This window comes from Ambystoma mexicanum, chromosome 2p, assembly GCF_040938575.1.
Source record: "Ambystoma mexicanum isolate Mex_15411 chromosome 2p, UKY_AmexF1_1, whole genome shotgun sequence".
Taxonomy (NCBI): domain Eukaryota; kingdom Metazoa; phylum Chordata; class Amphibia; order Caudata; family Ambystomatidae; genus Ambystoma; species Ambystoma mexicanum.
Genome location: NC_090923.1, coordinates 1,029,838,256 through 1,029,910,344, shown reverse-complemented (window position 1 = coordinate 1,029,910,344; position 72,089 = coordinate 1,029,838,256).

Sequence of the window (72,089 nt, the reverse complement as noted above, 5' to 3'; positions counted from 1 at the left end):
TCCGAAGAAGAAGCTGAAAGGAATTACATGAGCCGGAGAAAACCCGACTCGCTGGTGAAGCAGGAAGAATCCAGCAGTGGTGTGGCCTCTTGGACGTGGACTGTGTGGTCCATAAAACACATAGACAATGCCACAGTAACAGCTCAGCAGAGCCGCACAGACCAAAGAGGAGCAAAGCAGGAAGACGCGCTGAACACATGCTGAACCGACAGAGACCTGAGACCCTGCGAAGAACCGGTTGTGCTCCCCAGTGAAGATACACGTAAAAGGAGTAGCGAGAAAGCTGGGTGGGGTCCAGGGAGCCTGAAGAGTCAAGTATTCCTCAGGAGTGATCTCCATCACAGTAGTGATACTGAAAGAACAAGTATTCCTCTGGAGTGATCTCCTTCGTCACAGTGGTGACATAAGCCAGCATTAATCTCAAGAGTGCCTCAGGAGTGAACTCCCACTCCCTCACTGCAGTGGGCTACTCAACACATGTGAAAGGTACCAATAGGATCAAGAACTCGCAGGGAGTAATCTCCCCAATAATCAAGATATAAAAAGTCCTGGCAAAGTGCCAGCAATAAGAACAAGAGTTGATAAAGTCTTAATTCTGTTGTTCATTCTATTATTGGGAGTAAGTAAATAGACTTGTACACAGAACTATCAAGGAACAGTCTCCAAGACTTTTCCAGATAGACCGGGAAAAGGGAGTCATTTTCCTGCTCTAGGTATATTTGGTAAATCAGACCTTGATATGAGAGACTGCTGTTAAGTCGACCTAAGTTATTGAACCCTTTTCTTCTTGGTTTATTTGTTAGTGTCGGGATTTACGTAGGTGGTTTGGACAGAGGACAGTATATTGCTTTCTTTTGACTTACATCCTGACAAGCACTCAAGTTATTTTGTGTTTGAGGTAGGGAAAACCCCTCTTGAAATAGGGAGAGACAGATTCTTTCTTTATTTGAATACAAGTCTATAGCCAAAATGATACCACCTTGTCCATCTCCATACTCCACCATGCCACATATCCTTATGGCAGTGCCTGGCAAATGCCTATCCATGCCTAATCAAACCCCAAAGCTGTTGGCTTCATCAATGCATGTTGTCTTCAGTTTGTCTCCCTAAGTGAACGTGTATATGCCCACATGTGGGTGCATTGCTTTCTATGCCTAGGAAATCAAGCTGAACCTCACTGAGTTGGTCCAACAAGGCCCTGCCTGAAAATGATAAGTCTAGCATGGCATGTATGGACCAGATTCAGATGATTACGTTTCAATGGGGGTCTGACCTAAATAGAATGTTTCTTAGTCTGTGTGGAAGCCTACTCTACTCTGCGGAAATGTTTCACGAGTCAAACTGACTTGATAACCTCATACTGTTTTAGTAACTTAAGAGTATGCATTCAAACAGAATACATTTACGGATTTAACATTTGGACAAGCAACAAATGCCCATGCCCCCCTGCTTTGCCTTTCTCCCCTCAAATACAAACAGCGAAGGGTGCACAGGCCCTCTCAGTGAGGTGTTATCTTATTAACGTGTCTCAGAGGCAGATTATTTACAACAGGAAGTGATTAGAGATGACAAAAGGTAAAAGGCAATGGCCATTGCTGTGGCAGTTTTTTCTTTAAATTATATAGGGTTTTAACAAGCTAATTAAGTGTGATTGTTGGGTGATTAGAAACTAAGGGGATACAGAACAAGCTGTGTGAAACAACGACCTTGTCATGCATTTCATTTCATTTTGTCTGTAGGAGATGTTTTGTATGTTCTCATTAATTTCTATGCTGCAGCTTGTAGGCTTCCATTCAGGATAGGGAAAATAAAGCTGCAATCATAGGGGGTCAGTTTCCAAGTCAAGCGGAGTGTAAGAAATGGTGCTCAATGAATTTACCGTCACTTTTTATGAGTTCTAGGATTTTGTATGATTTAGCAGGCGAAGTTGGAGAGCATATGGGAGTTAACAAGGTCCCCCTACCAAATCCGATTGGCTTTCCACCAGCAAGTAATTTTAAGTTGGCGGAAAACCAATGGAGTCCTATGGGATCTGCCTGACTTTTACAACTGGTAAAAGCAGGCAGATTCCAAAGGAATTCATTGTGGTTGACTCCCACAATCGTTAATTGTGGAAGTGGTTTGCACTTTTCCAGACACATGGTGGAAAGGTGAAGAGTAAAGGTGATTTTCACCTGTGTTTTACTCTTTACTTTTCTAGTACTTGGTGGAAACATTAACATTAATGAATGGTCCCTTTTGAAAAAAGTGGAAACAGGAGTGGTACCTTCCTGTACAATTTAAGATTCAAAATAAAATGCCCCTGTATTCTTTTCATCTACACGTTTCTACAATGGTGAATACATTGTCAGGTTGATTTATCAAGTGACTTGTGCACGTTTAAAGTAATCTGTATCAAATGGAGTATTATTTTAGGCATTCAAAACCAAACTTCAACACATATTTGTACCAACTTGAGAAAGGGAGATGTGTGGTTAAGAATTTAAATTTCAGGCGAGGCTCAAATTCTGGCTTTTCCATTTAACCAAAGTGTGTGAGCCTGGACAAATTATTTAATTTTACTATGCCTTGCCTGCTAAAAATAGGTGGCCCTAGAAGTGATTCAGTTCACATTATAAGCTATTCCAAAAAGTCTCACTCAAGGTTTAATAGATGGGCAGCATAGGCATTAGGACCCACCAAGAACACACATCCACATCTTTCTTTGAAAATATCAGGCCACATTTATTGAACAAAATTGTGTAATTCAATAACAAATCAAAGTAAACACATCAAACAAAAAGTAATCATGGAAAATTGCATATTATAAACAGTATTTATATAGTATGTACCAGATAATAATGTACAGGGGCATGTCAGGTGAGCAAGGCAGTCTCCTCCCTGCCACACCCCACAAGGAGCAATACCAAGAGGGTGGAAACACCTCAACCTGCACCATCTGCCTCCTGATGCAGCTCTCCCAGCCCTAGCATTGTATTCTACATGCTATCTCTCCCTCGCACCCTGAACTTAATTAAAATGTGCTGCAAAAATGCGACAACATATAAAATGTTATGTTTAAAATGTAATTTTGTAAGAAACAAAATCTCTTATTCCTTGCTTCAGTATTCTGGAGGGGGGAGGGTCAATCTTTCACAACAAGATGGAGGTAGCACAAGCACCTCCTCCTGGGCCTGCTGGGAGTAGCCACAGTGTTCAGAAAGGCATTGTTGGGCGAACACCATCTGAGATGGTACAAAGACTGGGTGCCTCACTGCTCAGGCCTCTCAGGGGAGGAGGAGGAGAAAGAGGCATCACCCTCTATTTTCCCCAGCCAGGCCAAGAAAGGCATTCTGGGGGCTGGTGGGAATAGGGGGGAGTGGAGGTAAATGGGAATGGTGGTTAGAGGAGCTGAAGGAAGGTGACTTGCGGTGAAAGGTGATGGAGGATTGGATATAATAGAAAGGGAAGAGCAGATGTGAAGGGACGATAGGTAGCTTGATGTTGCAACACTATTTTCCTTGCTGCTCTTTTTGCTCTGTACTGTTTTTATAGAGATGCGCAAATGTATTTTTCCAGACTTGGGAAGACATTTTTTGCTGGGTCACGGATGTGGGAAATCTCGTTCAACGCCAGCACTTTATTTAGGGTACTCCTAGGCCCACACCCAATGGAATTTGGGCCCCCTGGTCACAAACCTGGCCTACCCAGTTGAAAATTCCTGGAGCCGGGCCTGTCTAGGCCTAGTATCCCGGGTGGAGCAGCAATAGAATGGGACGTGCCTCAGACTTCCTGGCTCAGGAGATAAAAGGAGCCTCCATTTAGCAGTGGACTCTTTCTCCTTTGTTTGTGAAATACATCATTGGTCCCATTGTTGTTCGAGCGCCTACATAGAATCTTACCAGTCTGTCTGCTGGGTCCCTTCAGTGGGACAGTGAAGGAGGTTGAGGAGCATAGAAGAAGCAAGGAGCTGTCTCGTGGAAGTTCTGGTGGTGTTGAGTGGAGGACAACCATAGGAGAGAGAGAGAAACGAGGAACGGATTCACCGCAGGCCGCTCGCCTTTGGAGTGTGAGTCTTTCCCCATGTAAGGATTGCTGCAGCCGAGAAGGGAAGGAACTGCTGGAAAATCTCTCCATTGTGAGGGTATAACCTGGGCACCGCACGCTGCCCAACCAAGTAACTAAGAGCACTGTGGCTTCTGGTCCTGAGGCCTGCGGGAGGAAGCCAGGGCCCAAGAACAAGTGAAGACCCTTTGAGAATGGTACGTGAGCGCACCCATTTTTTGTAGTACAGACTTTACTTTTATCACAGTGTGCAACTGCATGCTAGCTTGTTTGCTTGTTCCTGCCTCTTGGCTTGCGTTTCCTGTTTCCCCACTTCCAGTATGTTGGGCAAGAGACCGAGTCATTGTTGAGGGGAGGCATAAAGAAGGGTCTTGATTGACCATTTATCATCTTTAGAATGGAGGGTCAGCCTTTTAGCCAAACTGCTATCTCTATCCCTTAAATATAAAGAAGAGTTCCTCGCATAATACACTGTGATGTTTTATGTGTGTGTCACTTACTACATTCCACCATCCAGGGAGGGTTTCCGAGCATTGCCCTTTATCACCCAGGTCGAGGCACATTATCCTAAGCAAGCCGTTCCTGGTGTAACTGGCACAGGTGTCATATCCTGATGCATGTCGTACCCCATTCCTGTCCCCTACAAGTGCTGCCCCACACAACCTTCCTGACCTCATTCAGAAAAATCGGCTTTCACCTACTCAGCCACTCCATCCACACTCCTGGCACACACACCTGCTCACCTATTCCACACAGGCACTCCAGCACAACCAATACAAGTGCTGAAATTCAACACTAATGGCTGCCAGGTCCCTCATGAGCAGGGAAATTCTCAAGTCGCTGCCAGCCAATAGGTGGCTGAGCTGATGGTAGGCCCAACATCAAGGAGCATGAGTTCTCATCTGGACAGAAGTCTTCCTCCAAGCTCTTTCCTCTAACAAGGGCACTGGATTCTTTAAGATGGCAGCCTCTCACCCTTTACATCTAATCACGGACAAGGTGGTCAGCCCGTAAGTGATGGCTAGAAGTGCCTCTGATAAATTGACATTTAGCTGACCCAGAAAGTCCTGTCACAATACCTGATGATATCACAATGATGTCTTCTCAACACCTAACCCTTTCAGCAAATCGGGGGTTTAGCACTAGAGTCATGTCAAGGACTGTTCCTGTGATGTAACTGGGCATAATCCCAAATTCCCTTTGGGGAGATTATTATCCCAACTCGAACAAGGAGTCCACAACGCACATTTTGGAGTCCATTTACACCATGTAGAGGAGCAGCTACATGCCTCTGCAAGAAATCCAGCCCCCCCCCCCTACCTCCTGTATGTTGGAAACCTGAGATTGTGCCATGCTTAACACTAGCAGTTGTGCCAAATCCTCAGCGAGTATTCGAAAGAATGTACCCACTGAAACAGCCCTATCAAATGTATCCCGAAGAAATGATAATCTGAGGGGGGAACTCCCTGAAAGAATATGAAAAGCAGCAAAAAGAGGAGCTGGTGATGTCATGAAAGACGAGCGTGACGACCCGAGAATACTGGCTGAAGAGAATGTATGGATCTTACAGACTGATGACGAAGTTAGAGAATCGAGTAAACTTCAGTATGAAGAAGAGAAGATTACACGTCTGCGAAGCAGTGCAGAACATGCAAGCAGTTCAGTAACTGCAGAGATGCTGTAAAGCAAGTAGATTAAGTAATTTTAGAAGCTGGCTACATGTAGTGAATAGACTGCAGGCGAAGCCGCTATTGTATAGAAACTGGACATCGGTCTCATGAACTTAGTAAGCCAGGACCCATGGAGAGAAAAGGGGAGAACTGTGTCACAGCACGAATAAGCTGATATTGTGGAAGATATTGTGGAAGAGCCTAGAAGCATTGTTTGGCCTGGTATCAAAACTGAAGCAGCCAAGACTGGTTATCTATTCTTAAAGGCAGTAAACATGAGAAGCCGAATCATCCTTTGTTAAGGTCTAAAGAAAGAACCACAAGCGTGGCAAGTTTTATTAATTTAAGACATTTAAATGCTGAAAAATGGACCAAATCGTGGTCTCCTGTCACGTGAGCCAAGGATGGAAATAGAGTTGAGCGTGGAGTTCTAGAACAACGATAGTGAAAGCCTGTACTCCCATATATTCCCACAGACAAGGATACTTTGCAAGGTGAAGTTTAAAGACAATCTTCAATGCAGGAGGCATGGGTGATGAGAGACGTTGGGCTAATTGGGTGGGGAGGTAAAGTCAAGTCCACCTCCTGGCACCTGGGTCTGAGTTTACGTGCTGCTAAGTGAACCGAATGTTCTAGACATGGAACGAGCGTGCCAAATAATGAGAGCCAATGATATGCCATGTATATAACAGTGTTGAAGATTACATGTTTTAGAGGCAGGCATAAGTTGTCCACCTGACAGTAGACAGCCAATCACAATCCCAGTCCTTATAGAAAGTATACGTAGATGTTCCCCTTGAACCAATTACAATCGGTTGTAGGTTTTTCTTATTTTTCCACGTGTATGACATCACTTCTGACGTATTTTTAGTATAAATAGTATTTTTTATGAAATATTTGTTGAGAGCTGAGTGAACATCCGTTGATGTCCGTTGTAACCTGTCTGTTTTAGATACTTATTTCCTGAGTTGGTTCGATTATTTGACTCTGATTTATTCCTTGAACCCCATCCATTGCATGCACAATATTAAAGAACCATAAATTCATGTGGTAGTGGTGCGGATGGTTGGAAAAAATCCAAACCAGTTTGTCTGCAGTGTTTCTGACAATTGAGTATCCTCCGCCTTTAGCCGAAAGATCGCAGGGTTTCCTGTGGAGAATGGCCAATAGAAATAAACTTGCAAGAAGAACCGAGTTGTTCCCTGTTCCCCTCCCTTTGCCTGGTCGCACTCTGTAACACTTGTGTACAAGCGTGATATAAATAAAATATCATTATCATTTGACGAAATCCCTGCCCGGTTTCTACGAGCGCTCTGTGGACTGAAGATGAAATGGTCGGTTTGAAGGAGGAGTCAATACCAAAGGCCTCGAGCCGATTAATGATCGAATGGTGAGTAGACTAAGGGGAATGGTAAATGAAGGGGATGGGATTATGATAATTTTTAGGTAACGGAAAATATTTTGTTAAGAAAAGGTAGCACCTATGAGTCCTGGCCCAAGGGAGTTTCACAAGGAGACGTATCAAATCCCAATGGGGTTAGAGCAGAAACATATAACGCGTAATTTGAATTACGCATGTTGATGTCTCAAACCCTGTATAGTGTATAAAGTAAAGGTGAGAGAGAAAAAGGTGATCACAGTGTTTATTAAAGTGTAATGTTGACTAGTTTGTATGTTGTTTGTTGAGTAAAAATATCAAAGAGCGATAGAAGTGAAGAAATTGAAAAAATTGAGGGCAACAGGGATTGAGCAAAGCAAAGTGATTGGAGAATAAGCTCCCCTCCCTGACACTTGTTATGCTCTATCACACTCACTGTATTTGCTACTTACTTCTCTAATCCGACTGCAATATGTATTATACTTTGTGTGACCCCCAGCTCCTACCACTCTACTGTAACCTGGATGTGGCTGAAAATAATATTTCTTGTATGTATGCATATGTACCTTACATGTTCTGTAACTAAGCTTTAAGTTTAATTGTCTTGTTGCGCCCAGCTACCTAAGGGTTTGGTGCGCATTACCAAATAAACAAACAAACAAGACAGCCAATCAAAAGGTAGAGATAGCTAATTGAGATATTAGAGGCTTGTGCAGCGATTGATGGTGTGTGATCATATTTGTTGTTTTAAAGACATTGAAAAGTGGTGATTTAAGCAAAAGTATAAAGGTTATTTCAGGAGTCTGGTAAGTATTGACAGTCGATTGAAATTTGTCATTATGGGAGATACTCCTCTGATGCACTTATGTAAAACATTACGAAAGCCCATGCGCAAGCTCAAGCAGTACAGTGCGGAATGGGTGAAAGGCACGGCAGATAAAATGTTCATGCCATGGCCGCAAGGGGGATCATTGTCAAAAACGGTATTGTTAAGGCAATTTATTTATATGTTATGTTAAGGCATTTATAAAGCGCACCTGCTACCCAAGGGCTGATGGGCGCGGACTGACACACAGTAAACATATAACAAAGGAGGGACATGACAAAACTCATGGTAATAATAGGCAAAGGCTGGTTATTTTGCAACACATGACCACATACTTGCACGCTGCATACACGGGGAAGTAATTAGAGAAAAGATTAGCGATTTTAGAGCTCTGGAAAATGTACCAGGAAGAAAGGAAAGACCTTCCACCTGAGAAGTGGGTGGTTATTCAGCGAAAGGAGGGAGCTGTTAAGCTTTCAGCACCCCTTACCTTGCCCAAAGTAAAAGGTGCTAGCACAGATGAAATAGGGTTGTACCCTTTAAAGAAGTTGAAAGCGGCAACAGGGTATAGTAATCTGATATATGAACCCCAGTTTACAATAGTGACGATAGTCTAGAGGAGAATAAGCAAAAAAAAGAGATCTATAAAATCATACAAGACAAAGAAGAAAGGAGTGAGCGGTCGAAATTGTTGACAGAAATACAAAGGGAAATTAAGAGATGGAAAGGAGAGATGGATAAAGCTGACGAGATAGCACTTGTGTAGAACAAATGGATGGGAGGACAGATCTTACTTAAAATAGATGAGAAAAGTATCAAGGAAGTTAGGCAAAGAAAAGACAAGGATAAAAAAGAAAGAAAGGATAAAGAACGAGAGAAGAGATTGAGAGAAGATGAGCAGAAAAGGAAGAGCAGAGAGCGACGAGAACAGTTATATCAGGAGGCGCAAGAGAGAAAAGAAGAACAGGCAGAAGAATAAAGAAAGTATGACGATAGACAGAGTGGGATAGAAGAAAGAGATAGACAGGAAAGGAAGAAAGAAGAGGAGGAAGCGCAAAGACTAAGGGACAAAAGATTACAGAGATGGAGGGAAGAAGAGGAAAGAAGGGAAGGAATTAGGAGAGGGGAAGAACAAAGGCAAGAGGAAGAAAGAATTAGAAGGGATGCGAGAAAGCAAAGAGAGATAGACGAAGAAATGGAACGAAAAAAGAGGCAACGAGATCTTGATACTAGTCTCACTCGTAAGGAACCAGTAGGGCCGGGCCCATAAATACGATGGGATAGAATAGAAGAGCTCCTTCCGCTAAAGGAAGCAATGCCAGGGGCATCTAGACGAAGAAAGATTTGATGCGGTAAGCATTGGAGAAAGGATTGATAAGGTTTATCAACAGTTGAGGCAAAATAGCGAGTATGAAACTCGAGGGAATAATGATCAATCCCTAATACCTCGATCACGAAGAGAGGAGGGAAGCCTGTTCAGTGATGAATGTCGAGCATTGTCTTTAAGTAGATTGAATCTGGATTAGGGGATGATAGTCACACTAGTTGGGGACAAGACATGTCAGACGAGGAAAGAGAGTCTACCCTCGATGTAGGAGGGGGGAGCGACTGTGACCCTGAAGGAAGCCTGCAAATGCACAAAAAAGTGAGATGGTCTGATCTGGAAAAACCTAATGATAGGATGCCAGATCACATAGCATATCCTGGGCACCCTCGAGGACGATCGTACACTGAGAAGAGAGAGTCGCCATCATATGTGAGGAGGTTAAGGTTGTTACCCAGAAGGAGACAGGCTGGGACGATCGTCCCTGCCAGGGATAAACTAATAGTAGGATCCGACTGTGGGGCAGCGTTTACGCAGTTTTCCTTATTGGAAAAAGGGGGAGCAAGACCACAGTATATTCCAAGGCCACAGATGGACAAGGATAATTTATGGCGTAAGCTCCTGAGTTTGACTTCGGGTGCTGGGAAATGGATAAACAAGTTAGAAAAAATGACAGGAGGAAAAATGCTGGCAATAGGGGACATAAAAGGTCTCCTGGCAGCTATTCTTCAGGAGAGAGCTGACGACATATGGAGAAGAGCGGGGTATTCAAGTGTGACAGCACAGAATACAGAGCATGATGGAGCGCCGTTTAATAATTGTAGAGCAGGTGTTTGGAGAGCACTCAGGTTACAGTATTCTGACACATCAGATATGGGTGCAATTATGACACGTAAAATGAAGGAAGATGAAGACCCTATTGCTTACATTTTGGATATTCAGGAGAAATGGCAGCTTGAAACTCGTGAGCCATGGAAAAGACAGTGGCATTATTTTACCACTGTCACAGGCTTGGAGTATCACACAACTCCTTCCTAGCCACGGAAGCCAAACGCAGATGAACCCTCCCATCTTGGTTGGCACGGGATCCTGATTTTTATATATACAGGCACCACGAGGCAGTCAATGAGGAGAAGAGGGTTATGGAGAGATTGTGGATAGGTAGGGGGTATTAGGGTCACCGAAAAGAGGTTTAGGAATCTTGCATTCGAATAGGAAAAGGGAAGATAGGAAAAAAGACATAAAATGTGCACATACACTGGTTCAGCCAATACCTGTAAGAACCTTGTTTGCCTAGCCATTACCCTTCTTGATTAGGATCTAACCTCCTTTTCCTGTAGTCCTATTCACCCCTGAATCAGCAACAAACATAAGCACATTGAGCGTTATTGATGGCCATAGATATCTTGCAGCAACATACACATAATGGAACACAAAGCACAAGCAACAACATATAGCCTGACAATGTGTGGCATTCTCATGGAAATGGCTCCAAACCCTCCGGCCATGTCAGCTTGCGAAGGGTAACTTATACCTTGAACATAAATGACTCGTGACTGACATGGAATGGAACAAAGAAGCAAGCAGCCACAAACAAACAGCATTTTTCTGCTTTTCCTGAAGAGTGTCTTTCTCCTCATTCAACTGTACTGAGCGCTCTCATTCCGCGAGTCGCAGCATGCCCAGTATGCGGTCATGAGCCCTTGGTCGTGGAAACGTACATGTGCAGTCCTCCGTGGCACGCAATCTCCCCCTTAACAGAATGCGAGGGAGAAAGTCTTGTAAAGGAGGAACGGTGCGAGCCGCACCAAAGAAATAATCATATGCCCCCTAAATCATATTGGTATTCAATGAAACACTTAACTGAGGCCAGGAGGGGCTCGCTGGCACCTCCCCAGGCAATGCGTTCTCCCGCGGTGACAGCGTCACTGTCGTGTTCATGCCTCTGATGGACAGAGCACTGCTGGAGCATCCTCACCGCCTGGCCCAGGTCCTCATGAACTGCCAAGGTGAACCGCTCCACTCCCTTATGAGGGATAGAGCACTGCAACCTCACCACCTGGCCCGGGTCCTCCCATCCTCCAGAACCTCACACGAACGCTTCCCTCCTCCAGCCGGTGCCTGCACACCAACAATCACCAACAGGCAGCCGGGGAGTGGCTTAAGTAGTGTAATGAGCAGCATACCTGCTCCTTTCCAACTGAAAGCAAAGGCTCAAGGGGAGTGTAGTTTTTTGCCCGCTTTACATGGAGCCATTCTCCTGAGCTCCTTCACAACTTGCAGAGCCCCTTTTTTCCTTAGTCACATTTTACGTCTGGGGTTGCCTAAGCCAGTACAGAGACAGATGAAGAAACAAGTGGGGGTGGAATCGAAGCCTTGGGCTGAGATACAGGTGACAATAGTACACCATTGTCGGTTATTACAAGAGAAAAATGAAAAGAAAGATGAGAATAGGAAAAGTGAGGATGCCAAGTTAGTAAAGAAAACATTGTCAACATTTGCCATATAAGGGGCCGTATTGACTAGCAGAGAAGGATTGGGAATGCAGGAAGCAGTGGGTACATCGCAGGCGAGTAATCTGTACCCAATGGATCAAGGTGGATATGAGTTTGTGCCACAAGGCAGAGGTACAGTCTATAGAGGAAGAGGAGGAGGATTTCAAAATAATCAAGGTGGGTTTCAAGGTACACAAAATGAGAACCAGAGTACTCGAGCAGGGCTTGTCAGATGGGCACCTCCAATATGTTGGACTTGTGGGATGACAGGGCACATCGTGCGTGTATATGGGAGCCAAGGAAATGTACAAAATGGTCAATTTACAAGAGGGGGGACAGCTTATCCTCCACCATATAGCACACAGACTAGAGAAGGGTTCACCCTAGAACATACATTGTATCAGACACAAGCGCCGCGAGTGCAACAGGTGCAACAGCAAGAACAAGTGCAAATGAATCCACTGCAAGGGCAGTCGCAACAAGCCCCCATGCAGGCACAGCAGTATGCGAATACAGGCCAAGTACTGACACCCAGGATAGGAGGTGTCACTGTGGTAGGAGGGAATCCTTTCACAGGTACGGGGATGAGCCTGTACCCAAAATCGGACAGCTCACAGGGTGACTTGATTTATTCAGTACTATCTGTGACACCAGACCCTCAAGAGGAACCAAGGGTCGGTGTGACGATAGGAGGCAAATCTTTTTCTTTTTTAGTAGACACTGGAGCTACTCCTTCATGTATACGAGAGGGAAAATATCCAATGTTGGGAATTGCCATGAATGCTCAAGGGTTCCCTGGAGCTACGAGTCGAGTTCCTTTTACTAATGAATTACCAGTCTCTTTAGGAAAGTGTGACATGTCTGTTCCTTTGTTATATTCACGACAGACACCGGTTAACATTTTGGGAAGAGATTTAATGACAAAACTTAACATGACGATTTCATTCATTGTTCAAGGAATAGTGTGTTCCACTCCAGGAATACACTATTTAAACGTGGGAGAATTTATACTGGCATTCACAGGGCAAGTGGCTCTGCCAGGCGTTCCAGTAGATCCAGAGATTTTTCTATATCGAGTGAGCATTCTATTGACATGGCTACCTGGTTTATTGAGAAAAATTATGAGGATACCTGACGAGTTTTTGTTTAGACCACGAATATCTATGGACGAAGAGGGGGGACAGACTATGCCTATAGAATTGGAAGCAGCCATAGTACGAAAGGAAATGACAATGCTTGAGGTAGTAGATGATGAGGGTATACCATGGAGAATAGTAATAGCTCTTGAGGAAGGGTATAGATTGACTGACATAACTGATGACGACATGTTCATGGAAGACCAAACAGACGATGAAGTAGTGTTCTTCATGAGCCTTACATACTGGATAAGAATAGATAAAAGGGAAGTTCCACAGCGAATGGCAATAATGCGGCCACGTCCAGTATTTTTTTCAGAAAGATTTGGAAAAGATGCCAAGTGTCATTTGGCCAACAGACCTTTATGACATAGGTTTATGGAAGGGAATAGGGGAGGTTAAAATAAAGCTTAAGCCAGGAGTGATTTTACCTCGAGCAAAGCAGTACCCCATATCTGGAGACGCTGATGAGAGTATATCTCAGACTATCTCAGCACTGATGAAACAAGGAATTCTGGTGCCATGGGAATCGTCGTGTAATACTGCTGTGTATCCGATTAAGAAATATAAAGGAGGGTTGTGTAGATTTAACCAGATTGTAGATGCAGAGTTTCCTTTGGTTCCTAATCTGCCGATGATACTATGTAGTATCCCGGTGGAAGCTCAATATTTCCCGTGATCGATTTGAAGAGTGCGTTTTTCTCGATCCTTTGCACAAGGACTCACTAGACTTGACATCATTTATGTTCTCCCAAACCTGACTGAAACATACTAATTTTCCCCAAGGGTCGTGTGAGTTCCCATCGATCTTTAATAGGGTCCTACAGATGGATTTAGGCAATATTGATCTGAAGAGTGCAGTGATACAGTACATAAATGACATTTTAATGTGTATAACCACAGAAGATGAGTGTAGACAAGATTCTATTCAGTTGATGACTTTTCTAGCAGACCTGGGATATAAGGTAGACAAGGAGAAGTTGCAATATTGACAAGAGGTGTTATACATAGGTCAATTGATTTCACATGAAGGAAAGAAAGTGACAACTGAAAGAGCCGAGGCAATTTTGAAAACATCAAAACCAAACACAGTGAAAAAGATGCAGAAGTTCTTGGGATTATGCAACTATGTCAGAGCCTAGGTGTTTGATTATAATACGTACACAAGACCACTTCTGCAAGCTTTAAAGAAAGCGCAGGTGGAAAAAGTAAAAATAGAATGGACTGAAGAAATGGAGGAAGGGTTTGAGGAACTGAAAAAAGCAATTTGTATAGCCCTGGTTTTGGGCATTCACAATTATGCTAAGGAATTTTATTTGTTTTCGGACACACAAATGGGACAGTCATGACAGCAGTGCTTACGCACAGAACTGCATTGGGGTACAAACCTTTAGCATTTTACAGTGGGATTTTAGAGCCAGTTATGAGAGGACACTTTCCTTGCGAACAGTCATTGGCTGCCACCGCGTTCGCAATTGAGAAATCAACAAGTATAGTTATGGGCTGCTCCATGACTCTCTTCGTGGAGCATGCTCTGTTTGCCATTTTAGAGAAACTCAGAGGCACATTGAAATCTCAAAGAGCTTCAGCATATGAGGTAATGATTTCAAACCCAATGATTAAAATTGTAGGATGTAAAATAGTGAATCCTGTCATGTTTATAGCTGAGCCAATAGAAGAAGGCGATCATGTGCATGATTGTGCTAATTATGTTGAATTTTATGATGAATACCCGCGTGAAGGAGAATGCTTTAGCAGGAGGGCAAATTCTCTTTATTGATGGTTCTTTGAAAATGTATCAGACTAGTGGGGAAAGGCCTTCAGGCCCTGCAGTAGTGAGACATAGATTAAATGGAGAATTTGAAGTTGTAGCAAGTGCAAAGCTACCGTCTCACTTTTCAACGCAAGTGGCAGAATTAGTAGCGCTCATTGTCGTGCTCGAGAAACACGAAGGACAGGAAGTGGCAGTGTACAGTGACTGGGACTACGTGATGTCCACCGTACACGCAGGGTTAGCACGTTGGAAGAGGAGGGGCTACCTCCGTGCAGATGGCATTCCAGTGCAGCATGGATCCTTATTTGATAGGCTTATTAAGGCACTACAACTCCCAGTAGCCATAGCAGTTGTTAAATTCACAGCACACACTAAGCGAACAGATTTTATCTTTTGTGGGAACGAAGCTGCAGACGAAGAAGCCAAAAGGGTTGCATATTCCCCAAACATTCGAGTTTTGATACTGAGAGTATTAAAGGAATGGTTTGGTCAGAAATATTATTGGCCAAAAAGTGGGCCAATAATAAAACAAATATCTAAAAAAAATGTTTTAAGTCCCTATGTTAAGTTTCGAGCAAATGAAGCTCAAACTTTAAAATTGCAAGCACTAGGGGGCATCCATTTTGTGAAATGGATGCCGCCTGTGCTTGCGTTTGCAGCACTAATGAAGCAAAAGCCAGCCAGCTGTAGTAAACAAAAGCTACCACTGGGGGGCTTTTGCTTCATTGGTGCCGGACTGGAGGACGGGGACCAGAGACTACAGGCAGGAAAGCTGCAGCTGCATCTCGGTAAGTGCTATTTTTTTAGGGGAGCCCGAGAGCTCCAAAGTGAAAGCAGCTGCAGGCAGAAACACAACGCGGGTGTTTAGAAATGCTGCGGTGTTTCTGCCTATGGCAGATTTCACTTTGGGGCTCTCTGGCTCCCCGGGGGAGCCCGAGAGCTCCAAAGTGAAAGCTGCTGTAGGCAGAAGCACAAGGCGGTTGTGTTTCCGTGCCGCGGTGTTTAGAAATACAATGTTTTTGTATTTGTAAATGCTGCAGTATTTACAAATCCAAAAAGTTGTTATTCTGAATGTTGCAGCTTTCGCTGAGAGTCTCCTGGACTCCCTCAGGGTTGGGGGAGCCCAGGAGACTCCCAGCAAAAGCTGCAGCATTCAGAAGAACAACGTTGTTGTATTTGTGATTGCTGTGGTTTTCCAACCACGGCAATCACAAATACAGCAACGTTATATTTTTAATTGGTGCCCCTCGGCTTTTTGCCTTCATTTTTCGTTTTCTGTGCTTCCCTGGGCTTGGGGAGCACAGAAAACGTAAAATGAAAATGAAGGCAGCCTCCTCAGCTCTGCTCAGGCTGCAGTAAGCAAAAGCTCCCAGTAGGGGGCTTTTGCTGCTTGTTTAGTGCCGCAAAAGCAGAGCCGAGGATGCTGCCTGCAATCACCAAATGGATACCCCCTAGTTCTTGTGATTCTAAAGTTTGAGCTTCATTTGCTCAAAACTTTCCATAGGGACTTAAAAAATATATATATTTTAGATATTTGTTTTATTATTGGCCATCTTTTTGGCCAATAATAATTCTGACCGAACCATTCCTTTAAAGAAAAAGTAGTCACAACCATGTTAGTGCAAGAAAGGTTTAATAAATTATCAATAACCCAACTAATGGAAATTCAAGGAAGTGCACCGCAGGAAGAGCAGGAAATATGTAAAATAAGGGGGTGTTCTTTATGCCCCATAGAAGTATTATGGCAACAAGACAGCACTAGAAAGCCGATGATGCCAGAAGTTTTACTGAAGGTTGCGCTTGAGCAACTGCATTACCCTGCACATATAACGAGGGAGAGTCTTGCTGCCACGATTGCGGAAGACTGGTGCATTCCGAATTTGTTGGAACATGCAGTATTTATGGTAAACTGCATTGTGTGTCAAAGGTTTACTGCTGGGCATACACTGAGAACGATTAGAGGGTGATACCTTGACTGAATGGTCCATTTTAGCATTTACATATCGACTATGTTGATATGCTGCAGGTGTGTTATGGATATAGGTATCTATTAGTGGTGGTGTGTGCCTTTTCTAGGTGGATCGAGGCAGGTCCCTGTACACACCCTGATGCCACTTGCGCAGCAAAGTTTTTAGTGCGCAAAGTCTTCATGAGATGGGGTGTGTGTGAAGTGCTGAGATCCGACAATGGACCACATTTTGTTAATGAGCTATTTGAAGAGATAGGGCTTCTATCGAATATTAAACATACGTTTTCTTCTGCTTATCACACGCAAGTGAACAGGATATGTGGGAGACTCAAGAGCCTCCTTAAAGAAAGGATTGCCAAGATTAAAATTACTTTGAAGAAGGGATGGCTATATTGCCTACCCCTAGCTTTGTATGCCCTTCAGAATCAGCCAGGATCAGACCTCCACTTCATCCCTCATGAACTAGTGACAGGGCAGCATACGAGAATGCCCCTTACAACTAGAAGTGATGCCCAGAGTGTAGCTAAAACCTTAGGTGATGAAATGCACAACTATTTGACATGTATGACCTCTAGCATCTCTCTGATTTCAGATCAAGTCAAGCGCAAGGGGGGTTGGTCTCAGAACACAGAAGAAGACAATTCAACAACCAACCCAGTTACATTTCTACCGGCACCTAAGTTATATGTTGGAGACCTAATCTTAATTAAGAACTTTACTTGAAGGTGGCATGAGCCATGTTTTAATTTTCCCTTTTGCATTGAGAATATAACTCCTTCAGCTGTGAAAGTCTGAGGGAGACAAGCTTGGCTTCACCTAGGTGATGTAAAGGCATATAAAGGTGAGACCCGCCCTCCCACCGTTGCCGATCCAGAAGCAAGACAAGAAGAAGAATTTCAGCGTGTGCAGACTCGATCGATGACGAAGAAGAAGGACAATAAAGCAACTAGTGGTTAATGCAGATTTATCTTGGACTGAAATTCAAGTGGACACTCATTATAAATATTTTAGCAGTGAGTGAAAAGACTTGCAGAGAATTTCAGTGGTTTGAAAATTAACGTTAGAAATACATATTGAAGCATTAGATTTATGCCTAAACGTCAGTTTTTGGTTACAAATTGGAAACGAGATCAGTATCCAGATTCATTTTTTCGTGGAGAATACCTGTTCTAAGCAGTTAATCATATGGTACTTACCGATAGTGACGTTCATCGACTTTCGCTTGCTGTCTTTGTGTTTATACTTCAAGCTTACCCTGCTCTTGTGAGGAGAAACGTTGATGTTTTCACTTTCTTACAGGATACTAAAAATGGCCCTGTGATAAGGAGGATCCTTATTGTCATCATCGAGCAGATTTTTGCAGTTACAAGTATAAAGAAGAGGAAAGTGGCATGGTTCAAGGCAAAGAGCAAGTGCAACGAGTAGTAGGAAGGCGCGAGAAATAGATGCCTATGTTCTTGTGCATAATATATGCTTGTATGATTGTTCTTTGTCTTTCTCTTCCTCATCTTTCACACTCTTTATCATGTTAGTACTTATGCTGAATGATAGGTCCCTATGGCTCTCCCTACTGTGCCAACTTCCTTTGATTTGCTTCATGAGTATTACACATCCTTTGGGAGACACAGGAGAAATGCAGATGAAGATAGTGAAGGGACAAATACTTATCTAGATAATGCAGCACATTTGGGGAATAACATGTGGTATCAGCACATGAGAAAGGTGGGAGAAAGAGTTGCTAAATCTGCTCTTTCATACCCTAAGCCATGAATACAGTGCAAACATGATGCTAGGTGCCTCAGCCATCTTGCAGCATGCATGACCAGAGGACAATTTCAAGGAATTTGGTCCACTTTGCGATGGAGATTGAAATGGTTGTTTCCATACTAGGATGACTACATCAAGACTACACAGATGGAAAAGGAACCTGCATAGAAAAGCAAGATGCTTGTGTACCCGGCAACCGGACAGGATGAGGTGGTCATTGAAGAGATGAAGAAAATGAACTGCCATGATGTGACAGAAATAGCTGGATCACCTGGATGTTGGGAGCGAACCCTAGCCTTAGTCTATGGACACGTGAAATCCAAGGGATGGGAAGAAGGGCTGATGTACTGTGCAGCTCATCGACTGAAGCCAGAATATGTACAAGAGGTACAGAGAGTAAATGATGGGTGTTTGAAGTCATGGGCTAAGCATGCCAAACTGCTGACATGGGTAGAAGATGGATCAGGCCCTGCGGCTGTAATCCTGTTGGCTAATGCGACATTGTGCTTCCGAAGACATGGAAAGAATCATGTGGGAGACAACAAGGACTGTAGAACTACAGTTGACATTTCCAGTATGGGAGCAGGGACAGCTCCCATATTGGGCTTGTGGGTCTAGGGCCTACATGATGCTGCCAAAGGATTGGGGAGGAACGTACTCCTTGGTGCTCATTCATGTTCCAGCATTGGTGATTCCTCAGAGTGACCTGAACATTGGAGAATTTCCAAAAGCAGATGCTGTCACGGTTTATTACACGGCACAAGCAAGTCAGGGATCTCCTTCCCTTACAATGAATATGGCGCACAATAAAATGTTTTTTATTTCTACAACACAGACTCTTTCTTGAGAAGGCCTCCACCCATCTCACACCCATTCTCCACAAATACCCTGTGTCACAATGGACTAGGAACCAGGCTGGTGTGTGTCAATAAGATATTTATTAATTTATTTTTTAATGTCAAATGAGAATCAACAAATTACACAGCCAACAATGTTGTGGCAGCACAAAACACAATATCCTTTTTGATGAAACAGTACACTGAGATAACTCAAATATGCAGTACAATAATGTGCTGTTGCTTTCAAAACACACCAAGAAAATGAATGCAAACAAACAGGAAAATGCAGGCACGCCAAAATGAGCCTCGAGTCCCAGCACCCCTCAGCCCCCCAAACATACACTTAGCTTGTCAGTTTTAGATGGAAGGCAGTGGCAAGGAGTGGGAACACAAGGAAAAATCGGATTTGGGATCTAGTTCATAGAAACAATATCGGGAGCAAGCAAATAATAGGGAAAATCTGTTTATAGCGCAAAATGGAAAATGTGGGTTTTTTAATTAATTATCAGAACTGCTCTGGGAAAGCATAGAAAGACAGGTAGGGCTTTAGATAATACAATTCAGCACACAAGGGGGAAAACAGTTTCATGATATTCAACACATGGGCAATGGGAAAGAAAAGCAAATGGAGGAAGGGTTTCACTCCTCTTTGCTTTGAAAGTGCAGGGCCTCATTTCCACATTATTTTGTTACAGGCCTGTGAATTTGGGGAGTTCTCATAGCTGACTCTGGCCTTTTTATTTCTTGGATCCAGGGGCCATTTCACCCCACAATGTCCATTTGAGAAAGAGAAGATCGCTTGAGTGTCTCAATCAGACCAGAAGAGAGAATAATTTCTCAGCCAAATCAATAGACGCATATGATGGCTTTCCTTATGTACACAGGTTGTTCAGCAAGACTGCTTCAATCTTCACAAGTATCTTCATGCCTGGGATCCAAACGATGGCCAGTGCCAAGTGGTTGCACATCACAAGATGGAAGCTCCTGCAGATGATCAATACCACCATAAAGAGATTCAATGCTATCAAGGAAGAGCTGAGGGCCATACGACTAATGACCCTGCAAAACATATATGTCCTTGACATGATTACAGCGATGGAAGGAGGAGTTTGCGCCAAAATCATGCCTTCATGTTGCACATTCACAGCTTCTCATGATGACGAGAAAGGGACCTTGACAGAGGCCATAACTTTGTTAACAAACCTGCATAACAAGATGGAAGATGAGGGGCATTACGGATGACAGTTGGTTTGCCTCCATATTCTCATGGATTCTGCAGTGGTTGGCAAACATATTCAAGATCCTTGGAGCAATATTGGTCATGGTGATGTTTGGATTCTGTGTGATCAGGATAATAATTGCCCAATGCAAGAAGACAGCAAAGAAGGCAGTAGGAATGAAGATCATGATCGATGTCAAATCAGGGTTTGGACCAAAGGAATTGACGGATAAAGATGTCAGAAATACATAGAGGCCAGCATTGTAGCACCCAAGGGAACAAAGTTCCTGTATCCCAAGAATCACAAGAAGTACGTGGGACGATGGGTCTATTGTAATCCAAATGGACAGTACAACTACATGACCTAGAGTGTAGACAAACATGTTAAATCAGGCGGCACCGTGGGGGGGTGATGAAAACTTGGACTCCGAAGAAGCACTTCTTCAAAAGAAAATACCAAGACGTGGAGACTATTGAAGAGATGGTCAAGGACTCGACCAGAGGGCGCAATGTAGAGGAGCAGCTGAATGCCTCTGCAGGAAATCCCACCCCCCTGCCTCCTATATGTTGGAAGTCTGAGACTGTGCCATGTCTGACACCAGCAGTTGTGCCAATACCGCAGCGAGTATTTGAGAGAAGGTATCCACTGAGAAAACCCTATCGAATGTATCCCAGAAGAGACGACAATCTGAGGGCGGAACTCCCTGAAGGAATATGAAAAGGAGTAAAAGAGAAGTTAGTGACATCACACGAGACGAGCGTGACGCATTGAGAATACTGGTTGAAGGGAATGCATGGATTTTATGCAAACTGATGATGAAGATAAGAATTGTGTAAACTTTCATATGCAGAAAAGAAGATTGCATGTATGCAAAGTGCTACAGAAATACAACCGTTCAATAATTGTAGAGACACAGAAATGCAAGTAGACTAAGTGATCATAGAACCTGGCTCTACGTAGTGAATAGACTGTAGGCGAAGCCGCCATTGTATAGGAACAGGACATCGGTGTCATGAATTTAGTAAGCTCAGACCCATGGAGAGGAAAGGCCGAGAATTGTGTTGCAGCAAGAATAAGCTGAGATCGTGGAAGAGCCTGGTGAGGCTGTCTGACCTGGCATCAAAACAGAAGTAGACAGTTATCTATTCTTGAAAGCAGTGAATGTGCAAAGGATGAATCATCCCTTATTAAGAGGCATATAAAGAGTGCTAAATTGTATTAATTTAAGACATTTAAATACTGCAGAATGGACCAGAATCATGGTCTCCTGTCACGTGAGCTGAGGATGGAAATAGAGTTGAACTTGGAGTCCTAGAACAACTATAGTGAGAGCCTGTACTCCCATATATTCCCACAGACAATGATACTTTGCAAGGACAAGTTCATAGACAATCTCCGTGACAGAAGGCATGGGTGATGAGAGATGTTGGGCTAATTGAGTGGTGAGGTAAAGTCAACTTCACCTCCTGGCACCTGGGTATGAGCTTACGTGCAGCTAAGTGAACTGAATGTTCAAGGCATGGCACAAGCGTGCCAACCAATTGTAGATGGCCGCATAACGAAGAACCGTATAGTTTGAGAGCCAATGATAAACCGTGTACTTAGCAATGTTGAAGATGATATGTTTTAGAGGTAGGCATAAATTGACCACCGGACAGTAGACAGCCAATCACAATCCCAGTCCTTATGGAAAGTATACATAGCTGTTCCCCTTGAACCAATTATAATCAGTTGTAGGATGTTCTTATTTTGCCATGTAGTAAGATGTCACTTCTGATGTATTTTTAGTATAAAGTGTATGTTTTATGAGAAATGTGTCGAGAGCTGAGCAAACACATGTTGATGTATGTTGTAACCTCCCTGTTTTATATAATTGTTAATAAAACAACAACCTTTGCCATCTTCCTGAGTTGGTTTGATTATTTGGACTCAGAGTTATTCTGTGAACCCCATCCATTGCATGCATGGTACTAAAGAACCATAAGTTCACATGCCTCAAAACAAGCAGTATGAGATGATTACCTGCTTGTAGCCATTGTTTGAAACAAACATGCAAATTGTTGCTCTGCCAATATTAATGTCTGTAAAAAACACTTTGGGGCTGATTCATGGAATTTGTGCGCCAAAAAACAGGGATTTGTGCGCCATTTTGGCCGCAAATCCCCATTTGTTGAACAGGGATTTGCGGGCAGAATGGCGTACAAATCCCTGTTTTTCGGCGCACAAATTCCATGAATCAGACCCTTTGCTTGTGCCAACAAGCTTAGACCATTGAAATAGAGGTGATGGTTTGAAAAGTGGAGTATAATTCGTGACTACTCCGTTTTATTGTTTTTAGATATGGTGCTAATTTGAGGGGCTAACTGGAGCTGTGTGATTAGACCCAGGGACAAATTGATGACCCGGATGAGACACTAGTGTCACATTTCTTTATTCATAGAAGGGAATTGCTTGGGGGACACACTGACTCCCCTCCATCCTAAGACACTTTAATGGCACTTTTTTGTTTATAGAAGAGATCCAGGGCCTCGCAGGTATCTGATCAGGAGTTGGCAGGGCCTTGCGGGGTATCATGGGTGGTGAAGGGGGTAGAGGAAAGACATTGTGGCGGAAGCAGCCCACAAATCTCCACTCTCAAGACCATCAAAAGTATTTATGCAGAGCTCACTGCTGCCTGTGGGAGCTCTCATTGGGGTAGGACCCTTGGCCCTGCACAGACTGCCCAAAAATCACAGGGGGTGACCCAGTGGAAATAGGAACACATGAGCACGATCTGCATGCACCCTGGATGCGCACTGGCTGCATGCGGTACTCGGGACGCCACCAGAAAAACAGGATGCCCCGGGATGGTTGGCAGAGTTGGTGCTATAAGGAGAAAATTAGCAGCAGCTTCCTCGGGGACCTCTAATAGTGGGGTGTGGGGTCGAGGCGCAGGGGCATTTTGGTCCTAAAACCCTCGTATGAGGCATCCTTGTTAGGGAGGGTGGTTCAGAACTGCCACCATAACAGAATTGGAGGTTGATGGCTTGAATGTTTGGAATCAATCCGAACCTCACACTATCAGTCCTCATCCGTCCAAGCCATTACAAAAGGGGAAATACCATATGCACATTAAGCGTGGTCCCACCTCGAAAGGGTCAGTCCAGCTCGAACTGTGACTAACTCTTTCCACTGGTCTCTCCCTCAATGGCCTTTACACCCGATACCCCTTCTGAGTCAGAGGTGCTGGGGCGATTACTTCGGTTCCTCGTATCCAGTGGTCGGTCATATTTTCCTTCACTGCCATTTTGTTTGCAAGCTTCTCCTGGCTTGTTCAGGCTTTTTGCTCCTGGAACCTTTTTTGCACTTTTTCCACGGTACTCGCCTGTGGGAGGACCCGCATGCAGTTCGAGGAGCGCCTTTGGAGATCTCTGATACAGAGATTGTTTGACACAAACTTCCAGCTTACTTTAATGCATAATATTAAGAACAATTCACGCCTAACAAAGCAAGGGACCTAATTGCGCAGACGCGGACCCCGTTCATCTTCTGCATTTTGTCAAGCACGGAAAGATGGCAGGTGGGGGGCGGGGCGTGTGGGGGGGTGGGAAGCGGGGATTGTAGCCCAATGGTGTTTGCGCCCATGAGTTGCACTGTGTAAGGCAGCAGAGCTATGCACACCTCAGACGACAACTTGCACAGGCGGCTCGCATCCTAGGCCAAGGTCGCTGAAGGAGATATCCATCAGCGGCGCGGCTCGCGATGCCCGAGCGTTGCCAGTTCCGTTGCGGTGACTGTTCAGCGACAAGAACTGCAAATCCCAGAGGATTAAAGACTCAATTTGTGTGGCGAGCTCGAGAGCTGCCTTTCCCTGCGTCAGAGCGCGCTGTCATTCCTCGGCGCTCGAGCGTAGTGGATGGCGCGCGCGCGCCTCCACTGTGACCGGAGGCTGCGTGATAGCATCTCAAGGACATCCGAAGCAGCTTGTCAGAGCGGCACTGCGAGTTCTGTGGGGAAAAAAAACGTGACAGGTTCCCTCTGGTAGCGCCAGACACTGCCACGCGCGTGCTCGTTCATTTACTGGAATACAAACTGAATTCCCCAGTGTACGTCTTTCAACAGCAATGCTCGGGGCAGCGCGCTCCCCAAGGGAGTGGAGGGTGACCTCAGGGACGTGTGCGCTGCGCTTTGTGTGACTAGCTGCGTGAAGCGCGAGAGCCGGGCGCCAAAGGACATAATACTGCCAAAACACCCGAAAGGGGTGTAAGCGGGCACGTTCCGTTCAAAAAATCTATACAGTTGCAATTACATTTTCAGCAAAGGTTGGACGCGGAAACACTGAATGGCTGTGTAAACCCCCTCGTGGCGAACATACGCGGATACACGGAAAATGGCATCACGCCCAAATCCAGAATTAATGCAGGGCGCACAGCTGAAAAACATGGGGAAAGTCCTCAGAAAAATCACACCGATCGAAAACGCGAAATGGCTGCAGCACACATTAAAGCGGGGGATCGGCGCCACGTCATTCCACACTGCACCATGGAAGCAAGAATCCATTATATGGTCATAAGCAAATGCCCACACTTGTAGTGGTAAAACCCTCGTATCAGGCATCCTTGGCAAACCAGTACAGGGACATTACTCGAGCTCTGGTAATGAACCCTTATCCTGACATGCACCATGCGTCATTAACTCAGTACTGGGACATGCACAGAACTCTTGCAATGCTCCTCTTGCCTGACTTCCAGCATGCACTAGCGCACCAGTACAAGAACATCCAAAGAGCTCTGGCGCTGAACCCTTATCCTGGGGTGCACCATTTATCGTGTGCCCAGTACTGAGACACCCACAGTACTCTCCAAATTCTCCTGTTTTCTGACTTGCAGCATGCGCTAGTGTACCTGCCCAGAGACGTCCACAAGGCTCTGGCAACCAGCCACTATTCTGCGCTGCACCATTCATCACCACCCCTGTACCCGGACATGCACTGGGACCCCTGTACCCGGACATGCACAGAACGTCTCTTGCACTGTGTACCAAAATCTCAGAAGTGAGCATTGCGGTGGTCAGTTGAAGCGCATCTCTCTTTTAGGTAAGATAGTTCCTGGGTCAATGTGTCTGCTGCAGCATTCTGCGTGACATGAATGGCTCATCCTGAACGGGCAGACTTGGGCTTTCCTCCTTGTGAAGTCAATAAAATGAGTGGCATTCATCTGTTTTTAACTTTGCCAAAGGTACGTAGTGTCCATTTCTTCACTGACATAAAAGGTGTATTTGTAGAGCGCACCTTCACCCCCAGAGGGTATCTTGGAGCTATTGGCAGATAACAGATGTGCATTGCTACCCAACTCAATGTTACTCATTTTATCGATCTGAAGGATGAAGGGCTGAGTAGACCTGCCAGGATTCGACCTGTGATCATAAGATCAAACACAGGCCCCTGTAGTGGATGCATTGGTCCACTGAGCCACAGACCCAGCATTCACTATCCTCCCAGTGACATAAGTATTGCATACGTCAAGGGGCAGTGTGGCTGCTGTACAGAGATGTATGTAACCTGCAGATTACGGGTTAGAAAGGGCAAAACGTGAAGAATTTGGATATGCCATAGTTTGACCGATTTGTAAAAGTGAAAGCCAGTATAATTTTTTTAACGTAAAACAGTTTTCTTAGATTGCATGGCAGTAGCATGTGCCCTTGAGCTGCTCCCCTTCCCCCAATACCTTTCTGTATTAGCACTAGGGCAAACGTGGCCTGGGTACAAAAATTAATCAAAAATATAATTATTTAGCACTGCAGCTATTTTTGCCCTGGTGTCTATGACATGCCACACTGTATTTTCTAATATGTTCCAGTGTTTTTAGAAATAGGAAACATTTTGCCCGAGTGCTAAGGCCATGCAAATGTGCACTTGCACTGGTGTGGGGATGGGCCTTGAATCACCTTAACCCAAAACAGGCCCACCACTTAAGAAGCGATACAAGGTTGTACATAAAGCAAGTTTATTGTACAAACCTACTGGGAGCGGTTAGATGGTGTTGCAGGGCCAAACTAACCCAAGTCCCAACAATGCAACATCAGTTGGCATCTTATATCATTTTTGTAACCATTTAAAACACTTGCAGATACTTTATTACAACCCACCCCCCAAATATGATTGGACAAAACCTCTTTAAAGAAATCCCATCTTTTCCCAATTATTCCATTTTCATTGGCCAGTCTTATCTATATTATAATCTTCAGACCATATTCAAAACACACCTCTTCTTGGGATTTGTCCATAGTAGGCCATGACGTCAGTACATGATTAAACATTGGTATTTAAAACATAAATCATTGCTAGCAGTAACTGGCCTAAGGCCTTTAACTTTAAGAGTGATTGCACATGCTCAGCTTTCATATTTTAGCAAATAGAGAAAGGTCTGCATAAACAGGATTTTCTTTGAACTACTGATTGCGATCTCAATTGCCCAGTCTGCTGGTGCCTCTAAAACACCTAATTTATGCGGCCACATACAGCCTCTGATGAGCTGGAAAAAAACATAACCGCCGGATACACTGGCCGCAGGCCTCATGTTTATCACCACCAAACAAATGACTAACCCCCTCTAAAGATTTTAATACAAAAGGCAAGATAACATCTGTTCCCTTGCGGGCCTGTACACCTTGTCCTGTTTGTTCGCTGACCTTCTTACTAGGTAACTCATTCTTCTTTCCATCAAGAATGTCTCTGCTACTTAGAATTCCTGTGCAACAGCTAACCATGGATCAAAGCACCCCATTCAGTGGATTGTGTTTTTGATATTGTATCTTTCTACATGCGTTAAGATCTAATATGTATAAATTCTAACCGATTGTAACACTAAAAATAACATATCCCATCCATAATTAACTCCATTTGATTCATATGGATATGCAACACTGCCCCAGTTTGCTGCCATCCACCCTCATCAATATGGCATGCACAACATGAATCCCTCGTAATAATGGTGACCCTCCTTGACCACCCTGACATTCCCCCCTTTAGTTAATACTTTAACCAACAAATCATAATCATCTTCTTGGGGACCATCACTACAACCATCTCTCACACCAGTCTCAATATGGACATACGTCTCCACTGAATCAACCCAACTCGCCCCCCACCATTTCGGCAATCTACCCACCGCTGCACACAAGCATGCCAATTTGGTGAAGGAAACAAGACAGCTTCAGTTTGAGTACCCATATGGGATTAGGTAGTGGTAGCCCTAACCTTGGACATGGTTACAGTCATCATGCAGAAACTGTTGGTACCTTGGCAGAGCAACAGCGTAGAATTAGTTGGCAGTAACAAAAAGGAATAAGTAAAAAGACAAAAATAGGCATCATCATCTCCACACCAAGGGGGTCATTACGAGTTAGGAGGTAACCATGCCGCAGTTAGCGGCATGGTTACCCGCTTACCGGGTACCGGGTCCGGGTTCCTTGAATGAGGAATTACCGGGCCATTCTGACCTTGGCGGGCCCGGTAATTCCTCATTCAAGGAAGCCATCCCCATTCCCATTCGAGCCCCCATAGGGCTCAATGGGAATGGGGAGGGTGCTCGTGGGACCCGCTAAGGGCGCCTGTAAAACCAGGCATCCTTAGCGGGTTCCCACGAGCAGACTCGTAATGCGGCGGTAAGGGGTTGACGGCTCCGGCACCTTTACCGGCACCATTAACCCCTTACCGCCACACTCATAATGACCCCCTAAGTCTCAACCAGGGAGGTATCCATGAAAATAAAGAGTCAATCCATGAGTCGTTGGTAATCTCAGCCTCAGTTTGCATGATCACTTTCAGTTTATGCCGGGCAGCCATAGTTCTGGTGAGCGTGCCATTTGCGGTGTCATTGGGAGGCATGAGACAGGAAGGATCAGGATTTGCCCCAGAACAACCCACAAGAAGAAAGGATATTGGGAAATAAGACTTTTGTCTTTTCTGTGTTATCATTCCAACAACAGATGTGGACCTTGGACTCCCATTTCTACTGATTTTGTAGTCAAACTTCCACCTTCCAATGGTCATACAGCAATAATGGTAAGAGTGGATTCTTTCAGCAAGATGGCATATTTCACTCCCTTAGCAGGTGCGCCCTCTGCTATTCAGATGACAAAGGTATTTCTCAATTAGATATTTCGCCTTTGTGGACTTCCTGAATCTATCACAACAGACTGAGGGTCTCAGTACACTACTCATTTTTGGACTACTCTTTGTAGATTACTCGATATTGACAGATCAATTTCCTCTGGATCCCATCCCCAGACTAACAGTCAAACCGAACGATTGAATCACACTATGGAACAATACGTTCGATGTTACACTTCACACAGCCAGGATTCATGGTTTGAGTTTTTGCTAGTAGCGGAATTCGCCTATAATAATACCATCAATTCGGCTACTGGGATGAGTCCTTTCTATTGTCTATAAGGGAGTCATACCAGAACCTTGCCTACTATCATTTCTCCTCCCACCAGTATTCCAACCTTGGATGCACATCTTAAGAGTATTACTGAAAACCAGAAACTAGCCTATCAACATTTGTCACAATCAAAGGAAAAAGACCAAGAAATAGGCAAACAAACAAGCAGGCCAATATTCCGGATTGCAAAGAAGGTGACAAGGAATCATTGTCTACTAGATTGCTTCACGCTGGATTCATCCGTCGAAGTTGCCACCCCGTTATGTGGGTCTTTTTGTCATCACTGCAAGGCTAAACCCTGCGGCCTTCCGTTTACGTTTACTAGTGTCATGGAAACATATTCATCATGTTTTCCACTCTTACTTGCTTAAATCCTACATACCTGACAGATTCCATCGACCTTTACCATCATCGTCCCCAGACCACCCTCTCACTCCTGATCCAGAAGAATATGAAGTATCTTACATATGCGACTCTAGATATTATATAGGTTCCTTTCAATACTTGGTCCATTGGAAGGGATATTCTGTACAAGAAAGGATGTGGGAACCTGTGGCCCATCTTCATGCTCCAATACTGGTCCGACGATTCTACCAAAGATTACCTTGGAAACCAGGACCAGGCCGGACAAAGGAGGGTCATACTGTCACAACGGACACCTGGTCGTTATGGCACTGGTAGAAGTATGGACAATGATGGTGCCATCATGTTGTTTGCATGAACTAAAGTGTTGGTCTGGTCTTCCTTCCAAACTGGCTCCTCCATTCAACGTCCTGTTCATTTATGCGAACGGAGCCCATGTGAAAATATGTTTAGTTTAAGTGTCCTGTTGATATGCATTTTGGCCTAAGCACATTCACATCACGCTATGAACCTACTGCCACACTAATGGTGATAAGCTGCCATTTTGTTTTATTCTCCATCTTGGATGCAATGTTCAGTTTAGCTCCCTGTTCATTTTGCCTTTCTCACTCTGAACGCGGTGGAAGACCGTGGCATGAACCTTCTGTTAATTGCCAGGCAGGAATGCACATTCTGCTGAGCGTTTTGTTTGTCTTACACTGTAGAAACTTGAAGTCTCTGTAGAAGCATCACTAATCTATAAGTTAGGTGCCCGCCTGTCTCAACCATGTTTCCCCACTGAACCATTAATTGTAATAATGTGCAGCTGCTATGTGCTCCATTAGAGAAAAACCCTATTCTCAGGCTTTAGAGCAGATTGACCTTAGGCTCTAGGAGCAATACAGATAAGCTGTACAGAAAATGTTACCTTGTACCAGGGAACACAATATGCCCCCACGCACTGTTTTGCCCAGCTCCGAGACAGTAAATTGTCAATAGGAGGACGGGGGAAAATGCAAACTCATTGCTTTAGTAACATTACCTACGTGGAAAGGTCATGAACTCTATGGACCCTGTCACATGAGGGGGCTGGTCAAGCATTTCAAATGTGATTCTGTTTAGTATATATGTATGGAACTTTGGTTGTTCAGGGCTCTCTCCCGCCACAGTGTCTGTACGCATGCATCGTGAGGCGCTGAGACCCCAGTCTGGGCTGAAAAAAATGATATTGTAAACCTTGTGACTGGCTATTTCCATTTCTTTGTAGTAAACCTCATTTTGTGGTCTTTCACCCACAGTCGATTGTGTTGCAACCCGCTTTCTCACCTGTGGTTTTATGGGTAAAACGCTCCAGTTCTCTCCTTTTCCTCGCCTATCTTTCTGCCTTGTCCCCTCCTGGGCTCTCCGCTCTCTTGCTTATTTCCCCCACTGGGCTGTGTTATCTCATACCGGTGCTCTCTACCTGCTTGTTTCTACCCACAGAACACTTGGATTCTTGTGCTTGTTCTAGAAGTATTTCTTTACTTGTCCTCACCATCCGTGAAATTCACGTTCCACGAACATTTCTGGATTTATTACTGCATATGGACAAGTGGTTTTCACCAACGAGGGTTTTTCTGCCAACCTGCTTTTCCCTCATTTTCTGGGACGGTACCCCTCCTATCCACCACTCCTTCCTTCCCAGTATCCTTTGAGAAGAAATAGTAGCTGCAGGTCAGGAAGGTCCCTATTTCTACAAAGAGAAATTACATGAGAAGACTTGTATAAAGAAGAGCACCAGGAAATCATTGTCAAAAACATCAGATACAGAACCATCAGATGAGACATACCATACGTTATCAGCTGCAAAACCATGTGCATTTATTTTGGTATTTAACTTAACATTACCATTATCAAACAAAAAGTTATCTACATTTCTTTTTCCTTTTAACATTTTATCCTCAGACTTCATAAGATTTGACAATTTTGAGTTGTCTCCAATTTGACTGTTTGTCATCTTCAAACATGATGATCCAAGGACCAATAAAAACACAAACACATTAATTGTTATACAATTTACAATCTTAAACATTCTTTTTCTTACCCAACAAATATTCAAACTCCAGATCTCCATTCACACCCCCATTTGCACTAAAACTTACTTAACTTCTATTCCTGCTCCTATGCAGGTGGAGGGGTGCCGGTATCCCTTTCAATATCTTTCAGGTGGATCCAACTCTTATTGCACTCCACTTTCACGGCAGTCTGAGTCACGTAGACCACTGGATGTGACCCATGGAAATGCCACTTGGTCCAGTGATGCACGAAGGTGCAAATGTAGATTCTGTCCCGGGGAGAAGCTGTATTTCGTGCTGATCATCGGTAGTCTCATTGGTTACTCCTGTTGTCTGTTGGTGAGAAGACACAACATGTGATGATATAAAAATCCATTTTTTAAATCAATTACCGTGAAGTGGGTCAACCCAGTAGGGATGTTACAGGGGATGGTGGCAGGATTTGGTAGCAACGGAAAATCCTGGACCATCCTCCAATTGGACCCCTTCGCCTTCTCCACAGCATAGATAGCCGCATTGCATGAGGACACAGAGGGTTTTATTATGCCTTCCTTTAACAACGCCATAATGGTCTCAAAAATCCTGTCGTCCGCTTCCTTATACATTGGGTACTGCTTAACCCGTGGTAATATCATAACGGGTTTCGTTTTTATCCTCACTTCTCCAACACTGTTTAGCAGCCACACATCATGAGGATTGCTGGTTCACAAATGGTCCAGTGTTTTCCCAAATTCTCCTTCCAAAATGACGATGTATACTTAATGATGAGCATGGTCTGTGATACTTCCCTTTGCTCTATCGTTATCTGGCAAGGCACCCCAATTTCAAAGACCATCTCTCCTGTGTCATCATTGTCCTAGATGCTCATCACGTCCCTTAGCGATAAGGTTGGATCAATGCACAGAACTGTGCACCACTCTCCGCCTACCTCATCTGTGCCTGAGAGAACGACCCTGTTCTTTTTAATCACTAAAGCCTCTAAGAGCATTGTAAAAATGGTGCCTGGTGTTACTTCCTGCAGCACATCAAGCCAAAATAAAAACTCAAATGGTATTCGCCAGTCCTGATTTCTGATCCCCGGGACACGACTCAACAAAACCATCACCTTATAGAGAAACAGTGCTGTATGCACGAGAACCTCCCTAATCGCACTGTCGCTACAATAGCTCTGCTTCCCTTACCGGATACAACCCTGGGGTCGAGCATACAATACCTTCCTCCGTGAAGGCAATCGACATCCACAACTTGCTCAGGATGTCCCTTGCCAAAAGGTTTGCTGGGGTATCCGTACAATACAACAAAGGGGTGATATATTTTAATTACCCACCTTGATACGAAGATATTCAATACATGGAGCCAACAGGACAGCCCCAGAGAATCCCTTTGTGTCCATCATTTTCCCTGACAAGGGGAACTCACCTTCCTTAATACAAGACTTGGTAGCTCCTGTATCAACCATGAATGAAAACGTTTGGTCACCTACCTGCATACGTATCCGGGGATCCTCTTCCTGATCAGTGGTAATGGACAGGACTGGACACACCAGAGATCCCTGTGAGGTGTCGTACTCCTGGTTCATATTAGCACCTGGGAGAGAAAGATAATGTCCCCCGAAAACACTTTCTACAGTGTAGTGTGCAACTGTTCCTTGGGGTAAAGGGTTCTTATCCCATGTCGGCACTGATGCTTGTGCTGGTATGGTCGGTGGGATACCAAAGGTCTGTGCAGTCCTAGTTGCTGGGTTCTGTTCAACCCATGCCTGCTGCAATTGCACAGAGCCTGTGGCATATGGCAGGGTTGTGGCCTGCATCTGTTGATCTCCCATGTTAAAGTACTGTGGCTGTTCAAGACAATAGTACGACATGTGCCCCAACCTTCTTGATGACCAACACTGTATCCCATAAAATCCTCCATAGTTATTTGCTGCTGGCCCATTACACTGGGGATCCATTCCTCTAACTCCACCAAATGACCCACTTCCCATGGAAATACTCCCCTGCCCCCCAGAAACCCTGTAATTGGCCTTGGCCCGGGAACATACCTGTCCACCCAGCCCTGCCTCGTACCCAGTTCACTGTGTCCCTGTTTTCTTGGTTGCCCCCTGCTGTCCCTCCATAGAATTTGTAATTACGGCCCCTTCTAAGCAAATCTTTGACCATTTCACTTGAACAAGCTTAGTCTCTGCTTTTCATGCCTGGACTACATTCTCCATTCTCTAAGATACAGCCCCACCTTCAGATGAGGGATCCAGCCAACTAGACAAGCAAACTAAAGCGTATCAGGGAAAACTTCATACTGGGCGTGTGGGGTAAGGTACACCCTCACAACTCTAAAATAACGAACCAGATAAAATATATACAAGGGACTTACAACACAGAACAGTTCAAACACTCTGTCAAAACTCTCACCTTTGATTCCCCTTTCCACCAACTCCTCCTCACCTGATTCTTCGATGGAGTCTATCAGGGATTCTGTATCCTTTTTTCTTCTAGATTTCCTGGATACCTTCTTCTTTTTGTCCTTCCTTTGATGTAAATAAGGACGTGACTCTCCGGAGGCCACCGTGACCGGATAGGAACCAAATCCCAGGTGCCTCCCAGGAGCCAGCCCCCAAATTCAGGGAAAAAGCCATAGGCTGGAAAAAACCCTGTGTAGATTGCGTTCCTTCTTGCAGACTGGTGAGTTTGTGTTGAATTGTCCAATAATTCAAAGGAGTAATGAATCTCGTTCCGGAATGCACCTTAAGGGTGTGACCGGTCTGCAGGATTGTTCACTGTTAAAACATGTATCAACATGCACAGCGGCCTTTGAAGTAATGGAACCATTAGCACTGGCTGAATGGAAATGAGGCAGGTAGAACAGTCTCTGAAACGCGGATACAGCCAAGCAGAGACGCCGAGGAACAAGTAGCGCTCAACTGGCTGGGCAAGCAAATGCAGGTGTGTCGAGGTAGACAACACAAGTTGTGTTGATTTGTAGAAATAGATGAAGCTGGCGCGCCGAAGAACCAAAAGCGCTAAGTCCGCTAGAACGGCTTTAGACAGTTCATTCAAGCAGAAGACAGAAAGAAGCAGACAAAAGTTATGAGGTAAGGAATTCAAAGCAACCGCAGAAAAAGGTAAGAATCGGAAGGAGAGCACTATAATGAAACAAACGAAAGTACAGAAGCAAACAAGGTAGTGGATAGCGACTGAGGAGTACGAGAACTTACCTCCTGTGCAATTAATAAAGATACGAAACGCACAAAATAGCTACCCAAAAAGGACTTAAGCCACGAGTGAAAGGAGTAGATATAGCAAAAGAAGGGAAGACTGAAAGGTTAAAATATATTGGTATGCAGAGAAAGAGCTCTGAGAACTAGCGTTGGGAAAACACGAAAGTATTACAATACAACCATCAGAGTACCTGTGCGTGCCACGTAAAAACGTGCTGAAAGCCATCTTGGAAGAGGCATAGACCGTTAAGACGGGTTTACAGCCTCCATGTTATGTGTGTCTCCAATGATACCAGACCTTCCATGGCTGGTGCATTACACACTCTATCAAAAAAGAATTCACGTTTCCAAACCCTACAACCTCAACTAATTTCACACCCACACTCCAAGTCTACCCTAAAAACAATTTAAAAAAAACTTAAAGAAAAGAAACAAATCCTTTCTTACCCCTTTTCCCCCTTGCTTTACACGCACAAAATGTACTCACGTGAACCTGATGTGCTCCAATGTGGTGTTTCGTCAAATCGTTCCGTAGCACTAGGCTGCGGCACCATGTCCCCGGGGAGCAGACAGACCTTTACCAATATGGCTGCAGACCTCTTTTTCACTGTGCATGTAAGACTGGTCCCCAGTGTGAGGTGCCACATCTGAGAGGTGTGGACAGAAGACCCCCAATGTCTCAGAATGCGTGGACTCCTACCTGGCTTGGCAAATGTGGGGATGAGCCTTTAATCACCTTAACCCAAAACAGGCCCACCACTTAAGAAGCGAGTACACAGTTGTATATAAAGCAGGTTTATTTGTACAAAGCTCTGGGTAGCGGTTAGATGGCGTTGCAGGACCAAACTAACCCAAGTCTCAACAATACAACATCAGTTGGCATCTTATATACTGTTTACAACAATTTAAAACACTCCCAGATACTTTATTACAGCCCCTCCCCACCCCCCCAATATGATTGGACAAAACATCTTCAAAGAAAGGCCATCTTTTCCCAATTCATCCAATTTCAATTGCCAGTCTTAACTTGATTATCATCTACAGATCATATTCAAAACACATCTCTTCTTGGGATTAGTCCGTAGTAGGTCATGACGTCAGTACATGGTTAAACATTGGTATTGAAAACATAATTCATTGCTAGCAACAACTGGCTCAAGGCCTTTAACTTTAAGTGTGATTGCACATGGACCATCTATGTATTTTAGCAAATAGGGAAGATCTTCACAAACAGGATTTTCTTTGAACTACTGATTGCGATCTCAATTCCTCAGACATCTGGCGCCACATACAGCCTCTCAGCCTCTGATGACTTGGAACAACACGGAACCGCCGGATACCCTGGCCTAAGACATCATGTTTATTACCACCAAAAAATTACTAACTCTCTCTAAAGATTTTAATACAAAGGGCAAGATAACATCTGTTCCTTTGTGGGACTGTAAAACCTGTCCTCTTTGTACGCAGACCTTCTTACTAGGTAACTCATTCTTCTTTCAGTCAAGAATGTCCCTGCTAATTAGAACTCAGGTGCAACAGCTAACCGTGGAGCAAAGCATCCCAATGTGTGGATTGTGTTTGTGTTGCATCTGCAGTTTTAATATTGTATCTTTCTCTGTGCATGAAGATCTAACATGTATAAATTCTAACCGATTGTAACACTAAAAATAACATATCTTATCCATAATTAACTCCATTTGATTCACATGGATATGCAACACTGCCCCAATGGGGACCCTCCTTGACCACCCCGACATCAGTGCAAGGTTTCTGTAATCTGGCCCCAGGTGTGCTATTGAAAATGTTTTTGCAGTATATAAAACAAATAGGAAAACATGAAATGTCTGCAGTAACATTGCATTTTGTGAGGAAGGCCAACTTAAAATTATCTTTTTATTCACATTAATACACATAAATATGACCCTGTGCAGTCTCTTCCCTAGCATGTGAGGCAGCGGCCAAAAAGAAAGCACAAGGCAGCGAGTAGCAATGTGAGGCACAGCAAGCAGTGGTGACCAGCAAAATAAGGCGGAGTGACTAGGAAAGCTGCTCAACAAGTAATGAGCAGCCTATTGGAAGCCTGTTAAATCTGGGCATCTATTGCAGGATGGTCAGTGACTTATATGAATCAGGGTGGCTACTGTCTGATGGAGGGTGAGCAGTTGATGGGCCAGACTGACCAGACTGACCAATGGGCCAGGCAGTGTGACCACAGAGCCCTTTATAGTGATCCCATGAACAAGGTGTGTCACGAGTAAGAACACACAGCATGATGTTATGTTAGTTCAACTTGAGAAGCACAGGTGGGTTTCTTGGCGCTAAAGAGATGAATAAAAGAAGAATGATCCTATTGTTAAAGAAAGGTCCTGGAGGAAAGCCCTGCTTTCAACGCTCGACGAAAGACAGGAAGATTGGTGATAAAGTCAAGGAAATAAGAAAATAATTCCAGGGGGCAAGAGGTAAAAGACCTCCCCCACCTCTGGTTGAAAGAAAGTGGGTAACTTTGAGCTGAACCTCGGAGCAAGGAGCTTGAAGAGGAGAGTGGGAAAGGAGTTGGGGGTGGGGGGAGAAACCAAATGCTTTTCCATAGAAACAGCAATGGACAATACAGCAAGCCTTAGCGTGGGAGCGCTGCTTGACAGAATGAAGTCTAGGAGAGGGATGAGAGGGGTGATTAGAAGTTGAGATTAGTCAGGCAGCCACACTTTGAATAATCAGGAGTTGTGTGACACAGGAGGCAGGCAAGACCAGGTAAGTAGCATTACCTGAGTCCAGCCCTGATTGAACAGTAGTTGTCACTGGCAGCTAACAAAAGCTGAGCATCACATGCTTATCTTTCCAAGGTGAATCCAAAGGAATGCACACATTAAGCCAATGAAGAAACATAATGATTAAAAATAAGCGTAGGGAGAGGATCCCGCATGGAGTCGGCAAAGAAGCCGATGAGGCTCAGTGGTGAGGAGGGAGACCCATGCACCCTGGGTTCTCTCTGAGAGGAAAGAGCAAAGCCTGTATAAAGCCGTAAATGAGAGACTGTTTAGTGTGATTTCTTAGAGCGCGACGGGCAATATCTGCAGCTCGAATTCCCGACAGCCTTGACCACGATCTAGTTTTCCATGAGCAAGGATCTTTTCGGAGATCTCTTGAATCGTATGGTGTTTTGTTCGTGCCTTTGGTCAATTGTGAGGTTATTTCGGAGGTTTTGTACCTGCACCACGAGGGATCTGTTGGCAGAACTTTTTTGCGTATATGAGATTTTATCAATTTTAAGGGCAGTAGACGATATCAAGGTACTATATTGGTTGTGTTTGTGTCTATTGGACTGGCAGAGGGGGCAGTTCCTCCAGTACATTTTTCGTGTTACAGATATGATGGTAAGCTTGATGCGCAGCCGAAAGATCAATTTGGCTGCTCTGTTCTGCACCGCTTGAAGTTGTTTGATGAGCTGTTTAGGAAGGGCCAAGCATAGGGATTTGTAATTTCCTGGTATACTTAACATACGGGCTTGAATGAGTTCGATTTTGTGGTTAATAGCTAACAAGGGGTGGATTGTCTTGGTGGTGTGGAGTTGGGGGGTGCATGTTCGTAATAGCCTCCACTTGATGTTTGAAGGAGAGGATACTGTCAAACAACCCCCCCAATTTTTGTAGCTAATTGTGTGAGATTAGGGCTCAGTTCATCATACCATTTATAGGGTAATTCTGCCCAGAGAATGCTGGGGTATATTTTTTTTTCCGGCGTTGAAGCACAGTTTGCTGTCAAACACCCCGTTTTGGATTTCTGATAGGCAGTCATCAGTATTTTATTTTTGGGTTGTGCTATGGTTAGCTTCAAACAATATCATCTGCATATAAATAAAAGGAGTTGGCGTATTTATATATATATATAAATCTACAACTGGTTATTTGTAGGCATTGAAAGGCCATGGAGACACTGATGATCTTTGCGCGACACCACTTTGTTGGGTGGGTGGTGAAGAGGGAAAATCGAGACCAAGCCCATGCCCCCTCACCCCAAGCGCATACATAGAAGAACAGCAGGAAGAACAAGGAGCGCACTTATCATTTGAACCAGGCCCCAGCGCACCCATGGGTGACAAATATGCTGAAACACACCCACTTCACCAACAGTGCAACTTCCATGCTACATTAGAATCAATGCTGCAATATCAGAATCTACAAACACAAAAATCCCTGTTTAAAGGCTTGCAAATGCCTATATGAATTAACATGGTCTAAATGCACAGTGTAAAGCCATGTTTCAGGAAAATTACAGCTAAGTTCATTTCACTCACTGAACACTGGCTGCGGGAGCCTTCATCAACATTCCTTGCAAAAACCCAGTCCGACCTGCCAAGGCCGCACATTCAAGATAAAATTGCTTTCTGCAGACAGACATTTTTTAATTATCCACAAATGCGAATAAATCACGGCAACCCAGTGTGCTTTTTTTTTTTCTTTCCGGGAAAGAAAGACATTTTCTCAAGGACTCGCACAACATGTAAAACATAACTTGTAACAAGAATGGCGCAGCCCAGCCAATCTGCGCCCAGAGCCCAGGTGCGAACTGCTTGTTCAGCTAAAAAGTTATGGGAACAAAGTCACATTGCAACAAGATTAGAATTAGGTAATGGGGGCTGGCACAGCTAAATCAACCCACTGACGCAAGAGGTTAATATCCAATTATCAGGCTCTCTATAAGGGCTACATAGGTAACCTACCACTTTGCAGCCAATAGCAGGGGGAGATAGGTTTCTGGGAGCTGATCCAATTCTGTGAGGTCAGCCTGCAGTGTGATTATAAAGCTGGCTCGCAAGCCAGCCCCGGGGGAGACGGCGCCTGAACTCGCGATGCACGATGCTCTGTGCTTTTCTTTTGCTTTTTTTCTTTTTTCTTTGCCTAGAAATAAATGCAGTTTGAAACATGCTGCTGCCTGCTTGGGACTCTGTTGCATTTCTGGGGGCCATATGGGAGGTGTTGGGGCCTCCCATAGCTGGTGAGGGTATGGCTGCTGGCCCCCCACTTCCCTGGGGGGGGGGAATCCAGCTTCTCCCCAACAAGTTGGTGCCCTCTGTGAGGCTCATTGCTCATTGTAACATGGGTGAATGAGCACTGCCTGCGCAAGCCCTGCGGTGGACTGAGCTCCCTGCCGCCGACTCAAGGAAGCTGTGGGACCCTCGCCTGCACCTGAAGACCACCGGAAAACGCGTAACCGGCTAAAGGCTTCGGGGGCCACTTGGAAATACCCCGCTTGAGGGCAGGTGAGAGCCCTGCAGGAGAAGGGGTCCGGTGAAGCGCATTGAGGGAGTGTCCAGCAGCGGTGCAACTGCCAGTGCAGCATAGGAAAATGTAAGTCAACCAGCAACATGGGCTTTGAGGGGGGGAAATGTTTAAAGTATTATGATGCATTGTTGATCAGTATGTTGCAGAAATGTTAAGTTCTTTTGTTTGGGTAGAAACTGAGGGAGGGATTGTAAATTGGGTGGTGGGTGATTGTACATTGTCACAAAATTCAGCGCATTGGTGGTGATCGGCACGTGAATTGTAGTTGGGACTGGGGTGGTGGCAGTGGTCCCTTCTTGTGTTTTTGAGCATATTGGGTGGGGTAGTGACTCCCTACATATAGGACAGGAGTGCCGCGCTGATTGGTCTGGATGGTGATTTCATGTACGGGGGTCTGGATTTCCTATGAATTGACGTTATAGATCAATGAGTAGATGAGGTTCCCTGCTAATTGAGCGTTTTAGTTCAGTGAGTGGATGATGTTTTCCCGCAGGAGGTAGCTAGATTGTTCTCGAGTGCGGAAGATAGTTGGCTGGTTAAGGTCCCCTGGTGAGGAGCGTATCACACGTGAGGCGAAGCAGCGTGTGCAGTCCAATTATAAGAGTTTTATTGTGGTTTACCTTGTTCCAGTTGAGACAGGAAGACAGCTGTGGGGATTGTGGGGTTTTATTTTGGGATTTTTTGTGGGGTTGGGAGAAATGGGTTATTGTTCTGTGTATGCACATTTGTCTGTTCATTTGCATTGTGTTTTTAGTTTGGTGACGTCACCCTCAGATTGATGCATAGGACACAAAGTTTTGATGGTGAGGAGATAGTGGTGTGGTTTTGGATTTGGAGAATAGGTGACCCAGAGGCGGTGTGTGGAAGACACATGCGCAAGATTGTGGGGGTGGGCCGGAGAAGGCAATGGTTTGGTGAAGATGGGCTGCACGTGGAGTGCACAGGCTAAGGTGCGGAGCCAAGAAGGCTCACAGAAGTTGAAAAATATTCAATTATCTTCTAACTTTTGCTCCCTGAACAGCGGACTATCGAAATTTTCGAATTGAATAGAGGTAAAATGTATCACACAATACAGAAATGACTCCCCTTCACCTGTTGTGTAGCACACAGCTTCCATGCCGAAATAAGTCAGTAAAACATAGTGTGCAAAGATTCAAAAGTACTGAAGGTAAATTAAAAAGACCATGGCTGCTCATAGGCGGCTTCTCCAGAAGCGTGCAGCAATCGCTAAGGACACACATGCACAGCACTTACACGGGAATAGCTTTAAAAGCACATGGCTACAGTTGAACTGTGTGCACGAAGGAAAGGGAAAATGCGAGGGGTCAGCTGATGCTGAACCAGCGCGAGCAGAGGGAAGAGGGGACTCACCCTTCTGAACCTCCGGGAGTGTAATATTTGATGACACAGGGGCAGAGAAAGGCAGATGAGGACAAGTAGGCACAAAATAAATCATTCAAGCATGCGATGGGAGGGGCAGTTAAAAACAGCTTCAACACACACGCACAAGAATCACAATAGCAGTGTCAACAATCACCACAATATGCACCGCCCATGTGGGGAGGATACATGGGGCAGGATGGGATCATTTCAGCAGACACCACAAGCACCAACGCAGGTACTGTCACCACTACATGTACAGACACAACAAATGACAGCACCACTACCCCAGGACTGACTAGAATAACAACACAGGGGCACTGCACAGCAGCCAGCACCCATACAGAACACTGACACAATCGCAATGGTACCGGTTGCATGACTGGGAGGGGTCTTCCTGATGGGGAACAAACTTTTCAAAGGACATAGATTGACATTATACCGCTAATAGGACAGCTCAAGACAACCTTGAGTTGACTCACTCTGCCACACACACTCATGCTCCACCTCCCCAACAGAGCGGGCGAGACGCGGGCCGACACACACACTCACGCACACTCAATAATGCAGAGGACAATTGCATAGGGGTGGTGATGGGTATCAAAACATTTTCTTTTCTGGGTGACAGTGGGGCGACTAGGCCATGCATTAGGGAAGAGACATTTGTGACATCATGAGCAATGTGGATATGACCACCTTATTAACAGAGAAATCCATAACTTGTTAAACACCAGGCATACACATGTTGAAAGTAAGGAAGATTGTTTAAGCATAATGGGGGTGCACGGTACAGAGGGGGGTGCATAATGATAGCGCATCACAAGAGAGTACATTTAGCTACATTTTGAGCACACATCTTTCAGTGAGGAGACTGGGCTCATGAATACACGATTAACACAGAACAATTAAATGAGACACACAAGGTGGAAGAAGGTGCACTTGAGGGGGGAGGCCTACATTTCATTGACAGTTCACCACAGGAGGAGAGAAATAGGGGTAAAGGGTGGATGATCCACGTTCCCAACAGAATGAATTTGGCGACACAATAACAGTGCAAGTGGTGATGCCACTAGCGCTTTTGAAAATAACACTGGCACAAATGCATTAGCCAACACACATAGGGAAAGAGGTCATTGCTGCACGAACTGGAGAATAATGTTTGTATTAAAATTTGAGAGCAGATATTGGGGGGAGAAATATATTGTTTAAATGTAACAGTAATTACAGTAGTGGAGTAATAAAATACTAGACTAAATGAGTAATTAACAGAGTAGGTAGGCTTTAAAAAGTGGACATGGGGTGGGATAGAGAGAATGGGAGTAAATTGGTAGCGGATTTCATTAGTACCAGCTTAAAGTGCCTGCAGTTCACTGCGAAGCACGCCCTGAGAAGTGTGAGAGGAGCCATAGAAAAAAAAAAAAAAAAAGGATTTAAAAACCCTGCGATTATTTTAACTAAGTAACATGGTGCACTTAATTTAGAAACACAGCCACCCTATATGACAAATTTACCACCCTGATGTTTTGCCTGATGCCCCACGGGACAAAGGCACGCACTATAAATAGCTTACAACAAAAGCACAGTAAATACAAAGATCCAAAGGCTCATTTGTACACTAGCACCCAAATTGCATATATATGATCTAAGTGTGTAATGAGTATCTTCACATAAATTAAGTGCCTACCCATTTTCTGGGTACATTCCGAATTGTGTAATAATTTACAGTCAGACCGCCATTGAACGCCACCAGGTGGTGACAGGATGGTGCATAGGTGTACCATTGGCTCCTCCCACTAGGACACTGAATAGTGTGAGAGTAGTGCAGAGAGGTTAGGTCAAGAAATTGAAGAATATGTAAATTCTCAGGTCTCAAGCGCTTCCATTTCATTTCTCGCCAGATATAAAGGACCCAGGGCAGGCCTGAAGACAACGGACAACCAACACCCAATGGCTATGGACTACAGTGGGACATTTTCCCCTCCTGACAGACTTTGTTAGAAGTGTAAGGCGTCAAGCCCTACAAAGCGGTGGCCACCCTGGCAACGAGGGAGCAACGATCAACAGGGCCAAAGCAAGAGATTTTCATGAACTGCAAAATAGCACGAACACTCCCGAGTTAGGGAAACATGGCCATCCTATGGTCCAACGCACACTAGCAACTAGAATAGGGACTGACACACGCATTTCCAAAGTTTAATTGAGTTTCATATTACATTTTGTGCACCTACAGCTGTAACACTGTTTTGTTTCTTCTCTTTTCCCCGCACATGCAGGTTGTTGCGTATGTATGCTGTTAGAAATGTGTAGGAAATTTCCTTAATGTTATCTTCCATTAGAAACTGTGAGGTCTACTGAGTAAAACATTGTGAAGCATTCCCCACTCAATTGCCCACCCTATCAAGAACCTCAGACCCCTTAGAGCATGTTTCCCTGAAGTATATTTCCTTGCTTCCATTGAATAAACAGCCCAAGATTTTCCCTACCCATATTGAGAAATTTTGAAAAGGCGAAATGTCCAGGGGGAGGTTTGATTTTTGCCCTTAGTGATTGTTTAGTTCGCGGAGCTTGAGGTTACTAACATGTACTAACGTATTAACGCTTTTCTTGCGATTTTCAGGCGGGCAACTTTATCATCTCATCAGCTGCAAGGACCCAGCAGCGTAAGTGGTTATGGGCAAGCAAATAAGGACTTTTACCTTCACAATGGGACTATTACTGATGAACGAAATAATGGGGGTGGTAATTTGAAAATTAGTTGTAATAATGAGCATTACCGCTGTATCCCCTGCTAACATTCCCTAACCTAAGCAGGAAGAGTTACGGCGTCAGTGGGTAAGGAAAAGCTGCTGCTAAAGTAAAGAGAGTTAAGGGCAGACACAAAGGGAGTAAAACATACACATAACACACATAGCAGAAGTGACCAACAAAATGCACACATGTACAAAATTGGTAGGGACACCACTGGAGAGAGCTGTCCTGACTGTTTTTTAACATATGCCGGAAGAGAATTGATTACAACAGAAATTACTACAGCAGAGCACGACGCCCATGTATGACAAGGTGCGAAGAAGATTGCAAAGGAAGACAGCAACATTGAGATTGGAAAAAAAAATAATAATAAATAAATAAATAAATAAATAAATAATAAAAGAAGAAAGAAAAACAAAAAGAGAGAAGAAAAAATCAAATGAAAAAGACAAAAATATGATAAGTGCCTAACAGAGTGAGAGAAAAGAGCAAAGATGGTCACTGAAGAAGGACGTATACTGTTAAGGTACCAACGTTATGTTACCAGCACAACAGTGACAATAAGTGGACAATCATGCTGGATGCAAGAAGGTTGAGAGAAGTTGCGAGATGAGAGCAGGAACATCACTGCTTATGGACTAAAATTGAGCACATGCATCTAAAGATCAAGAGAAACTACCACTGAATTGGGGAGGAGAGTGTTCATTGGTGCGCATCAGCATGCCCTTGTTGGTGATGACCAAGGAAGATGTGAAGAGTGACACATTAACAAAGATGGAAAACAACGGAAGAAGAGAAACAGACAGAGGAGTAAAAAGAGGGGGGAATTACTTCTCGAGCGAGACAGAAAAATGATTGGGTGAAGTACCAGCATACCAAAGAATGATCAGCAAAAAATGCATCTGAAAAGAGAAAGCAAAGAACTAGCTAGTGCTTGCATGGTAATGGATGACATCATGACTGCCTGGTTGATTGAAGATGATAACGGAAGGACGAGTACCGAGCACAGCACCATTGTGCAAGATAGAGATACATTGCAAGAGAACAACAGAAGAAGACATCGGAGTTCAAATAAGAGACATGGTGAAAGGAAGAGCCGGACTAAGATAGCGGTGTGCAACATGGTTCCAGCAGTAATAAAGGTGGCCACTCCCTGTGATCAGAGGAAGTACGAAGGGAAGTGAGTGTGGTGGAACACAGAAGGAGAACACTCCTATATGTACTGTTCATCAACAACAATGCAGAAAATTATGGACACTTCAAGGAATTGGCAAAGATATGCAGACCGGGAGGAGGTGAATGTTGCTTGGTGGTGTGGTCGACAAAGTCGACCAGAGGGGGGACTGAAGAGGGAAAATCGAGACCAAACCCATGCCCCCTCACCCCAAGCGCATACATAGAAGAACAGCAGGAAGAACAAGGAGCGCACTTATCATTTGAACCAGGCCCCAGCGCACCCATGGGTGACAAATATGCTGAAACACACCCACTTCACCAACAGTGCAACTTCCATGCTACATTAGAATCAATGCTGCAATATCAGAATCTACAAACACAAAAATCCCTGTTTAAAGGCTTGCAAATGCCTATATGAATTAACATGGTCTAAATGCACAGTGTAAAGTCATGTTTCAGGAAAATTACAGCTAAGTTCATTTCACTCACTGAACACTGGCTGCGGGAGCCTTCATCAACATTCCTTGCAAAAACCCAGTCCGACCTGCCAAGGCCGCACATTCAAGATAAAATTGCTTTCTGCAGACAGACATTTTTTAATTATCCACAAATGCGAATAAATCACGGCAACCCAGTGTGCTTTTTTTTTTTTCTTTCCGGGAAAGAAAGACATTTTCTCAAGGACTCGCACAACATGTAAAACATAACTTGTAACAAGAATGGCGCAGCCCAGCCAATCTGCGCCCAGAGCCCAGGTGCGAACTGCTTGTTCAGCTAAAAAGTTATGGGAACAAAGTCACATTGCAACAAGATTAGAATTAGGTAATGGGGGCTGGCACAGCTAAATCAACCCACTGACGCAAGAGGTTAATATCCAATTATCAGGCTCTCTATAAGGGCTACATAGGTAACCTACCACTTTGCAGCCAATAGCAGGAGGAGATATGTTTCTGGGAGCTGATCCAATTCTGTGAGGTCAGCCTGCAGTGTGATTATAAAGCTGGCTCGCAAGCCAGCCCCGGGGGAGACGGCGCCTGAACTCGCGATGCACGATGCTCTGTGCTTTTCTTTTGCTTTTTTTCTTTTTTCTTTGCCTAGAAATAAATGCAGTTTGAAACATGCTGCTGCCTGCTTGGGACTCTGTTGCATTTCTGGGGGCCATATGGGAGGTGTTGGGGCCTCCCATAGCTGGTGAGGGTATGGCTGCTGGCCCCCCACGGCCCTGGGGGGGGGGATCCAGCTTCTCCCCAACAGTGGTTTACAGGTGAATGTTGCCATTTGAACTTGAGTTGATCTGTTGGACAGACAGCATGCCAGTCAACCAACAACGGGAATTCCTATGCCTGCAGTACTGTACAATCTGTGGGCCTGTATGTTGAGGTCGGAAGTAGGAAGAGAACTCCATTCTGGTTCTTGTCCAAGATTTCAAGGTTGTCTTCTTTCATATCAAGCTAGACGGTTCCACTGTTGCGGGTAGGTTGTAATCCTGATTGTCTGTTGGGGAGTAGGTTCTGAGATTTGCTGTGCTCCTGCAATTGTGCAGTGGGTAGTCTTGCTAGAAATCTGGCTAGGCAGGGGATGTTTGTTATAAGTTTATAATATAATTTGCCAGGACCTCAAGGATATCTGTATTTTATTTTTTGGAGGAGTCTAATGATTGATAGGTCTAAGGATATGTTACCAGGCCGAAGTGACACCTTAAAGAGGTCCTTGAGGCTGAGGGCCAGAGTTGCAATGACGTGGAAGTGGTTGATGAGAATCTTGTGACCAATAGTGTGGAAAGTGGCGGAGGGATCTAACAAAACAAGGGCTCGGACATTGATAATGTCCATTATTTGAAGGGGGTCATCAAGTGTAGCCACTAGTACAGACTCTGAGCTAAATGCCGGAGAAACCTGCTTGATGTGAATAAATATAGAATGATCCTTTAAAAACTGGAAGAGACAGAGGAAAATGTGAGCCTCCATCATTTTAGAAAGTGCAAGCAAAAGCGAATATGATCCCAACTGTCCGAGATTGCCAAGGAAGAGACTAGCAGAGTTAAAGGACTGATAGATTATGTAGACTGTGAGCAGGGAGGAGTTCAGTAATTGAACAAAGACCGGACCTATCAATTCATGAATGGGTTTCAAGTTATTTACTGGGCACGTATTAGAGAATAACCCAATTTGGTGGAACTGACAAGCTCCATCGTAAGAGGAAAGGAAATCAGAGGAAATTGTCCAAGCTGAGGAGTATTTGGAAAAATGTATCAAAGAAAAAGCAACATTTGTAGTAAACGTTTATTTTGTGAATTCAAAAACATACCCATAAAAACAACAGCATAAAGAACATGATTGCAAATCAAGAAATATAATTCTAACAGCATTAAGACCATACAAAATTACAAACAATACAAAAAGAAAAAGCTTTCAAGCCGATTTCAATGCATGTTTCCTCTCAGATAATATATTCTTTAAGAAAGGCAATAGAGCGTAGCTCACGCAAACGGAATCTGCCTATAATAGGTAACACAGTGCAGACCGATGACAGCGAAATCCCTTTCCCTGCAGAACTGGTTCCAGCGTACGCTCTCTGATGGACAAGAACGCTGGACAAAACAATAACAAATTTAGTCAGTCTTCTTTGGACGCATCACAAAAGATGCATGATTGGTTTTCTCACATGAATGCAATTAAACCGTGTCCTAATGATAACAATGTGCTGCAAAGGATTCTGAGCCCACCTCAAATGCACCTGGAGACCTGGGCCCGAAATAATCATATGCTTCCTGTTGGCAGGTCTCATGATCTCAGATAACTCCCTTTTTTTCCGAGACATATTGAAGTACCCTAACTTTTACAAACTTTAGGTCCCTAAAAGGCACACCATCTGTCATATGAAATGGGCCTCACCCACTTCCCCAATGTACGTTTTACATGCCTAAACCAGGAGATCTTCAAGTGGGGGTCCCTGGGCAACAGATATCTGATTGGCTCATGAATCCGAGCAGCTTTGCTGTTCGCCCAAACTCTGAACCAATGGCTTACATGCTGGGCTGCAATAAGATCACCTAGAAACCTGCACTATAAGGTAGGGAAGGAAAGAGGACCAGAGTATTTTGGGAATCCTTGTTTGGTAGGAGCATTCCCAATGCACAAAGTGACGTAGTCTTTTCTTGATTGTCAAATATATGTTTTGTTAAGATTTAACTTGAGTTTTGTAAAGATTTTAGAATCAGTGGAGCAGTTGTTTCTCAAATGTTTTCTCCAGAATTGTTCTGAGCGCAGCTTCTTTAGCAAGGGTTATTGTAAAACATTTCAGCTCAGAGTGTCTAGTTTCAAATATGTGTTTTCAGTGAAATATTTTCATCAAGGGCAGTGGAGGGCCATCAATTGACTAGGTCATAATCTACCACTTCTTAAGAAAAGGAGAGAGGTAGCTAGAAAAATGCCAGATAATCTCTCAGGGAAAAGCTTTTTTTATAAACATAGTGACATTGTGTACAAAGAATGGTAAACGGAACAGCCACATGGTCAGTCGAGAGGAGATTTTGGGGCAAAGATGGATATTACACATCAGGTATCGATATTAGGTTAAAAAGTTGTTATGAATGCATGTATTAATGCAGTTGAATTCATCTATGTGATACTGATCAGGCAACAAAGTGAGTCAGCTATGCAGGTATTGTTGAATATGGATAGGCTATCAAGTCACTCTATCGATGCGCTTAGTATGCAGGTAATACCGTGAGTTCATTCAGTTTTATGCTAGATGTGCAGGTTGTAGTATACAGAGCCATAGAAATGTGGGGCCAATTCAATGATTCAATCTAGCTTTGTGTTATGTGTATGTGCACATCAACAGAGTCTATGTGCACATGTGCTTGGTAAGCAGACCCATACAATAACTGACAATCAGCAGATATGTATTAAGTATGCAGTAAGCAGCATGTTGAGAAGCATAGTTGATTTGAGGACTGACTCAATGATTAATAGGTTACATGTTAGGTATGCATGCAGCAATATAGTCATCTGTACAGATGCAGGGGAGGCGTGAGAGAGAGCTGCAAACTAGCTGTCTAGGCTAAACCAATGAGCCAATGTAGCTTTGATTCTTTCATTTGAAGGTGGCAATATAGTTAGCTATACAGATGTAGTGGAGCCTAAACATGGAAAGTCAGTCTAGATAATTGCCAGACATGCCGTGTAAAACAAAGGTTCAATCAAGATGTGTAGCTGGACTTGCAGGCAGAACAGAGACAATCTAGCTCTATGTTATTAGGCCAGAAATATAATGAGCTATACAGCCATCGTTGATGCAAAGCACACAGATTCAGGCTAGATAATTGCTAGTCCTGCAGTCTAACACAATGAGTCAATCAAGATTTTTAGTGGAATTTCAGGCAAAACAAAGAGTCAGTCTAGCTATGTGTTATGGGATCAGCAAGATTATGGGCCTCATTCTGAGGTTGGTGCTAGTCATGGTGCTATTAGCTATTAGCGCCATGACTAGCACCAATACCGGTACGCCACCGACTTGGTGGTATGGGGACTTACTGGTCTATTCCAACCTTTGCGAGACCGGTAAGTCCCCATTTGAAAAACCATTCCCCATCCCCATTTGAGCCCCCATAGGGCTCAATGGGAAGGGGAAAGGCGTCAATAACGGTACCGCAAATTGCAGTACCGTTATTGACCTCGGTATCCCTCTGCCGGTCCCGTCCATAACGCCTGGTAAAACCAGGCGTTAAGGGAGGGACCCGCAAAGGGACCTCGGAATAGGGAAGGGATTACTGGTGCCCGGTATCCCTTTGCGCCCAGGTCATAATGACCCCCTATGACTTATACACATGTAGTGGATGCCAAAACAAAGATTCACTCTAGATAATTGCTAGTCATGCAGTCTAGCACAATGTGCCCATCAAGATTTTTAGATGGAATTTCAGGCACAACACTGTTATGGGGTCAGCAGCATGTTGAGCTATACAAGTTAACATTGTTGTGTAGGCAAACACAATGTTTCAATATACCACACTGCTAGGTGTTCAGGGACCGATATTGTGATATATACAGTTGTGGCAGTGTGAGGAATTCGACAATCCTCACAGGGGGAGTGCACTCCCCTGGGCTTTTTGATATTTGATATTTTGATAATAAGAATGAATGATGGGATTTCAAGCTCGGATAAATGTGCATAGTCATGTGTATTCCAGGAAGACACAGCCTACAGGCTTCCTGTGTCATATTCAGCTGGAATGTGACAGCCACGGGTACATCAAAGCATCTCAAGAAGGGGTAAGGCACACCTTCCGCCAGCCATGGGCAGCCTAATTTAAATATCATAGGCTCCATGGATCTGCTTTCCCTTTGTCAAATCCGGCTGGTGGAAGTGCATACGGATGAGAGATAACTGAGACAAGCCTTGAAGTGGCTTGGTTGCCGGAACAGACAACAGGAAAAGCGAGGCTAACAACCCTTTGGTATGCAATGTGTCAACTTGATGATAGTTCCCTAGAGATGTCACAGTATTGATTTTTTGACGGTATGATAACCTTCATGTGAAATGATGGTATACCGTGGTTATCACGGTATAGTACACACGCGTTTTTAACCATTATCTCAAATAATATTTTGCCTGAGAAAGTCACACATTTTCACCAAGTCACTAAACACAAACCAGAGACTCCACCAAGAATTTGTCTTAGTTCTTCTTACATGCATTTATTTTACTTTAACTCAGCAGAGGGAGATCCTGGTGGTCCAACTTAACTTTGTCAGACAACATACAACCTTTATAGAAGTTTAGAGCACTAGGAGGTCAGGAAATGTGGAGTGTTAGTCAGCCAAAAAGTAAGACATCAACCTGCAATTGTTGTAGTAGAATTCACTTATGTCTCAGTCGCACTAATGGTTATTAGACCGATCAATATTAAGAAAAAATATCTCAAATGATGTAAAATACTGTGATGTCATACAAAGTAGATTGTACACCATAACACTTGTACCTATAAGATCATGCCACAGTAATAAATGACTAGACTGACTGTGCCAAAAAAATGCTATTTTATTGACATTCACCTAACACATATTCCGAAGAAAAACCAAGTGCACAGCCCCTACCCTCGGATAAGTACACATAATGTCATTATATGTTGGCTCGCATCCGTGGGCAGGGGGCTGATGTGAGCATTTGATTTTGCTCAGGCAGATGGGCGATGGAAGTCTTGAAAATAGCAGCTTTAAAGTTTTACTGTGCTAGTGCAATTACATTTTTCTGCATGTGCACAAACACAGTAAAACTTTAATGACGGCAATTTCAGGAAAGTCTTCCCTCCTCCCCTCTCTGCCAATTGCAAGTGTGCATATCTGCCCCTTCCAGGGGGGCACCTAGGGTAACATTTCGGGGTGGGGGCCAAACCTTCAAATGTTGGTGGAGGCACTAACTTCAGAGAATGTGGGGGAGAGGCAAACATACTTCTGTGGGGGCATCTAACTTCTTTTCACATTCCAATGAGACCACTCTGGTGAAGCTTGAAAGTTAACAGCCCTTTACCTCTGAAAGCACCCACTTGAGGACTGCTATGAGAATGAGCCGTCTCCTATGCCCCCTCTACACTTCCATTCACTCCCCTGGTATGCAAGTGCTAACCCCACATCACGATTTCAAGTGCCTAAAAATGTATGCATGCATACGAATGCAGGTGCTAACAGTGAACTGAGTTATGCTAGTAATTGCAGCCCCTTAGTCTGTTGGTCCGGTCACGGCTCTGTAGGTCAGCCAGGTAGACTCAATAGCCCAACATTTCGGGTGTTAAGGGGTGGGCTAGAGCCCGACCGTGTTGCGCCACTGCAGAATATAACATACAGTGTAAACTGCTAAACCAAAGGGTACGGCCACAACCAGCTTTGTACCACCATTCCCCAGTACATTGCAAGACTTAACTGGTTTTCCGGTAGACTGCACCATGGCATATATAGCATTCATAATAACAGCAATTGGCCAATGAAAGGATAGTTCTAAGGCCGCCGAGTAAATGGCCACGTTCTATTTGCTCGGGTGAAGTCTGCTGTGTCCCTCTAAGTTTTGCGAGGGGTTTCAAGTAGTTGTCAGTCAATTAAAGGGCAGTGTTTTAAGTGGGATAATGAAGCGGGGGGGGCTCTAACGCATCACAAAGCAATATTTGAGGGTGCCCATAAAGTGGCTGGTGCAGTCTCAAATCCAATATACGTCTCAATTCGACAGACAAAGGGGCTGCAATTACTAACATAATGATGCCAACACTAACATATGGAGGAGATGCAATGATTAACCTACCTACTAACATCTGGTCAAAACTGGAGGAAACATTTTGGAGGAAAGTGCTGACGTTACCGAATTCCACTTCGGGGGCTTCGATCCGCCTAGAGCTTAGTTTACCGTCTCTCAAAAGTACAGTGATATAATCCACACTAATGCTATACAAGAACTGTCGTATGGCGGAGCCTACGTCAATTTACAATCTTGTAAATCAGGAAATAGAACGAAACACCAGTAAACGGCTCATAAACTGGAAAGAAGAGAACATCAGAGTGTTGGAGCAGAAACAGGCCGACGAAGAAACATTAATCAATAATCCGAAGAAAATTCTCACAAAAATAAGAGCTCGACTGGATATCGACCCTGGAAACAGCAGGAAAGAACAAACTAACCACACACCTGCCTCCAAACACCAAAAAGGTCAACGAGCTCCAAGAATACATCAAGAAATTTCCATCTAGGAAGGGGAGAGACATGTTGCTACGTGCCCGCCTCAACTTGTTGCCGACAAATGAGATCTTGGCCATTAGAGGCAAGACTGAAACAAATTTTTGCTGCTTCTGCAAGACACAAGAAAAAGAATCAATTTGTCACTTACTCCTAAAATGTGCTGCAAACCAACATATAAGAGAATGATACTTAAACCCCATCTTCTCGGATTTTATTATGTCGGACGAAAAAATATGTTGGTCTCGTTTGATTGGAGGAGACAAAACGAAATGGCATATAGCTACATACAAGATACTGGAAGCAGTAAATTTGCCGAGGATATAGCCGAAAACGAGGGCACATTTTAAGAGAGACAAGGGGCCTCATTCCGAGTACGGCGCTAACCAATGGCGCTATTAACGCCTTGGTTGACGCCGTACCCGGACCGGCAGCGCCTTGGTGGTTGGCGGAATTACCGCCCCATTCCAAGGTTGGCGGGGCGGTAATTCCCCAATCCCCATTTACCCTTCCCCATTCCCATTCTTGCCCCATACGGCATAATGGGAGTGGGGAAGGCGTCAATTACGCCACCGTAAATTACGGTGGCGTAATTAACATCAAGGTCCCTTAGCGCCATGGTATTTAACGCCTGCTAAAAGCAGGTGTTAAAAGCACCATGGCGCTAAGGGAACTCGGAGTATGGCGGTAAGGGATTACCGCCACCGCTCTCGTTAGCGGTGGCCGCTATCCCTTACCGCCATACTCGGAATGAGGCCCGATCTTTTATGAAAAGTCCACGACAAAATGTACACTTTGTAAAAATCTTTTTTGGGATTAAATACAAAGTTTTTTTTTTTTTATTTAATAACATAATAGCCCTACATTAGAAATACCAGCATGTTCACATGCTCTCTAGATAGTACATTAGCCCCAAAATCAGATGAGGGGACCGTCGAAATAGGCGGCCTGCAAACAACACGATCGAACGGGTGGGGAGTAATAAAAACAGTGCAGGATCATTACCAAATGCATTTTCTTGGAGAAATACGTGCATGCTAGTTTTTAAAATAACCGCGACTTCGGCACAGGGTCTGATTGGCCCCTCTGCCTTTCAGCCCGTAGCTGGGCCGAAATCGTCCCTGGGGAGTGGGGGCCGGTTTCTGGCCATGCCTGGGCCGGTTTGGAAAAAAAAGATTTGAAAAAAATATATCTTTTTTTTTAAAAAAGCCTTTCATCCGTTTTAGGTCTATACTTGAGTACCAACACAGGTTGGGTGATATTGTATGCATATTTGTTCTATAAAAAAGAGCTTAAGCGTAAGTGCTATACAATAACATATCATTTGGCCTTGGACGTCTGCTTGGATTCACAGTAATTTAGTGTACTTAGGAACAATGCTATTTGATGCCATTTCCTGTTTTGTCAAAGTGTGCAAGGTTGTGTTTCATCGCTTCCCGGGATGTCACTTTGGGGTGGGGTCAAATGACATCACTTCAGGTGATGTCATCAGAGGGCAAGGGTCGTGAGTTAAGGGGTGGGCTACTTTTATTTGGGTGACCGGGCCTATTTCTTGTCCCAGTCCGACCCTGCTTCGGCACCTATTTTCCCAGTTCAATTGGAAGCCAAAATTCTATATGTCAGTCAAAGTAGACTTGTTTGAATCTGAGAACTATGCCTCAGCGATGCACAATATGTGCACATTTAAATCCGATAGTTAAGACTTTAACAAAAAAATGCATTTTTAGCTAGTGGAACAATTATTTAATAAAAGTGACTCCTTGTTCCATGAGTTTTAATTTGCATTGATTAAAACAATCAGGTCAACAATGGCACACCTGGTGGACTATTCCAAAGGCTAGGAAATTGCGTAATGTTGCCCTGGATGCCTGTTCAACAGATGAGTTGCACTTCTGTATAATATTAATGATTTATTTTATCGATTATTAGACACGCTGGTCCTACCATCCCAAATAAGGTCTCTTTGCGTTAAGCATGCAGTCCTTCGCTGCGAAAGCCAGGGGAGTCTTTGCATCATTGGGGGAGCACTTTCAATTCATTGCAGTGTGTATCTGAGGGCTGAATCCTCCACCCTCGCTGAACCCAAGAAAATGCTATAAGTATACAAAACGCCACTGCTGTTGGGCTATTGCAAGTCTGTTCTGTATTGCCAGGGATTTACAAGATACGCTTAAAATAGCACCATCATATGCTGGGGGGTTATTAGATATCCCTAAGCGTGGACACATGAACCAGGTACTCAAAAGAATGCAGGTTTTTCCATCCTACTAATCCAGACGTTCACACCACTGGCCATGTCTTATTATCATCTGGCAGATATCGCATTACATTGCTATGCACTCGAACCATCTCGCAGCTATTACCAGAAGGCTATTGTGAGCATATGCCAGGGATACTCTCTGCCAGGTATATCCACAGTATGCCCAGTTACTCCTGCTTTTATACATGGGTTTGGCATTGTATGGCTAGGTACTGGCACCATTTGCACATTATTTCCCAGGAGGATAGCTCAGCAGCAACGTGCTCGCCTTGGAAGCAAGACGACACAAAGCAACACAGGTTTGATTCCCGGGTCCGTGTTTAGAAACCTCTGGGTATTTAAGCGTATTATAAATACGCAACTAAGACAAAAAAAACAATTATGCAACTAAAAAAATACAATTCCTGTAACAGCACCTCGATGCCCGCAGTCTTGGTGAGCGCTTTAAAAATGCAAAAAAAAACCAAAGAATTATTTGAATAGGATGCATTTGCATAATTTGCCTCCGCCATGTCCCTTCCTCTCATGCTAACTGCCATCAGAGAGAAGTGCAGTGCCTCTGATTTCATCCCCCACCATGCCTCCAGATGAGACTACACACACTGGCCTTTGCGGGCAGAGCGCAGAAATTTCACCCCATTATTAATTTTCCGTCTAATGCGGCAGACTACAAGCAGAAAGCTGCATCCTGACTTTCTCTCGCTTGTGGCTGCCTCTGCCTGTCTTGTGCCCCCCCTTTAGTCCAGTGGGCTTCCGCTCCAGAGTCCAGGAGGGCACTGTCTGAAGTAACTCTGCTGTCCGCTCCGTCTACTAGCTGGCTTGGCAGAGTTCTTCTTGGTGCCTCATGGTGACTGACGTCATGCTGTGTTGATAGAAACTTATTTTTTTAACCTCCTCTCGGCTGCAGGTAGCCCTCTCTGCTGCAGGTAGCATGGCCCACCTGTGTCTTTCTTACACGTGTGTTGGGAATGTTCCAAGCAACCTGTGCCCGGGCAAACGCTGCCTCCAGTCCCAGGCTTGCTGAACAGACGCCAGTCAGCCGAGCCCAGTGCCTCACAGCCCTGCTTGCATTCCTTGTAAAGTGCACTGCACACGTGCACTACAGATACATCATTGATATCGGTATACCGTTACAAAAAAGGTAACGGTTATTTAATGATAATGAAAAATAGTTCAGTATTTATACTGGTATACCGTAACAACCCTAGTTCCTACCCCTCTGTATGAAAAGCAGTGAAATGCATGTTTGGTTCCGCTATTTACCGTAGGCAAACTGCTGTAGAGCTGACCCCTTTCAGATGGGAGAAGTATCTGATTTGGGGGAGACAGGAAGTCTGCTCTCGCCACATACTTCAAGGGAGACCTGCGCTTTAATCAAGAGTCACAGAGGGCTCAGTTAACCAGAGAGATACGTTGATCTACACGTGGAGAGTCCCAGTCTACTCCAGTCTTCTATGAGCGAGGAGCTGCAGCGACAATGTGTTTTTCTAATTAACTTGCTCCTGTTCCCTAAACTGAGTTCTGCCTTCGGTTGACTCCACCTTAAAAGGTGTATGCGTGGTCGGATCGCTGCGCGGAGTCCCGAGGAGAGTCCCGGTCTACGCCGGTCCACTTCAGACCCACAGTCTCACGGCCCAATTCCCTTGACTGTTGGATCTCAGATAGATGAGCATAAGCAGCAGTAGCTGCAAGATGGGACCACGGACGCAGCTCAAACAGCGGCCTCAACTCGAGGTCGAGTGACGAGGCACTTCATTCCATGCTGTGTCTCCCAATACTGAACTGGCTGCTACAATGGCACTTCCAGAAGAGAACACAGAGGTAAGCGCTGGATTAATCACTTCTTTACCTCACTCTCACAATATTCTGACCGAACAATTGCAAACGGCGCCTCTTAGTGTGTAGGCGCTAGCATCTCTAGCAAAGAGAATCATAGCGATAAAAAGTCTTTCGACAGGTCTGGAAGTTAACCATTCACTGATGGCGTGTACGCGACTGGTTGATTCACTGCTACATGTCCCGCTAACTATCGAAACAACCAACGCCGCAAGAAAACATGCGGTTCATGGCACAAGTGCAGCAGCATCAGATACTCGTGCGAACAGTGATAAGCGTGAAAATAAACACGCACGGAAGCAAAAAATGTTAACCACAGTGGATCTGGAGGCAAATGTGATTGAGGTGAATACATCATCTTTTCAGTCACCCTTTGATGTGACTGACACTGAGCTGCTGCAAATTCAAGTCTCGTTAGATGCCTCCAGTGCGTCCACATTCATATTTGTGCCACCAATTATATCGAATGATCCTTCCCTTCAATTGAATATATCGCCTGCCTTGTGTCGCCATAAACATTCATCGCCTACAAAAAAAGGTTCTCTGTCTATTATGGTGCCCAACCTCATCCATAGTTGGGTGCCAAAACATTGAAAAAAACTACTTTACAGCAGCATTCAGGTATAGTACAATACCAATTAAGTGAAGATCCACACCAGCTGCAATCCTCAAAGCCGACAAAGGTGTTGAAAACAGCACCAGTCAATAAATTAAGAGTCCTTGACCTCGCTGGACGCGAGGCACGACTCACTGAGAGACTTACTGCAGACTTCCAAGCAATCAAGGAAAAGTTAATAAACAGTTTTGTCAACACGTCTATTGACAAATCCATAATTACAGCCACTCGTTCACTAAAAACAGTTGATCTTCAGACGTTACCTGGTTCCGACTCTATGGCGTCACCCATGACTCATTCGCAGACCTCAGACCAGTGTAGCACTCCAAAGATGAGCCACCTGTCTTCAAGAGACAAACCACAGAATTATTCTGTAGATCACGCGCCTAAGCAAACAAGTTGGTTGGAAAATGAATTTGAGGTCACTGCACAACTTAATGAGTCACAGACCTCTTCTGACGCACACTTACATGATTTGCCGTCCTATTTATCACCTTCAAAGCTTGCGCAGGACCGAATTAACAAAACAAATTTTTCCGTGGCTGCGGGAATCCAAATTCACAACAATGTTTTAGCAGCCACATCCTTAGCTCTCATCACTTTTGTAAAGCTGTATGAAAACTTAAACGAGTCTTTAAAAGAGCACGGGAACCAACTCAGCAATTTAATTGCAAAATTGGCAAATTTTGAGCATACAAATATTGCCCTCCAACAAAGATTAGAAAGAGAAGCAGATATTTCTTCACAATGGCGTCTTGGTGATCTTTGCGACGCTAGCTCAAGTTGACAATTCCACTCTTATGTCTGCAACACTAGAATGTATGAAATGGTTAAGACATAATGAAAATTTGAGTCATGACCGGAATTTGGGACAACGCACTGGAGAAGCTGTTGGCACAAAGAACATTGCACTACCAAAATGTTCACAGTTGGTGCCTTAGCCAGTGCTTCTAGCATAAATTGATGCTCAGCCCAAAAAGGTTGCAACAATGGGTGCAAGCAAGATAATCGATAAAGTCCCTGCAAATAAATCCGATCCAAATACAGGCCTTTCAGTTCTATCTTTGACATCAGTTGGAAAAGCTTGTGAATTTAATGCTACGATGAATAAGTCTGCAAACGAACAATCACAGGTTTTAGAGAAGTCATGTACTTCAACAGTCTCAACAGACCCATTGGCTAATGGAAAGAAGTTGACTTTTGGTATCTTTTCGGGACCAGCGAAAAATTTGCCTTCTTCTAGTTTAGCGACTGCAAAGTTGAACCAAAAAAAACACACAGATGGTCCAGGCAAAGCAGTCGAAAATACATGAAAATAAGTCTTCTACAAACGTTAAACAATTTGTTAGAAACTGGTCAACACCTCAAAAGCTTGGCCTATTCGAACGTAAACAACACAGCCAACACTCTGGAAAGTCTATTGTGCCACACTCAGTTGATTTAGAGACCCTGCAAACAGGCGAGAAGGAATCATCAAATCACAAACAAAATCCAAACAAGCGGGCACGCTTAGACTCGGACGTACAACAAAGAGAAGCTGATGAAGGCTCTGTGGATCTTTGTGAATTTTTGACTTATTCCATTGGCTCCGATGATTCAAACTGCCCCCTGGCGGCATAATCTTGGATCCGAGTCCAAAAAGCAACCAAGGGATAAAACCTGTTGCAGGTAATGACCAACACTCATGTAAGAAGCCGGCTGCAGTAACGAAAGTCACTGCAATACCCTCAGCTACACAAAAGAATGCTAATCCGACAAAAGAAAATATAGTCAGTTCTCAGGTTTCAGTAACAAAGAGATGCATGAACACAACACAAAATCTAAATCCTAGAATGACCTCCGCCCAATTGAATAATTGGCAAGTTTTGAAATGAAAAGACCAATAAAGGCACCAAGATGACAGGAGATCACAAGCGTGGAAGATCAGGGTGGAAAACCTGTTCCCTGAGGACAAAGACATCAACTTAAATAGAAGAAATGTGATGAAACTATTGCACAATATATTTCTCTCCGTACAATCACCACAGATGACATAATGATTGTTGAATACACCTCTGAAGAGTCGGCCGATAAAGTGGTTTTACACATTAGATCATCTGCAATTGAAAAAACATTATTAGCTGCAAGAGATGAGCTCCTATCATTTGGCTTTTAACTCCAAGTTGAGAGAAGTCAGAAAAACCCTACACAAGGGTTTGAATATACCAAAGAATCCCGGCGAGGAGTTAAGGACTAATTTTTCCTTGAAATCACCTAGGTCTCTGATTAAATTTACTCAGAAGGATAGAGACCAAATTGCAAGGAGAGTAGAAAATCACAAAGATAGCCAGGCATAACTAGCACAAAAATCGGGAGACGAAACATGTGGGATACTATCCTGGAACACCAGAGGATTCCATCATCTGTTCCAAGATTTTCCAATCCCACTATTAAATAAGTTCATAATTTGTCTCCAAGAAACGTGGCTGCGGGAGATTCCGGTAAAAGACGGATACACCATCTTGTTGAATAAAGCCGGGAAAAACAAACGAGGAAGACCTTTCTCCGGTTTGATCACAATGGTGAATAACTCTTATGGATGGGAGGTACAGCAAATCTTCAACCCAAACATTCTTGTGCAAGGGTCATTACTATATTTAACATCTTCACCGAAAGAGTACTCCACTCACCTATTGGTTATAAATCTATATTGGAATCCAGTGATGATCTCGACTGCCAGTTTCATTAAATCTGTGACTTCAATAATTGACCAGTGTTTAACATCTCACAGAGATTTAACAATTTTAATCTGTGGTGATTTTAATTTTTCTTGGTTCGTTCAAGCCACAACAAGGCCAACAAAAACTGGTAGAACATCTACAAGCGGTGAAAAGTGGATGCAGGCTATGTTAACCAGAAATCGTGAGATGATCAAAAGGGGTCATCAAAGGAGACATGCCTGCAAGATCTACTTGGCAACGAGACAAAAGTCTGAAAATCTAGACTACATCTGGATCTCCTCTTCCTTTTGGTCAAAAATAGATAGTTTGTCAATTCACAAGACCCAAAATAGTGACCATAGTCTATTGGAGCTAACGCGTACAGTGCAGCGGACATCGAGTGTGAATCAATATAGTTGGCCAGTGGAGGTAAATGAGGGCAGTAACCGGCTACGAATTAATGACCACCACATACGCATGTTGAGCAATTGGCTAAATGAAGGAGCGATAACAATTGTCAATAAGATAAACTATGTACCTTCTGCAATTTTGCACAAAAAAATCTATGTGCAAGTCTCAGCATCAACAAAAAAAATATGTTTTCAGCTCACAGGTCAACCTGGAGAAAAAACAAATGAATAAGAACATCAGACAATTAAAAAAGAAATAATGCTCAAAAGCTGATACATTAGCAGCCATCAAGAAATGTAAAATGAAATATCGAAATTGGCTAAAAACCTTTAACAATAAGAGATCAAGAACGTGCAGAATTAATGCTTGGACTGATTGTACAACATAACTCCAGAGATATCTGGAAAATTCTAAACGGCAACAACAGTGAAGACATAAGATTGGTCAATGGAATTTCCATGCTAACCTGGGAAACTCACTTCAAAAGTGTCTTTAATGATTCAAAGGCACATGTTGAGTTAGAACTCTCAACTTGCAATGAACCATGGGACGTATGTGAAACCCGAAATAATATCATCAAACTGATAAAACATCTAAAAAATTCTCCTGCTCCGGGCCCTGATGGGTTGACCAATGTAATGCTAAAAGACAAAAAGGAACTATGGGCTGATTTCATCGAGGAGCTTTTTGGACTTATATCGAGGTATTTGTATTTTTTGTATTTGTATTTTGTTTATTTGTAAAGTGCACCAGGCCCAGGGGCATCCGGGCGCATAACTTAATACAACATAGTCATGTTACAGGAAAGTGCGAGACAGTAAAATTACAATTATATACATATAATACAGGTATGAGGGCATAGTACAATACAGTATAGTTTACAGTAGTATTCATAAGGCACATAGAGGGCTAAACATCAGGGCGCGGCAGGTAAATCAGTGGAGTGGAATCAAAGAAGATTCTGAGTTCATTGAAATCTGCTGTAATTATTCCTATTTTCAAGAAGGGTAGTAGGGACAATCCTGCCAACTATCGCCCTATTGCCCTATTGTACATAATAGGCAAAATATTTGCCACCTGTTTACAAAAAAAATAATAAAATTGCAGCTTGGGCAACCGCTAACAACCTACTGGACAGTTGTCAAACTGGTTTTACAAAGGATGTCGGCACCGAAGTAAATCTTTTAATTGTTACCCTCCTGGAACTCGAAGCTATGAAGTCCCACAAGAAATTATTTATGGTCTTCATAGATATGTGACAGGCCTTTGATAGAATCAACCGCACAAACCTCTGGAATAAACTATCAACATGGTCCTGTCCACCCTCTTTACTCCAACCTCCCATGGCCCTGCGTAATGAAACATCCATTAAAGTGCACATTGATAACATTGGTCATCTGACAAAGGAAGTATCAACAACGCGAGGAGTAAAACAAGGCTGCCCCTTGGCAGCTCTTCTGTTTAAGCTGTATATTGCGGATATCCCTGAAGCTTTACAGCAGGTTCGCTGCTTTCCACCAAAATTAAATGGACAGAGGAACAGCTGGACAATTTATGCTGACGACATTGTTTTGTTTGACCAAACCGAGATCGGTCTACAGTGACTATTGAATTCATTAGTAGACTATTTACAAGCGAATGACCTTGAAATGAATGCAGGAAAATCTAAGATCTTAGCGTTCGGCTATTTCAATTCAAATGGTCAGCAGCTGGTGAAAACATCAAGTCTGTCTCAACTATTCGATACTTAGGTGTGCAAATCAATAAATCCATCAGAGAATGGGAATGGGTGGCTGATTTGAAACACTGCATTTCGACCTTCACCTTGCAAGGCAAACGATTGCATGCTTAATATGGCAAATTCACTTTGATCCCAATTAAGACCTTTCATCTACAGAAAAGTTATCCCTGCATTAACACACGGGGCTGAGGCTGGCCTAAACTTCGACAATTCTATTTGGGCAACATTAGAAGGCCTCTCTTGGAGAGGGGTGTTGAGTCTACCCTCTAATGTTTCTATTGTAGCTAAAAGACACGAATTAGGCATAGAGCCTCTCCACGGGATTATCCAATGGAAATCAATTGCAGTTCTACGCAAAATGAACATCAGCAATGTCGTACCTGGTTATGAAATATTCCAATCATCAGAGGAAAATCCATATGCCGGAATCCTAGCCATTTGGGCCACGAAAATCAGAAGCATACTAACTCTCACCGATATCTCTTGGGCTACCGTAATGGAAATGCCTCAAATTGACAAAAAGAAGTTAAGACTGTAGAACTGGATAAAAAACAATGAAGTGCGGAATGCTTTGCCAACTACGCTCAACATAGGAGTGACTTGCAATAGCCTAGATAAATTACCAAAGTGCCCTGCAAGATTTCCATCAAGGGTACATAGTAATAGGTTTCTGAGGTTTCGTCTCAACGCATATAAAACAAACAAAATGATGTGGCTGAGACATTACAAAGATATAACGGACAACATATGCAGGTTTTGTAACATTGCACAAGAATCTTTAAAACCTCTTATCACCGAATGCAGCAACCTATCCATCCCGCGATCATTCTTTTTAGAACATCTTACATCGGCCCATCATCAGACTGACGATTGGTGGTATACTTTAATATCGGGAAATAATGTTGCAATAACATGTGCCGTGTTAGACTTTCTTGAAAAAACTTTGGAAGCGGAAACATCTGAGAGATAACGAATCAAATTCCATAAATTAATTTAAATTCATTTTAAAAAGGGGCTATGAAGTACAATGGATTGACAATTGCAGATGTGTCAGATGAATTTGTGTTTGTGATTAAAGTTTTGTATATAACTAATTGTTACAAAAAAAAAAACAGACAGGAAGATGGGTGGGACTTAAAGGATAGTTCCGGGACTTTTTTTTTATTGTCCCTACGGTTCGGCCATGTGTTTTTAAGCATAAATCGGTAGATCGTAGAAAACTTTCCTATGGACCATACCCGACTTTTCGTCCATTAACGCACTCGAAATCAGCCGCCATTTTCTGATAATCCTCTCACTTGCCGCATCGCCCTGGCTCACCTGCTTTTGCGGCACTAAATCAAATCCCCCGCCCCTGAGCCTGACATCAGCAGACGCGTACCGCCCATTTCCCAACGCCAAAGCACGTTTCGTGTCAACAATCGCTGCGCCTCAGCTAATGAAGTGTCGCCATGGAAATGGCAGGACGCCTCTTTCCTCAATAAGTATAAACACACCGTTTCACAACACACAGCAGCAGATTTTCGATTCCATTCCTCTCTCTGTGTTACTTTGAGTATTCTGTGACTCGTTTCTGTGCTCTGGTCAGCTACCTTCGCCACTTCTAGGCCTTGTGAACACCTGTACCATCTCTGTAAATTATTTTACTTTCTTTACCACACAATGGCTACAATAATGCCGTATATGTACGAGCCCGAGTACACCGAGGAAGAACTACTGGAAAGGCAAGCACGCGAAAACGATGGGGATTCGGACGGCAGTTGGGAGGACCAGTCAACGGATGAAGAGCCTGGACCATGTCGCATGGACGGCGTCTCCACCTGGTGCACGTGCAATCGGTGCGAGCTAATGCCAACTGAGGAGGAGAACTGCTGCTGCCGTGAAAATTCCGGGTGCTTGGCCTACATTTCGGAAGGCGAGCCAAGTCCGCAATGCATCACCGAGCTGCCAGAGTTCAGGGAAGCCTGCCTCTCACTGACCGTGTTGAGGATGATGATGGTGCTTATGCACGAACTTCGCGGCACTGTTCGTCCGCGTAATCCGAGTAACGAGTAAGTATACTCTGGTTTTGATGTCAGTGATGCCACTACTATGTCATGGTCGTCTCCCACATATAAAATTACATCTACATATCATTCGAATGCATGTAAATTGGGTCCATATTGTGCATTTTCTAGATAGAATTTTTTTCAAAGCAGAATGATAAGAAAGTTTTGTCATTTTAATACAGTTTGCATCTTTCATTTTCACAGGTGGTACAGGCTGGTGGCCTATCGTTGCTTCACTTGGTGGCTTCACGGGAGGCTCGGACACCGCGTTCGGAGAGTAATACCTGCCTGTGCGGTACTTGCCATTAGACAACATTTCCCAAGCGACAGTGGACAATACCGCGGATTTTCCCTGGATGTGCTGCAACCGGAACTTTACAATGTGTAATGTTTATTATTTATGTTCAATTGAAATTAAGATCTAAAATAAAACCCAACATATATTTTAACAATGGTTGTTTTCATTTTTTAAATGAATCTAGTGTGTCTCCATTGAATAGTCTTCCTGTGCCTTGTCTTGTCACACCACATGTCTCCGGCCAGCATCCCCCCTCACGCTGGACGGCCCCCTGCAATCCACATAAGTGTGTCTCCATTCACGAGTCTTCCTGTGTCTTGTCTGCACGACCAGCGCCCCAATCCACCCCCCGCCCTATCAAAGGCAGTTCGCACCGGGGTACTTGTGCTGCCAAGTGGAGCTGTCAGGGAGCGATAAAGGCCAAGAGGTGCCAAAGACCATGTACACTTCAAAGTGGTCTATAGAGCATGGGTTGTTGTTCCCATGTCTACCTCCAGACCCCGTGTCTCCTGCCAAGCATCCCCCCTCACGCTGGACGGCCCCCTGCAATCCACATAAGTGTGTCTCCATTCACGAGTCTTCCTGTGTCTTGTCTGCACGACCAGCGCCCCAATCCACCCCCCGCCCTATCAAAGGCAGTTCGCACCGTGGTACTTGTGCTGCCAAGTGGAGCTGTCGGGGAGCGATAAAGGCCAAGAGGTGCCAAAGACCATGTACACTTCAAAGTGGTCTATAGAGCATGGGTTGTTGTTCCCATGTCTACCTCCAGACCCCGTGTCTCCTGCCAAGCATCCCCCCTCACGTTGGACGGCCCCCTGCAATCCACATAATGCCACGACATATAGACGTCATTCATTCACAAACACACCCCTGTTTCGAATTCTTTATAACCCACTTCATATTTCTAATGAGCACTTCTTTGCGCTTTGCTAGTCAACCCGTGAAGGTGCTGGTTATCTGCTCTTCGTCTCTGTGAACTTCCGTGACCACTCCGAGGAAACTCCTCAGTTTTCAACCGGTGAACTGCTCCCTGTTGTACGACAAGAAAGTACTCTGATCCCTGCATCTAACTGTTTGTTCGTCAAGGTAAGGCCATGTACCATAATCATTTTGCGTCCAATTTCTTTTTGTTCAAGACAGTACATGCAAGGAACTAGTCACATGTTATGAGTTTACATTGGTATTCATAGAGAATTGTTGATCTTTACTTTTCAGAACTTTCCACAATGCCTGCCTGTTCCATTGGCGGTTGCCCTTCGAAGACCCATAATAAATCTGAAGGTACTATAATGCATGTTTTCCCTAAGACAATAGATCAGATAAGAGAATGGGTCCGATATTGCGTATATCCACCGTCTGAGCTTGAAAGTAGAGTCCTAGAAGTCTTTGCGGACAAGAGGGGTGATCGATACCGCATCTGCAGCAGGCACTTTAGTTCAGACATGTACTCCACATCATTGCTAATAAAGAAGAACACACCGCGAGCGAGGCGAAAATTGCTCTCAACCGCTATTCCCACTCTATTCGTCCACATCCCTCCACTGGTGGGTCAAGTTTACGTATTTATCTCTCGGCCTTGCGGTAGTGTGTAGCATTAGCTAACAATAATTTCCCCATTTATGTATCCACTCAATATGAAGGCGGAAGATTCTCCATCCGTGTCGTTATTGCAGTCATCAGCCACTTCAAGCGCCTATCGGGTAATCTTACTTGGCTATTCTGCCACTGACTTTTTTTAGGCATGTAAATCAATAGTTTTAATTTATCGTGTAATTATTTTACCTAATGGTACACCCTTGTACTCGTCCTCTAGTGTTTGTTTTCAGTTATAATTATTGTTATCCAAAATAATGCAAGTACTGTCTTTCAGGGAGATGCTGAGGAGTCCAACGTATTGACGACAACCGTTGATGTCACTCAGATGCTAAAGGTACGTTTCCGGACAGTTCCATCGATGGAGATCATCAGATCTTGCATTCTTGTAGCGTGATTGTTACACACAATGTTTCTTTCGTTTTTAGCCATTGATATGTCCTTCTGTCGTCGCCCTCCTATGTGTCTTCTTTTTTCAATATTGTGTTCATTACTAATGAAAGTCCTACGTTTCAGGGAGTCGATGGAGCATTAGTCCAAGAAGAAGGGGGAGCATGCAGTTACGGGTCGGCGCAACAGCTTGCAGAAGTGTGCACCGCAGTTACATCGTCCCTTGATGTTCTTATGCATTTCGAGGTATGGATACTGACAGTTCGATCAAGCGAAATCATATGACGTGATAACATCCGATATACTTCCTTCTTTATTAACGCAAGTACTATGTTTCAGGGAGATGACGGAGCTTCTTCTACAAGGACATCACCCCTAGTAGTTGATGCAGATCTCTGGGTGGTGACACTTCCAACGATCGAGCAAATCGAATCATATTTACATATCCATTATTTATTTTAGACAACTGATCATTTGTGCAGGTCTATTTAGATGAGCCGTTGACGCCTGCACAAAGTTTATGTTCTTTTTAACAAAATAGAAAACCATACTAATGCAATTACTGTGTTTCAGGGAGTTACTGAAGCATCATCTTCAATAATATCATCAATGGAAGTCTATGAGGAGCCCGAGGTATGGATCTTGACAGTTCCATCTAACTAGATCAACAATGCGTGAATAATTGTCGTTTGAATGTTCTACACAAAGCGTTCATTCGTGTTTTGCTATTGAGATGTACGTGGGTATTGGTCCCCAAGTACATTTTGTGTTTTCAATATTATTATACATACTAATGAAAGTTCTATGTTTCAGGGAGTCGATGGAGCGTCAGTGCGTGATGGATGTGCTTATCATGAAAATATAGTCGTTGCAGCGCAAGAGGAAGTGGAGACATGCACACACGAGTCGGAGCAACAGCGTCCTGATGTTGAAGTTCGAGGCAAGAAAGTTTCAAAGAAAAGAAAGCAAAAGAAGGTTAGTGTCCTGGTCACTATATTATGTTGTTTTTCACTGTTAATAGTTCAATACTGTAAGTTGTGTTTAAACTGAACATCCCTTTTCCAATCTGTCCTCTAGTTGCGAGGGAGGTCCTGGGCCCTTCCACTCTCCACCTGCACTGCCTCCCTGTCAACCCCTGCACTGGGGGACTGTCTCAGTATCCTACAGCCACCCCTTGATGTATAATACCCAGTTGCACTGTCCTAGCTATGAAATAATTTCCCGACCTAATATATAAAATGAATAATTTTAATAAAGATCTGATGGTGAGACTAATTTCATTTTTTTTATGTTTTTCAAACAGGTACATCATGCATTACTGCATGTGTCACGAGTACCAGACACCGGCGGATGGTTTTTTTAACCGCCAGTTGCTTCTCCGCGTGAACAACGTTACCACCCTGACCATTTTATGGGACGATCGCCAAGTACAAGTATGCCCTTACGCGGTACTAACGGCTAGATGCAACATACAGACCGTTGTGGTGGCCTAGTGCCTCGTTGTTGGAACAGCCATGCGATTATCAGTGCGACCGAAGAGCTTATTTTATCGTAAACCAACACCCTGTGTACTGCACACGAACATCGCTTGCCTCAAGACGAACTATTTTGGATCGAGAGCAAAGAAAAATGCAAATCCCAGAATATTCTCTAAACATTTGATGTCGAATAAATGTACTTTGCCAAATGTACAATCTTGCCGTTTGCTTTTAAACCACAGTTTCATATTCCGAATTGTGGCGCTGTATTGTGAGATGATCTAAGACCCTGTGTACAGCAAAGGAACATCGCGTGCCTCAAAACGAACTTTTTGGAACGTGAGCAAATAAAAATGAAAATCGCTGAATATTCTCAAAACATTTGATGTCAAATAAATGTACTTTACCAAATTTACAATCTTGAAGTTTAATTTAAAAGTACAGTTTCATATTCCCGATTGTGGCGCGCTGTGTTGTGTGAGCTCATCTGTGTTGATTTCCGGGTTCTGTGTGGAGTCGCGTAGAAGACGCCTGGGCGCGTTTGCCTACGCAGCTCAGTCACGTCACGGATAGAGGCGGGGAATATGAATGTTTTGATAAAGTCTGTTTCAGGGGCGGGGGATTTGATTTAGTGCCGCAAAAGCAGGTGAGCCAGGGCGATGCGGCAAGTGAGAGGATTATCAGAAAATGGCGGCTGATTTCGAGTGCGTTAATGGACGAAAAGTCGGGTATGGTCCATAGGAAAGTTTTCTACGATCTACCGATTTATGCTTAAAAACACATGGCCGAACCGTAGGGACAATAAAAAAAAAGTCCCGGAACTATCCTTTAAGTATATGTTGTCTCCCCTCACCTTTTCCTGTTGCAGAACACTCTGGTCCTGACCTCATGCATAACAGAAGATTGTTGGTGGGGACCCATGATTGGTTCATTAAGGTAGGCTTAGCCTGCACCAATCATTGGGGCCCATTTGGCTTATAAGGAGGGCTGAACCCCTCAATTAGCAGATCATCTGGAGGCTTTACCAGAAGCAAGAAAGAACAACTCAGCATTGGACCCTGGCTGAAGGTACAGTCTACCTTACAGCTTCTGCCTGTGAAGGAAGGCTAGGATTTCCAAGAGGCAAGAAAGATTCTGCCCCTAAACATCTCATGGGGATCAGAGGAAGATACCGGGCTCAGAGGATCCGTCCAGCTGCTCCAGAACCAGTAGCCCACCAGCAAACAGTGTGCCCTGCTAGGTTCTGCCAGAAAACTGCCTTTGTGGGAAGTGCTGGAGAGTATCTGAACTAAGGACAAGGCCGTTGCCTGCAAACACTCTCCTGAGCTTTGGGCCGTCCACCTTGAAAGGACGGCATGAGCCCTACGAAGAAGCTAGGGCGAGTGCCACTGAAGCATCATCCAGCATCCATCTTTTAAGGACATTTTCGAGACAGTCGAGTCCTCAAACCTTATCCGGCTGCACCGCTGAATGTTATCACGCCGCAGTCACCAGAGCCGCCCATGACACATCGACCAGCATTCCAGATCCAGCAACCAGCATAGAGCCAACGATTCTTGGCCTCGAGCAATCATGCCGGTTAGCCTGCAGACGTCCATCCAGCCTCGCTTGCCGAACTGCCTGCCGCCTGATACCCGCAGCTGTCTCGCACCAATAACTCTGTCTCAAGGGATGCGAAGTGCCCAGGAATCGCATCCATGCTGTCGAGCACCAAGAACTTCTTCAGCACCAGGTACATTGTGGTTCTGCCCCTTGGCCCTTGTCAGAAGGCCCCTAGAGACAGTTACAACCATTTGACCGCTTGGTACTGAAACCAAATAACCTTAAACAGTAAGACTGATTCCTTTACCAACTACCCTCCTGTCAGTATTCAGAGTGCATCCCTTTGCTTCGTGAAACTGTCTGTCCTCCGTGTTGCTTTACAAGGTGGGTTGTATTTGTAGTGTACTAGAACTGTCTGTTTTAGTAAAAAATAAAGTAGATATTGTTATACAACCTTGACTGGATAGCCCCCTTTATCATTGGGCAATAATTGTATTTTCGCTGTGTTGCAATTTACCAACAATCCACAACCTTGTGGAAATAAACCTGCTGTTCCACCCACGTTACCAAAAATTGGACAAGGAGGTCTTATAATTCACTTGTATTGCAATCTGTTCGGATCCCTTCTGGTGTACTAGAGGTGTGGGGTTGATTGATGGTTTAGAAACCGATATTCATCCCTGGACCACTGGTGCCCGAGAAGTTGGCAGGGGCCATAAACAAACAAATGAGTCTTCATGGCTATGCAGTAGGTGTGCAGGAAAACAACAGTGAGTCAGACCAGATGATGTGCAGGATGTGTGGGCTGAAGAGTAATTAACTATACAGATGTGTGGCTAGCATAATGATTCCATCTAGGTGCATGGTACAGTGTTCAGGCATAGATATCATGATCCAAACAGATTTAATGGTACAGATTCACACAGTCGGTAGATTCAAACATGATATGTGATAGGTGTGCAGGGGATATTAAAGCGTATATTAGCCATACCTGTTTATTGTGTTTTTCTGACTGAATGCTGGTTGCATTAGGCACGGGGCAACAGGCAACCAGCCTGTGTCCTTCGGCGGCTGATCGGGCAAGGCTGCCCTATTCTAACTGTAGAATTAGGACCGGGGGGATGGCACAAGGGACCTCCTATGCCTATTGGATGCCTGGATTTCTTAAAGGAATTGTGAGGATAAGAGTGAAAAATGGTTCCTTTGCAAAGTGAACTCTGTTGTTTCAAAGGCTAAAAAAATGTTTGAAAATAAAATGCCAATCCAGAGAAAAGCAAACAAAGGGCTTCAAAAGGGAGCGAAAGTCATATTCAAGATCAAAACAAATCAAAACCACCTCAGCTGGACACAAAGTTCTTTTTAAAGCCTTAAAAAGGGAGGGGAAATTGGGATTCAAGCTAAAAACAACTCACACAGACAGCTCCCTCCAAATTCCAATACTCCTCTCCATATGTGTACCGGTATGTTGGGATACACCTCATTGTCTCCATGTACACACATACCTTTGACTAGAGCTGCATTGTCAAGATCTTGGGTGGAAATCAGATTGGTCCGTGTAGCAGTTTGCTTGCTTCCTAAGTCAATCAAGGCCCGTACTTGTCTCCAGTTTACCTAAGCTTTTTAGTAGGTAAATTCAGTGGAAGTTTGACATAAACAAATGCTAAATGTCTCTAGCTTTTCCTCGGGTTCTTCCCACTCTTCGGCCTTTAAACACCCTATTTCCATAGGTTCCTCTCATATGTTCTTTGGACAGTGTCTAGCTAAGTGGCCTGTTTCTCCATATGAAAAACATATTGGAGGAGATGGTCTACTCCCTTTTGCTTCTTCCTTTTTACTTTCTTATTTGGTCTTTGGATCAAGTTTTCATATTTCTACTCTCTCTCGTGTCAAGCCTCCTTTAGTTCGGTCTGATCCCCCTGGTTGATATACTCCCTGAGGTTGTGGTCGGTGGATGGGTTCATGATCCTTCTGTTCCTCCCAACTATGGGTCAAGGGAAAGTGTTTGGCTGCATCCGAATGGTTCTGTGCAGTTTCCATGGCCATGGGTAGGTCGATTTAATTGCAGAATAGCTTTCTGCAAAAAACGGGCAAAGAATTAGTGAACTGTTCCAAAGTGATTATCTCTATCAGTTCTTCTAAGGATTTGTCACTAATCCACAGGGCTACTGTGTTTTGACACGTTCACCCATTTCTAAGGGGGTTTCTTCCGGGTTCAGTCTGATGGATCTTAGTTTCTGTCGATAAAAAATGCAGGTTTGCCCTGCTCTTTTTAGCAGCCCGTCCTTAATGGATCGAAAGGTGGCCCCTTGTGCAAGATGAAGTAACAGATAGGAGGTTAGTAATTCGCCTTTCAATAGAGGGGCAAAATAACATCTTTTAAGGTTCTCC